Consider the following 72,089-nt stretch of genomic DNA (forward strand, 5'->3'; position numbering starts at 1 on the left):
TCAATGTCGATAATAAAAAGAAATTAATGTAATTAAAGATGATACCGTTGATTGTTTGTTGTCTGAATGCAAATTAACTCAACAAGCTAATAAAATTTGTCTGTAACACATTTTCACACCATCTGAATACAATAAACATACCCACAATTTATATTGTATTTACTTAGTTTTATTGAAAGTAAAATTATATGCATTTGTAAATGCATATATATTTTTTAAGTGACAGATGGCAAATATTTAATTGTATTTCATTCCACTTCACGTGGCTGGGAAATGCTTTTTTTCAGAGAACGTGTATTATGAAAACAGTTAAAAACATTTGTTTGTAATAAGAAATATATCCAGCGCTTAATATCTATCGGTGCAGACATACCGAAAATAATAATAATCGAAATGTTTTAAAATCGTCGCCGAAATACTATTACGATCTTTTGATTTTAAAAGAATTTTACTTTCAAAATTATTTTCCGTACGGAAAATTCCGAGGGAAATATTCATGATTGCCCTGTATATATCTGTCGGAAAACCCGGCAAATGTTTTCTAACTTGTAGACTGCATTTACTGAATTTTACACGTTTACTGTTGTAACAAATGTTTTTATTTGCCTGTCATAATAACTCGCTCGTGCCCAGTGTTTTCTTCCGTATATTTACTCTTAAACAGACAGATGCGCCATGTGTGCATTCTGTCTTCCTATTGCTTGTTGTTGAGAATTACAATGAAACAATTCAATTTCTATGAAAAACAAAAAATATGCACATAATTTATTCAGTTTTATAATTCTTACAAGATTATTTAAATAACACAGAACCTATTCAGTGGCTATAGTAAACAATGTAATTATTCCCAGCAAAAATTCTCATTACTAAATAACGGGTTTATTGTATGTACTTTGGTAGCCGTAACTGCTGTCAAATCAACCTATAAGCCGAAGTAAAAATAGATTTCCATTCCTCTCTGTTTTTTACTCTGTCTTCCCAATTTGGAATATAGTGTTTTTGATCCAGTTTTCCACTTGTTTACTCTATCGAAGTTTTGTCTTTCCAGTTCTGTGTGTACCACCTTGAGGCACGTATTTATACGTCTCTTTTTAGGATTCATCAAAGCTCATGACATGGCTTAGCTAAAGCAATCGTTGTAACCCGAGACGTTTATCTATGTTGATGTTGTTGTATAGCCGATACAGCTTCTGATTCATACCATAGACTAATGAATGTATAGACGAAGGATTACTCAATTTTTCCGCAGTCAAGTAACTCAAACCCGAAAACTCAAAAATGGTCGAAGACGATTTTTGGGGAAAATACAATATATTCTTGGATATTTTTATCTGAGAATATAGTTCCCATGAGAATGAACTAGTAATTCAGTGCGACATGCCCTAGTTAAAATAATGGGTTAGTAGGTGGATTTGTAAGTAGTTACGGATGCCAAAAATCCCTTATAAAACCCATTATTTTGGGAGAATTTTTTTGCTGGGTCAAACCCGAAAACTCAAAAAAGTTTGAAGACGATTTTTGGGAAAATTACAATATTTCCTTGGATATTTTTATACCATAAAAAACTAACCCCATGTAGTCTTTTGCCATAACAAAATATTTATTAACTTGTATATTGTCATTTTATATTGAGTTTCTTGGGGTCGATTATGAATTGCCACTAAACTTGAGTTGCGTTGTCAATTGTCAGCACAACTGAGATGAAATGTTGCATTATTGATGTCAACCCAACTGGGTTGTCGATAAACGTGTTATCGATCAGTGTTTTTTCAAACTTGTGAACTCTATATTAAATCCAAAAGGCACAATTCGCCAACAAAAATTTAAATGATAAGTTAAGTGGAATTATTTTTTGATGTTGAAGAAAATGTACAGGACATGACATCTATTAGAAGAAATTTGAGGGACAAGTCGAATCCATTGGAATTGCCATCTGAACTGTAAGTTGAAGCTCATGTTGGAAAGATCTGTATAATCAGTAAATTATTTTAGGTTTAAGGGGTATTTTCGATTGCCAAAGGATGCAATAGTTTACATTGTGGAAACGTTAAAGGATGACTTCAAAGTAAATTACAGATTAACCGCAATACCCCCACCTTTAAAAGTGTACGCTGCGTTGAGATTTTTTGCGGAGGGAAGTTTCCAAAAGTCCAATGGCAATGATTACAACAATTGCATGGCTCAATCTACATTGTCGAACGTATTGAAGGAAGTTGTCCACATGATAGAGGACAAATTGTGCCAAAATTGGATCGTTTCTAAGTTGTCGGAGGAGGGAAGAGGAAAATAAAACAAGTAAAAAAGTATCAGTAAAAAAGTATCAGTCAGAAATATACCCTCAGCTGTGTATATTGAAACAATTTTTTTCCAAAATACGTATGTATTTAGGGGGTTTTAGAAATGTTGGGCGTTTGAGCCGACAAAAATTTTGATTGGGATTAAAGATCAAAAGTTTTGCGGAAGAGATACTAAAAGGAATGGATCGACATTGACCGTTATGGAAGTGGATCTCCAGTCACAACATATGGTGCCATAGGGGTTTTTACACTCTTCTGGCTGTTTGCTCAAGAAGTATGGACTTGCCCCTAAAAAAACATTTACCATCGTAATTGAGGCAGCGAATGCAAGTTGCTTCAACAAAAATCAAAGTGATTCGATATCAGGTCTTAAAGTGAACTTATCCGAAATTTTGTGTGGGAGGTACCGGATGGAGTGGACAAGTATAATCCATATTTGAACCTGATTTATATCTGGTAGATATATTAGGATGTTTAAAGTATAGACCAATTCGGCCACTCCCTTCAAGAGTTACCGTACGAACAACTTTTCCGAACATTTTTGAACTTTTGTGGGGAAGGTACCTGAAGGAGTGGACCGTTATGGCTTATCTTGAAACTTAAACTATGTTTGAACAAAATATTACTAAGGCCCTATTTTGGGCCGAATCGGCAGATCCGTTCGAGAGTTATCTTGCGCTCCAACCACCTCACACGGTGTCATATGGGTTTTTTGCAACTTTCATGCTATTTTCTCAGGAAGTATAAACTTGCCCCTGATGAAACCTGTACCGTCGTATGGAGGGCAGTGAATACAAGTTGCTAAAACAAAAATCAAAGCGATTCGAGAGATGGCCCTAAACTGAACTTTTCCGAAATTTTGTGTGGGAGATACCCGAAGGAGTGGACCTATTGAGACCATATTGAAACCTCATATAACTCTGGTAGAAAGTTTACGCTATACAAAGTATGGACCAAATCGGTCACTCCCTTCAAGAGTTATCGTGCGCACAAACTTTCCGAACATTTTCGAACTTTTATGGGGGAGGTACCGGAAGGAGTGGACCGATGTAGCTCATCTTCGAACTTAAACTAAGTTTGGGCAAAATATTACGAAAGCCAAAATTTGAACCGAATCGGTTCATCCGTTCGAGAGTTATCATGCGCTCCCGATTTATGGTAATTTGAAGATTTTGGCCTCTGACCGAAATGGCTGCAATTTAGTATTTAGTCTTCGTTGGGGGCTATAAAACTTTCTCACAGTAATTTGTCGTTGTAGGTTCACGTTTTCATGCAGCCCTCATATAACGATATCTCCCGATTTTTTTATTTTAAAGTTGTGGCCTCAATCTCCTACCGATATGGTTAAATTTTGGGATTTAGTCTTCGTTGGGGTATAAAACTTTCCACCACAAATGTGTCGGTATAGGTCCACGTCTTCACATAGACCCCATAGAACGATTCCTTCCTGTTTTTGGTATTTTTAAGGTTGTGGCTTCAAATACCTTATTTTAGCATTTTGTTCTCGTTTGGGGGTGTAAAACTGACCACCTGAATTTTTAATGTTTTGGCCTCAATATCCAACAGAAATTACTTATTTTAGGTATTGTGAATTTTTTAGTGTCATTATCCATCGAAATGACTGAAATTCAGCATTTAATTTTCGTTGGGTCTAAAAAACATTCCACGAGAAATTTGTCCGTACAGACCCACGTTTTGATATAGCCCCCATAGAAGGTTACATCCCGATTTATTAAACCCTCAGCATTTATGCTAACGAGGGTATATACAGTTTCATACGGGCAAAATGTGCCTTATCGATATAATGGTTTTAGACCCCAAGTATGTTCGGACGAAATCCGTTTCAGACAATTTGGAGTTGATTATCCACATAGATGCGGTTTTAATGTGGACTCTATCGGCACACTCCTTCGGGTACGTCGCACACAAAATTTCGGATAAGTTCAGTTTAACACCTCCTCTTGCATCGCTTTGATTTTTGTTATAATAACTTGTATTCACTGTCCCCTTACGATAGTACAAGTTTTTTTTCAGGGGCAAGTCCATACTTCCTGAGAAAATAGCCCGAAAGTTGTAAAAATCCCTATGGCGCCCATTTTAGTGGCTGGAGCGCACAACACCACTCGAACTGATCAACCGATTTGGTCTAAAATTTGTCGTACGTAATTTTTTGTCCAAACTTAGTATAACTTTGAAGATGGATCATATCGGTCCACTCCTTCGGATACCTCTCCCACAAAAGTTAAAAAAGGCGGAGAATTTTTTTGCGCACGATAACTGTTGAAGGGAGTAATCGATTTGGTCCATACTTTGAATATCGTGAAATTTCTATCAGACATATGCTCATATACTCCTTCGTATACCTCTCACACAAAATTTCGGAAAAGTTCAGTTTAAAATCTCCTCTCGAATCGATTTGATTTTTGTTGTAACAACTTGTATTCACTGTCCCCTTACGATGGTACAAGTTTTTTCAGGGCCAAGTCCATACTTCCTGAGAAAATATGCCAAAAGTTTTAAAAATCCCTATGGCGCCATGTGTAAGAGCTGGAGCGCACTATATCACTCGAACTGATCAACCGATTTGGTCCAAAATTTGTTGTACGTAATATTTTGTCCAAACTTAGTATAAGTTTGATGATGGGTTATATCGGTCCACTCCTTCGGCTACCTCCCCCTCAAAAGTTCAAAAATGTTCGGAAAATTGGTCCCTACTTTGAGCATCGTGAAATTTCTACCAGACATATATGAGGTTTCAATATGGACTCTATCGGTCCACTCCTTTGGGTACTTTCCACACAAAATTTTGGATAAGTTCAGTTTAAGACGTCCTCTCGAATCGCTTTGATTTTTGTTGTAAAAACTTGTATTCACTGAGCCCTAACGATGGTTTAAGTTTTTTCAGGGGCACGTCCATACTTCCTGAGAAAATAGCCGGAAAGGTGTAAAAACCCGATTTGGTCTAAAATTTGGCGTTCGTAATATTTTGTCCAAACTTAGTTTAAGTTCGAAGACGGGCAATATCGGTCCACAAATTCCGGTACCTCCCCCACAAAAAAAATGTCACTAAAATGGTACACGCTATATCTATTGAAAGGAGCAATAAATTTGGTCCAAATTTGGATCTCCTAATATTTTGCAAAATGTAACTTCGAAAATTCTTCATATCGGTCTTCTCCTTATGGTACCTCCCCTACAAAAGTTCAACACGTTTGCTAAGTGCAAATCCTTTGGATAATTATACCGATGCTTCTCATTTACGTCCTGTTACGTTTTTCGTGGGCAAGTCCATGCTTCCTCACATAGTGGTCCAAACTGTAAACAGGACCACAAGAAGTACTTTCGCTAAAAAATTCCAGAAACAGCCTCTAAACTGCACTTAAGCTAAAGTGTTGAACTCCTGTGAGGGAATTACCCCAATATGAGCCTTCTTAAGGCTTGAGGTAGGTTTGAAAGAAATTTTACGATGTGCAAAGTTTCGGCCAAATCTGATACACAGTCTGGCAGGGTTATTTATAGCTTTTGAGACATTCAGGTATGTGATGAATTCCGAATCGATTTGGTATGAAAACGATTTGCCCAAAACGAGTGGATCGTATTTAGATGTGATGGAAACCGCATCGAATTTCAATTCACGTTGTTTCAATTTCATTAAATTCCTCCAAACAAAAAACAGACTAGTGACCCCAAATCCTCAGATGAAAGCGGCGTAAAATATTTTTTTTCGTTGTGGCGAAGGCAAAAACCGAAATAAATTTAATGAAAAATAAGATAAATGTGTGTTCTTATTTAAATGGGCTTATATGGAAGCTTATTGAGGGAATTCTTGTGCTATTACATGATGAGAACTACAAACAGTGCATAACAACATATTAAGCTGGGCCTTCACCAATTTGGAGAAAACACAGATGTTAAACGTATTTTTATTGTTCTATGGTTTTTTATCAAAATATCAAAAATTTTCTCAACAAAATATGCCAAAAGTAGGGAAAATAAATCTAAATTTATCTATTCTCTATAGTCTCTCAAAATTCATTACATCGTTTTTAAATCGACCATAAAAATATGACCGTTTTCAAAACGAGAAAAATAAACGATTATCGGATTGCATCACACCCTTTTTTGATCAATTTTCCATAGAACACAATGAAATATGAAACCGATATCGAAAACAATTCGAGATCGAAAAATGTACATGCATGTATCACACCTACAGTCGTTTTCGACTCGTTTTGAAATCGAAGTCGATTTTCATCACATACCTGATTATCTGAGGAAGTATGGACTTTCCCCCGAAAAATTATACCGTCGTGAAAGGGGCTAAGAGCAAAAACGGCTGCAAACAATTTCATAACGATCCGACAAGAGTCCCCAAACTACCATTGTTCGTAAATTGTCATGGTTATCATTCATCTATGTTGGTTCTGGCAGGGTTATTTACAGCTTTTGAGACATTATCTCGACAAGAGTCCCTAAACTGCACTTTTGTCAACAATTTTGAAATTTGGTGTGGGAGATACTCGAAGGATTTAAGTCTGGAGGAAATATTACGACGTGCATAAATGAACTCAATCGGTTCGAGAGTTATCGTAAGCACCATTTTAGCGAAAAATTTTAAACTTCTGTGGGCGAGGTAGCCTAAGAAGTAGAACGAACTTACACACAAAAAATGGCTTCTCTAACATATGTCCCAAACATATTTTGCAGCAAACATACTAAATGTGTAGAAAACCATTTCTTTTTCTTGGGAAGCCTGTGCTCTACCCGGAAATGTCTATATACAAAATGTTTGCGGCAAATTATCATCTGACGGGTTTTCTAAAACGTTTTGCCTTTATAGAATCCCGAATTTCCAATGATATCGGCCTATATAACGTCAATAGATAAAAAGTAGCACTCACTCTGATAAGGGTCCGATCCCTACTCTCATATATTTTTCGAGGCCCAGACTTCTGACTTTTGCTAGAAAACGATATAACTGCACTCTGTACTCTGAATTTTATTAAATCAAAACTTAAATGTCAAGAAATGTCCATTATTTCCTAAATTGTTGACTCTTGCACCCATACTCATGCGCCTACCCAAGACCCGCCAATCCCACGGTGAAGTACGTATGACTGATAACAGTTTTAAAATTTTACGCACTTTAAAAGTCCCAAAAAAAAAAAACAAATATGTATTTGAATCATATTAGAAATGATATTTTACAAAATATTGAAAATTTTTGCCTGTGATTTGGCTCAGTTGCATATGTTTTGACCATTAAATTATACTGCGTTTTATTTATTTTCAATTTTTTTCATAATTCTTGTTGGATATCGTGTCAAAACTTGTTATATTCTTATACTTGAAGCGTTGAACTATAAATAATTGTCAAAAATGCCTAAATTGTCTTTAAAAAAATATTTTACAGAAAATTTTGTAAAACGTGCAATTTTGTTGCAAATGTATTGGCCACCACTGTATATGAAACATGTATTGATGTCCTATAAAATATTTCCATTCACCTTTTCGATTCAATTATAAAATGTATTGCACATTTAATTTACTAAACATGACAATTTCTTTAAGAAAAGACAAAATACTGATTGTGTGGGTTCGAATCGTCGGCTTTCCTTTTTCACTTGCATTATAGATCATAAAGCTCGATTAAAAAATTAATCTTAAAAAATGATCTTCGCCTAAAAAGGCAAAAATTTTCAAATAAATAAAATCAGCTGAGCCAGGCTGGGGTTTGAACCCACGTCCTTGAAAAACACAGGAAAAAAGTGTTGTCACGGCGTGTTAGCGTTCAGAGCCAAACTCATAACTTTCAAAGGCAGCGCTAAGCGTTTGTCATGAAAGCACAACTAAATGGGAAAATCCTCATTGTTGTTGTAAAATACAAAACAAAAATACATTTGAAAGAAGAAAAGTTCGAGGACATCGAAGCCGCTCCACATCCGATATGTCTGAAGAGCCTTTACCGAAGGCGAAACATGCATGTCACATAGTGGTGGGTGTGTGGGTTCGAATCGTCGGCTTTCCTTTTTCACTTGCATTATAGATCATAAAGCTCGATTAAAAAATTAATCTTAAAAAATGATCTTCGCCTAAAAAGGCAAAAATTTTCAAAATACTGATTTATTCACTCACTTTACCGTCTTTACTCAACGATGTTCTCTAGAACACTGATGAAAAAAGACCAACATAATTAATACCATTTTTTTCTTTTCCTCTTCGCTTACTACGTTGGTTAACAACAACAAAGCACGAAACACACGTGTTTTACGCATTACACCATGCACACAGCTCTTTATTATAAACTAGCATTCCGCAGCTGCGAGAGCCCTGTTGTTACTCTCTTTGACAAAAATCCTCTCCACCCATAAAAGATATGTTAGTACCCAAACATATTAAATTGAGATATGTTACAAAATGTTGCAAACATATATTTGTTTGGACACAAACAAATTATGTTTGGGGCACATTTTCATCGTGTCAAAGTGTAAAGGCATACCACATCCTTCTTTTAACCAAGAAGTCTTCATTTAAAGAGATGTATGTATTTGACATCACATCTGATTCAATTTTGGGAGATAATCCATTTGGTATTGAGATAATATTTGTTAACTGCAGGATATAATATGTTAAATGTTTAAATTTAACCTCAGAACTGGCTTGAACCTGGCAGATTATGTATCTCATCATATGGTTTCACGTGACACATTATTTATTTTTATTTAAAATTTCGACATTTTTCGACGTCATAGATAAATATTGGATTTTAAATCATAAATCTCTTTGTGTTCTCATTCTTAACTTAATACGTTAATGCAATTAACTAATTAACCTTTTTTTCAGCGTGTAAATAATATTCACGCACGTGAATGAAATCACAAATTACCGACGAAACAGGCGAAATAAAATTATTTAATTGAATGCAAAATATTATAAATCTTTTGTGATGTTCTTTTCACTTTTGTTGTTTAGACTAAAGATTAAACGCCAAGTTATCTTTTAAGTTTTATCATTCTATCTCTCATCATTGTTGAATACCTTTTTGTATAAAGTACTATCTGTCGGGTACGAAAAAAAACACTTGTTGTTATCTCTGTTACTGTAAGACAATTAACAATTTTCATAAAAGTATTTAATAACAAATAAATAAAACATTTGTATGCCTCCCTCATTCAAACATAAGTTGGAGTTGAATGATGTTACTGTTGTTTGTCCATGTCGACGATAAAAATGCTGTTGTTGTTACTTTCAATTGTGATCGTGGTGATGATGAAGATGGTGATGCTGATGATGTACAACATGTTAACTATGAGAATTGTGGTGCGATAAACGTCTAGAACAATTAACAACGAAATCAAGTTCATTGCTTTTTCCGAATGGGCGTGCAGCCTTTAGTTCTAAGAAAATATTGAGGCAATGTATTTCTTGGCAATGCTACTTGACTCGAGTCAATGACTAGAGTGTCATTGCTTCAAGTCAATGATGCGAGTAGTAAGAATTGCATAATTTTTCTAAATGATAAACTTTTCAGATAACCTCTTGTTTTGAAGAGGTATAGATATTGGAGTCCTTGCGTGACACCATGTGTGAAGGGCAACAATATTGTTTTATTGTTTCTAGGCAACGGTAGATGACAGCCCCATAACCTAGTCTATAGCAGAACACAAGACAAAATGAAAGAAAACAGAATCATATGACAATGACCTTTGGTACATGAAATTGGAAGCACATTGCACCATTGAATGTACGAACTCTTTGCGAACCATCAAAGCTTGCACTACACAATCATCCAATGAGACATCGTATAAGATCGATGAGGGACCAAAAAAAAAAAACAATTTTTTTTGGATTTCCTACCACCTAAATTTTTTCCATTTGATCCAAAAACATTATATATGAAATTTTATGACGATCGGTAGACGTAAACCAGTGCCAACCTAGCGATCTTTATTACCATAGTAATTTGTATGGGACCAAAGGCACATTCTCTAAATTCTCTTAATGTCACAATTATGGTCCGATCGATGCAAAAAACTTTACCAGTTCATTATTGTGGCTAAACAAGTAAAAAAGTATCACGGCTTTGCCGACAGAGATATACCTATGTGAAAGTTATCATGCTCTCCAGCCACTACATATGGAGCCATAAGTGTTTTTACACCTTTCGGGCTGTTTTCGCAAGAAGTATGGTTTTGCCCCAAAAAACTTTTACCGTCGTAATTGAGGCAACGAATTCAAGTTGCTTTAACAAAACTCAATGTGATTAGAGAGCAGGTCTTAAAGTAAACTTATCCAAAATTTTGTGTGAGAGGTACCCGAAGGAGTGGATAAATATAGTCTATATTCGAACCTGATCTATATCTGGATGATATACTAGGATGTGTAAAGTGTGGACCAAATCGGTTACTCCCTTCAAGAATTATCGTGAGCACAATTTTTCCGGACATTTTTAAACTTTGGTGGGGGAGGTAGCTGAAGGAGAGGTCCGATATGGCTTATCTTCCAACGTAAACTAAGCTTGGACAAAATATTACAAAGGCCAAATTTTGGGCCGAATCGGCAGATAGTTATCTTTCGCTACAACCACTGAGACCGTCATGGTTTTTTTGCACCTTTCAGGCTATTTTCTCAGGAAGTGTGAACTTGGCAGTGAATGCAAGATGTTACAACAAAAATTTAAGCGATTCGAGAACAGGTCCTAAAATGGACTTTTCCGAAATTTTTTGTGGGTGGTACCCGATGGAGTTGGACCGATTGAGTCCATATTGGAACCTTATCTAAGCCTGGTAGAAATTTCACGATGTGCAAAGTATGGACCAAATCGGTTACTCCCCTCAAGAGTTATCGTGCGCACTAATTTTCCGAACATTTCCGAACTTTTGTGGGGGAGGTACCGGAAGGAGTGGCCCGATATAACCCGAACTTAAACTAAGTTTGGGCAAAATATTACGAAAGCCAAACTTTGGACCGAATCGGTTGATCCGTTCGAGAGTTATCGTGCGCTCCAGCCAGCCGGACGGACATTGCTAAATCAACTCCAAATTGTCTGAAACACATTGCGTCCAACATACTTGGGGTCTAAAACCATTATTTCGATGAGGCACATTTTGCCAGTATGAAAGTGTTTATACCCTCGTTAGCATAAATGATGAGGGTATAAAAAGTATCACCGACAGAGATATACCCTCAGCCTATGTGAATTTAAACTTTCTTATTTTGGGAAACATATCTTTTCGAAAGATATCGCGCACTAGTCATTTCAGTGGGTCATCGTATAACTTTTGGACCAGTATGCCAGGAAGCAAGGACCTGTCCACGGAAAATATAATATCGCTGTTAACAGGACCACAACGAACAGCATCGGTAGGAACAGAGGATCTTCGAAAAGACCCTAAACAGCACTTAGACACAAATGTTGAACTTTTGTGTGGTAGGTACCCTATGGAGAGGACCGATATGAGCCATTTTATAAGTTAAACTAAATTTGGACAAAATATTAGGGGATCGTGCATACCATTTTATTAAAGTTTTTTTTTTTAATAAGGGGGGGGGGGGGGGAGAACCGGATGTTGTGACCGGTATTGTCCATCTTCGAACTGAACTAAGTTTGGACAAAATATGACGAACGTCAAATTTTGGTCTAAATCGGTTGATCACTTCAATACTTATCGTGCTCTCCAGCCACTACATATGGTGCTATAGGAGTTTTTTTTACACCTTTCGGGAGGCTTTCTCAAGAAGTATGGACTTGCCCCTAAAAAAACTTTTACAGTCGTAACTGGGGCAGCGAATGCAAGTTGCTTCAAAAAATTAAAGTGATTCGAGAGCAGTAGTGCGATTTTCTAACACATTTTTTGACTTACCGACAAAAATCGGTAAAATTAAAACGCGAAATTATGAATGAAAAGTTAAAATAAAAGTTGATAACACTCTTACTACCGGTAGAACTTTACGATTACTTTTTATTCGTCGCTAACTTACCGAAAAACATCGGTAATTACCGAAATTATAAGCATTTTAATTTTACCCACAATTGTCTGTAACTCAAAAAATTAGTTAGAGAATCGGACTACAGGTCTTAAAGTGAACATATCCGAAACTTTGTGTGGGAGATACCCGAAGGAGCGGACAAATATAGTCTTTATTCGAACCTGATCTATATCTGGTAGATATATTAGTACGTGTAAAGTGTGGACCAAATCGGTCACAATTTTTCCGAACATTTTTGAACTTTTGTGTGGTAGGTACCGTGCGGGCCGATATGGCTTATCTTCGAACATAAACTAAGTTTAAACAAAATATTACGAAGGTCAAATTTTGGACCGAATCGGCAGATCCGTTCAAGACTTATCTTGCGCTCCAACCACTACATACGGTGTCATGGGGTTTTTTTACACCTTTCAGGCTATTTTCTCTGGAAGTATGGACTTGCCCTTGATGAGACTTGTACCATCGTATGGGGAGCAGTGGATAGTAGATATTGCAAAAAAAAAAAATCGATGCGATTCGAGAGCAGGCCCTAAATTGAAGTTTTCCGAAATTTTGTGTGGGAGGTACCCGAAGGAGGGGACCGATTGAGTCCATATTGGAACCTCATCTACGTCTGGTAGAAATTTTACGATGTGCAAAGTATGGACCAAATAGATTACTCCCATCAAGAGTTATGGTGCACACAAATTTTCCGAACATTTTCGAACTTTTGTGTGGGAGGTACCAGAAGGAGTGGACCGATATAATCCAGCTTCGAACTGAAACTAAGTTTTTATAAAATATTACGAAAACCAAATTTTGGACCGAATCCGTTCGAGAGTTATCGTGCGCACCAGCCAGACAGACGGACGGACATTGCTAAATCGACTCCAAATTGTCTGAAACGGATTTCGTCCAAACATACTTGGGGCCTAAAACAGTTATTTCAATGAGGCACATTTTGCCCGTATGAAAGTGTATATACCACCGTTAGGTATAATGAAGGTATAATGACCACGAGCTCATACATGGACCTATGTTGACAATTTTTGATGGAGAAGTTTCTTAAACACCTAAAATCCGGAAGTACCGTTATATGGTGGCTATACTAACATATGAACCCATGTTGACGATTTTGATAACCAGTTACTTATTCACTGGATTACGATTATTTAATAATAGTTTTATCTTAATATTACAGCACAGTTGATAAAAGTTAAAGAATTTCACCAAAAGTTTGGTGTAACTATGTACATTCAACGCACAGTGCGAAATATGGGAAGTTTAGTGGAACTTTAAAGAATTTTGAAAGTGCATAAAATTAATTAAAATAAATAACCCATAATCGTTTTGGTGATTTACACCGCGAAACGACTTAAAAATGCACTTAAAGTTGCACTTTAGTTTCATACATTTTTTATACCCTCAGCCTTTAGGCTATGAAGGGTATATGAAGAAAGGACAAAATTTTTTAGTTTTCCATAAAAAAAAATTAAAAATTTTTTTTTAAGCTACATGAAAGATTTTTAGTACATAGATTGGGAAAAAAATGCCAAAAATCTGTTCGTGATACTAATTTTGGTTGTTGCGCGCAAAAGTTATGGCGGTTTCAATTCTGATAAAAAGAAAAATATCTTTAAAAGACTCTAATCATTATATTGAGAAACTCTCTTAATTAGGGGCTCCCTACATACTATATGTTTACCGAGGTCCCATAACTTTAGTGAAAAAGTTGTGCATTTTCGCGAAAATTAGGAAAGAATTCCAAACAATTGGTAGATTGCAACTTATTTTAATAAAATTCAACCTGCTTATGCCTCTGAAAAATATATAAATATATGTACGTAATCTATACATCGCGAGGATTCAAATGAAACCAAAACTATACAAATCCGTTTAGTGGTTTTCATATTATAGCGAAAACAAAAAAATATATTGAGGAAATTTATAAAATTTTTGTAAGAGAAAATATTTATTAAAATTTATTTTGTGAGTTAGTTGAACAAAATGTAAGAAAAATACGTCGGAGTTTTTCTTCTATTTTAGTTAAATTTCACGCAATAAATCACATTTTTTATTCTAATCACTTCTCGAAAACACGCTAACATCTAGCAGAAGATATGGATATCTTTCAAATAAATGTTGGGTTCCTTTAAATGGGGTATAATCTTGAAATAAAATTGTATCGGGTAATGTTCATTTTGCAATGCGTGTAAATCGCGAAATCCTCAAAATCACTTGATGCGCATGCGGTTTACCAATACAGCGAATTCTTCTCTTTTAATTTGTACACATTTGCCAAGTTTTACTTTGGCCCCTAAGATGTAGCATCGTCTGCAGTTTAGTGTGCAACAAACTGTATAACGCTTATATTTTGCACAAAGTGCATACACTTTTTATGCGCATCCGATTTCACTATCAACCGTGAAAAAATACATCGATCTAAACATATTTCAATAAAATCCATCAAGAACCGTGGATGTAGCATCACACAGTATTTTTTGGATAAATCGTATACAGCTCCCACGCCACTAAATTTTTCAAACCGCTGTTTTCGCACAAACGCGAGTGATGATTCACTTTCTTCATTGAAATGGAAACGATCCACATAAAACGCGAATTAGTCAGCGATATTTTGAAAAACATTTTTCGCAAATTTTTCAATTTTTGCAGTAGCCATTTCCGCCGTTCTAGTAGATGGATTTTTATGATCTGTGATTCATATGATCCGGATCGTCGAAAAACTAAAATATCGCGGGGTACCAGCACACTCAAAACGATATTGTAAATACTGTACCCAAAAAATAGGTTTTTTAGAAAAAAATATCACACTAAATTTTGGCCTTTGGCAGTAGATTACTCTGCTGTTGTGTGGGCTACATACTCAATATTAGATTATGCGAAATCGCGAGTTCTTTAATCCTATAATTGGTTTTTCGAAATAACCGAATGCGCGTCCCAGTTACATAAAAAATACAAAAAACACCTGAAATCCGGCTTCAAAATGTCAGCATCCATAAAAGGTGGATGCAGTGGAAATTTTGGAAAGTGATACATTAGAAGTGTAATCTTCATTTTGTATTCTCCTACTTTTACTTTGGACAGATGTCCGTCATTTGAATGGTTTAATCAGAAATCGAATAGCAATGTAAAAAACCTGTTTAGCTTCAACGTGTTTTTACCTATGTTTTTTCCTTTACGCGGTCGTAACTACCACGTAAATTAATTTTTTTTGCTAAATTTTTGAGCTTTGTACAAAAACATCTAAAATAATCCAGCAATAGTCATAGTTACTGGTAAACTACAATAGTTCGCGTATTATAATAGTGCAAACCTTGGCTTCATGGAAACTAAAAAATTTTGACTTTTCCTCATATACACTTTCATACGGGAAAAATGTGCCTCATCGAAATAATGGTTTTAGACCCCAAGTATGTTTGGACGAAATGTGTTTCAGACAATTTGGAGTCGATTGAGCAATGTCCGTCCGTCTGTCTGTCTGGCTGGCTGGAGCGCACGATAACTCTCGAAGGGATGAACCGATTCGGTTCAAATTTTGGCTTTCGTAATATTTTGTCCAAACTTAGTTTAAGTTCGAAGACGAGCTATATCGGTCCACTCCTTCCGATACCTCCCCCACAAAAGTTCGAAAATGTTCGGAAAATTTGTACGCACGATAACTCTTGAAGGGTGTAACCGATTTGGTCCATACTTTGCTCATCGTGGAGCGTGTACCAGACTTAGATCAGGTTTTAATATGGACTCAATCGGTCCACTCCGTCGGGTACCTCCCACACAAAATTTTGGAAAAGTTCAGTTTAGGAACATCTCTCGAATCGCTTTGATTTTTGCTTTAGCAACTTGTATTCACTGCCCTCCATACGACGGTATAAGTTTCATCAGGGGCAAGTCCATACTTCCTGAGAAAATAGCCTGAAAGTTGCAAAAAACCCCTATGACACCGTGTGAGGAGGTTGGAGGACAAAAAACTCTCGAACAGGTCTGCCGATTCGGTCCAAAGTTTGGCCTTAGTAATATTTTGTCCAAACATAGTTTAAGTTCGAAGATAAGCCATATTGGTCCACTCCTTCAGGTACCTCCCTCACAAAAGTTCAAAAATGTTCGGAAAAATTGTGCGTACGATAACTCTTGAAGAGAGTGGCCGAATTGGACCATACTTTACACATCCTAATATATCTACCAGATATAGATCAGGTTCCAATATGGACTATATTTGTCCACTCCATCCGGTACCTCCCACTCAAAATTTCGGATACATGTTCACTTTAAGACCTGCTTTCGAATCACTTTGATTTTTGTTGAAGCAACTTGCATTGCTACCTCAATTGCGATGGTAAAAGTTGTTTCAGGGGCAAGTTCATACTTCTTGAGCAAACATCCCTGAAGTTCTAAAAAAACCCCTATGGTACCATATGTAGTGGCTGGAGATCCATTCTTTTTAGTATCTCCTCCTCAAAACTTTTGATATTAAATCCTAATCAACATTTTTGTCAGTTCAAACGCCCAAAATTCTTAAAACTCCCTAAATACATGCGTTTTTTGGAAAAAAATTGTTTCAATATACACAGGCTGAGGGTATATCTCTGTCGGCAAAGCCGACTGATACTTTTTTACTTGTTTAATTGATATTCCATTCATTAAAGATAATGGAGTGGCGCAGACAAACGGTAAGATAGTATGATATGATTTCTTAAATATTTTACAAAACAATTATGATATTTTAGTCTTAAAAATGCAAAAAAAACTCTTATTGTTATGGTTCAATTTTAATCGGAAAGAAGTGACATTTTTGAAGTTTCCAAAATAATTTTTTTATTTTCCGTGAACATTTCGAAAGTGATTCCCGTATAATCCCATGTTAAGATATATATACAGGTATGTTTTCGAATCGATTTGCAATGAAAAAGATTTGCCCAAAACGAGTGAATTGTTTTTAGATGTGAAGGGAACCGCATCGAATTTCAATTCCACGTTGTTTCAATTTCATTAAATTGTCACAAACAAAAAACAGACTAGTGATCCCTAATCTGCAGTTGAAAGAAGAAATAAAAAACTTTTTTAGTCTTGGCGAAAAAATTTAATAAGAAATAAAAAAAATTTTGTTCTTATTTAAATTGGCCTATATGGAAGTTTAGTGTTGAAATTCATTATAAACAGTGAAAACAACATATATACAAAACAACAAACATGTTAAGAGTAGATTTTGTTGATATGTGCTTTTTTTAGAAATATCAAATATTTTAGTTACAAAATATACCAAAAATAAGGAAAATAAATGTAAATTTATCTATTCTATATCCGTGTTTAAATTTCAAGCTTTTTTCCCTAAAAAATTCTTAAAATTCATTACATCGTTTATAAATCGACCACAAAAATATGACCGTTTTCAAAACGATAAAAATAAACGATTATATTAATCTTCCAATTTGTCATAGCTTTGACCTGAAAATTTTGGTGACTTATGTATATATAGGGCTACAGTTTTATGTGCTGTGCAGGAAGTACAATTATATGGTGAAAATTGTAATGCAATGCCAACCTGAACTTAATCTGACACATCATAAATAAAATGGATGGTATGTAACTGCTAACATTCACAAAGAAACTTTAGAGATACAAATAAAAAACAATTTTTGGTATTTTACTCCTTAATAATTTGTGTAAAGATGTTGTTTTATTCGCTAAATTCTCAATATTTACATTTGCACCAAAATCGGAAGCAATTTTTGTCTTTAACCTTGATAATACTCTGAATGGGGGACCCGCCATATGGGGGCTATAGCAAAACGTGAACCTACGTTGGTAATGTTTCAAGCAGAGGTTTCCTATCTTCGAAGAACATAATATGTCAAAATACAATCAAATACGTAGGAAAATGTGTCTGGAACCTTTAAAATATGTCCAATCGGCCAGAACCGTTCAATGGGGGATATACCAGAACGTGAACCTATTTTGGAAATATTTTGTACATAAGTTTTCTATCCGCTGAAAACGCAATATACCAATTTGCAGCAAAATCAATTGAAAAATTAAAGTAAAACGTAAAAGGCAGCCGTTACATGAGCGCTATAGGAAAGCGCGTGTCTATGTGGCCCATAGTAAGCCCCACAGTAATAAAATAAAAAAAATAAAAATAAAATACATTTTTTTTCAAAATTTTGTTAACCTACGTCCCTTCCACTAAAAGTTAAAGTAAAGTTCATATTTCGCACTGTGCATCGGTATAAATTCAGAAACATTGAATATATTCTTCATTCGCCACCATGTTCTTAATACATGTTATGCAATACTTCATTCGCCCTGATGCACCATAAGCATAATAGATAACTTTAACAGGCTAAAAAGTTTAACGTCTAGCTCAGAAAACACCAATTCAATCAACAGAATAAATTACTTCTTCTTTTTTACATTTATTGAAATTTACATAGTAGGATTGAGATGCATTCTTATTTTTCGGCTCAAAATAATCTTAAATCTTCCCTCGAATATGTAATGCAACACCTTGGCATTTATGCAATTTGCAACATAAAGTATGTCAATGCTTATACTAAAACTTTGAGCTACGAGTATGTAAATAATTTTTGTTACGAAGGGTGGCAAAAACCAGGGTTTCGGAGTCGAGCCATTTTTCCTTCGACTTCGACTCCGACTCCGACTCCAGGCCAGTTTTTTGTCACGACTCCGACTCCGGAGTCGACTCCGAGGGTAATTTCCTATACAACTAAAAATTAATAAAATTTGCTAAATTTTTCAACTTTTCCTATACTAGGACCCTATATGCTTATCTGTTCTTTTCTCTAAGACAATTTGTAATGCAATGTGATGTAAAGGGTGTTTTTTTAAGCCTGCTAGAACTTGAAATTGTAAAAAATAACACAAAAAATTAAATTATTAAGATCAAATTAAAAAGATCAATACGTGACATTAACATTTGAAAATGATTTTGGGCATATGGGCACCGCGGCTGTTCTTGACGAAGTGCATTCTGGACGTCCAATTTTTGGCCACTTTTTCGAGCACTGCTGGCCGTATGTCACGAATAACACGAACAATGCTGGCCTCCAAGGCATCAATTGTTGCTGGTTTATCAGCATAAACCAGTGACTTCACGTAGCCCCACAGGAAATAATCGAGAGGTGTCAAATCGCTAGACCTTGGAGGCCAATTGACAGGTCCACTTCTCGAAATCAACTTATCGATAAATTTTGATTTCAATAAGTCGATGGTTGCGTTCGCCGTATGGCACGTAGCGCCATCCTGTTGAAACCACATCTCCTCCGGATCAATGTCATCCATATTTTCAAACAAAAAATCATTGATCATGGTGCGGTAACGATCTCCATTGACCGTAACGCGAGCTCCGGCCTCATTTTTGAAGAAATAAGGTCCGATGATGCCACCAGCGTGAAAACCGCACCATACGGTGCATTTTTCTGGATGTAATGGAGTCTGTAGGGTCTCTTGTGGATTGGTCTCACTCCATATGCGGCAATTTTGCTTATTAACAAACCCGTTAAGCCAAAAATGCGCCTCATCGCTGAACGCCATACAAATGACGAAGTCGTCTATAAGTTCCGCGAATCGACGACTGATTTTCAAAGTAAATTTGGATAATTTCGTAGCGTTGTTCAAGCGTGAGTCTATTTATGATGATTTGTCAGAGTATACTAAAACAAATAAAAAAAAAGTTTCATCAAATTTAATTTTTTGTGTTACTTTTTACAATTTATAGTTCTATCTGGCTTAAAAAAACACCCTTTAAAATTGATGTTCCGTATTGAATCTGCTGTATCTTATATCAAAAAGAACAACAACAACAGAAAGAATTTAGAAAGTTTCAGTAGATTTTGTCCAAATTTTTTGTCCAAAATTTTTGTTATCAATTTAAAACAAAAACAAGTAGAACTGACGAGTTTGATTAAATTTTTGTGATGAAAATCGTTTTTTTTATGAAAAAATGTTGATAAACGGCAACCAGACTCTTTTCTACATTTGCTATAACCATCCTCGACTTTGTAAGATTAACCAATCCAATGCAGCAGTCGATTGAACTCAGCCTTACTGAAAACAAAAAGTAAATTTTCGAAAACTAAGAAATTAGGTGAACATTAAAATGACATTATTTTCGCGAAAACTTATATTTTAGAAGATTTATTGTTTTTGTACAGTCTCCGAACAAGATTAGCATTTAAAGTTTTCAGATTGATTTTACATCTTTACTCTTTAATAATGGTAATACATATCCTCTTTATGAAAATTGTTTACGATCATTTTTAAGATTACTACAATTTCAATACTGAAAAAGTCTATTTCCCCGTCGTTTCCCGACCATAGTTTCTTCTAATGTTTTATGCGATTGAGCCTCAAATATCAGATTCAATCATAAAAAATTGCGCATATTTGCGCCATTCCGAAAAAATCTAATTTTTCTCAACTAAAGTATGAAATATTTTTATATGGAATTGAAAGGTTTACTCACACTAAATTTTGCTCCGCGTTATAACCGGGGCTCTAATTTATCAGACTAAACCAACACCTATCAAATATGTTTGCATTATTCAGAAACATTCACGGCTTTTCTCATGTGAATTGAGAAAAATTTAATTTAAGTAAATTTCAAAAAATAAAATTTGGAATGAAATATATGTATATGGGACTATATATACATCTGTACTGATTTGTTTGAAAATTGGCTCAATGTTTTTTAAGGCTAGTTCAGGTTGCATGTGTCAAATTTCAGTGATTTTGGTGCATTTTTATCTCATATCAGATGCGAATATATATGGAAGCTGCATCCAAATCTGGACCGATTTTCATTATCGTCTATAGGAGTAATCCTTGTGCAGATGATATGCTTTGTGCAAAATATAATATCAATCGAAGTATAAATGAGCTTTCTAGGACTTTTGATCAACTTTTAACACAAATTTCCCCTCTGTGGGACGGTTCACATATCTTTTTCGTTTTATTTTGTCGAAATATGAAGATGGGTATGCCAACAGTAATTTGTTACTTACAGATTTTACGAAAGCGAAATTTTGACTTCTACAGTTCCCTTTTTTTAATGCATATTTTTTAATTCGTTTCGCTTAAATACACGATTATTATGTTCTTAATGATCCCACAAAAACATATGCTGATCGGTTTATTCGTTTTCGAGCTTCAGTGGTCACCGCAAACTGCTTTAGTAAATACAGTGTTTCGTAGGTGGCCATTTGTCAGAAAAGTGTGCAATATTTTCAAAAAAAAAAAAAAAAAAATCTGAAAGTAGCTCAAGGTATTATAAATCAGATGAAAACAATATATTTTGGAAAAAAATTGGTAGATTACTTGTAAAAATTCATGAAAAATTTCATTTTTCGTGCACAATAAGTGACCATAACCACTTAATTGTGGACAAAATAAACTTATAATACTTTTCCACATTATATTGTGAAGTATAAATATGTGAGATCTAAAACTGGTATTCCAGAGTGTATATAAGTTTTGTCATAAATGTGATGGTATATTAAGAAATCGATTCATATTGAAAGATGCAATTAGAATTCTATTGTCATGGAACATTACTAAATATAATAAATCCTTTGCTTACAAGTTTACTCATAGATTTCCTATAAAATGAATAAACAATTTATCAAAATGTTAATAAAGTTAATCTCTCTATCATAAAAAAAATAAAAACTCTTTTGATAAATGTAGAAAAAAACATTTTGCCCGGAGTCGGAGTCGAGCTTTTTTTCACGACTCCAGACTCCGACTCCGACTCCAGCAAAATTTGCTAGACTCCGACTCCAGACTCCGACTCCGACTCCGAAGCCCTGGCAAAAACCTTCAAAATATCTTTAATTTGGGGTTCCCTTGTATGGGGGCTATATCCAAACGTGGACCTATGTCGCCTGTGTTTGGTAGAGAAGTTTTCTGGTCACTCAAGTTACAAATTGCAAAGTATCAGGAAAATCGTTTCAAAAATTTTACAATCGAAATATCAAATAGTTCTGAATTTTATATACTTATGTACCTTGAGAAAAAAATTATGCTTTATTTATCGCAACCAATCACAACATGAAACCAGTTTTTTATTAAAATACGCACATCAAACTAATTTTGATTTTTTAACACCGCTCACTCCCACTCAAATTATTTCGGTCCAAAGCAATTTTTGAAATTAAAGGAAAAAAAATAATAATTAAAGAGTCTTCCAGAATTATGCTGATAACTTAGTTCTTATATCGATTTTTTTTCGGAACTTTTTGGAAAATGAAACTACTTACTTTTATCTATCTTTTCCATATTTAAGTTTAATTCTTTTTAATTTTCTTATTGTGATGTTACCCAGCAAAATGTTCGATACCAAAGATGTCATTCAATCATGGGTGAAAGTGATCTGGCATGTCATCTTTTTAGCATCTTCATCGATGAATTTTATATGAGCGTGGACCCCAAAATATGCTATTAATTTTTGGATCCAAAGCATGTCATGTACACCAATGCTTTGACATGTCATTTTCACCAATGCTTTGGCATGTCATTTCCACCAACCCTTTGCAATGACATTATCATTACGAGGAGAGTCTTAATAACGTTGGTTGTGATTTCGAGTCTCCGACAACATCAAGCCATTTGTAAATAATTAATCTTATATATTTAGAAAAATGTGTATACATAAAAACACAAAATTCACCTCTATTGGATTGATGAAATGGGTTCAAATGCTGATGATAAGATCGGATCTTTGACGACTTCCTTTGCATTGGTTCAAATGCTAATGAAAAGATCGGATCTTTCACGACATTGTTTGAACCAATGCAAAAGATGCCATGAAATCACGTCATCGCATGGAACCCCTTCCTTCAAATTTTGCTGGGTTATTACTACAGAAATAATCACAAAATAATGCACGTACAGCTCTATTGAAAACACAGTAAATTAATCAAATGTTGACAACTTCTCGTTTAACGGTAAATGTAAATTTAGTACAAACACACTTCGTTTTTGTTGTATTCGAGAGCTTACTATCTTATTATAAAGAAAAACGCAAAACAGGAGGATCTAATTTACTTTTGGCCAAAGAATTCGCAGTTGGAACCAAAGTGCAATGGTATTTAATAAAATAGTTTCAATTAACAAAACCAAACTTGCATTTTCAACACTTTTTTCTTCATCTTCACTTCAAATACGGATGATTAATTCCATTTGAGTCGCGAATAGAAAAATTCATTCATTTTGTTATTTCGAAAACACGTTAGTCATTAATTCTTCCGTATATTCTGCGAATTAGACGATGAAATAATTATTTAATTTCATCAGATGCTATGAATAGCTTACAACTCAAGAGTTGAGAACATTTCTCTTATCATAATTACAATATTTTTCTATATACTATTGGTGATGGTGGTTGTCGGATGCATTCCCCGAATTCTTGAAATTCCTTTCTTTTAAGTAAGTGTAACAAAGTCATATTTGTGATGATAGTCAAACAGCCAGGCAGCAAGCCACCCACCCATCTATGTTGGCATAGTAAGCGGTGTTTTTTACGCCAAGTAAACATTTTTCTTCTTTATCGTGTTTAACATTTTGATGCGCATATTTGCTCGTCAACAGGAATTTAACGCGAAATATTAAACAAATATTTAATAGTTTAACAATGTGTGTACTTCTTCAAGAGTTTAATTTCTTTTATACTATGTTTGAATAAATGTGATGACCTCGATGTGAATTGTATTCCATTCGTATGGTAGGTATTAAGTATTTGTGAGGAATTAAATAATAAATCTTCCTTTTATACCCTCAGCATTTAGGCTAGCGTGGGTGGAAACACTTTGATACGGTGAAAATGTACATCATTGAAATAATGGTTTTAGACCACAAGTAGGTTTGGACGAAATCCGTTTCAGAGAACTTGAAGACTATATAGGTTCAAAACTTTGAATACCTCATAAATTTCATAAATATGTCTTTTTAATTATTTTTTATATTTTATTTTAGTATTATATTCCTTCAGAACTTTGTACATACTTTTGATTTTTAAGGGGTTTGTGTGTCAATTTAAATAAAAACCTTGAAAGTACAAAGTATTTTAATTACGCTAATTTGAACAACAAGATAAAACACCTTGTCTATACCTATTATATGGTCACGCGTACTCAAACATCTGCCAGCAGTGTTGGACAATAAACTAATTAAGGATTATATACTTGAAGTTGTCAAATATAATTAAAATATGTGTGTGTGTGTGTGCTTTTCAGATCATATGAAACGATTGCACTTTTTCGCTAGCTATAAAATCAAGGAGCTTGAGTGTTTTTTTATCAAGAATTTCATTTCAGGGTCCTCAATATAATTGCAACAATAAAATCATGGCGGCATAACTATAAAAAAGCTAACCTAAAGATGAAGCTAATATAAGATTATCATTGAGACACTTGAAGATAATGTCCAGCACAAAATAAATTTAAAATTGCCTCTGATTATCACCAGTGCCATAGTTTTCTATTGCCTTTTTAAAATTCCGAAATTAATGTTTACAAAATCTAGAATCTTGCGTATTTGTCATGTTAAAAATATTATAATAAGGAAAAAATTGCACGTGACGTAAATATAGTTGTATGTACATATAACGCAAATTTAGTTGCTACAAAAAACTTTATTTTTGATTGTTGCTTATCATCCGAGGAGATAGCAGATGTGTGCAAAACAAATAAACATAATATCCGTTAAAGGTTACCGGGAAAATATTAGTCATTTTATTTTGGATTCAAAGAAAAAAATTTATTTTATATATTGACTTTGGGCTTAGTACCATTCTGATACATATATCTCAAGTTTTACACAATATGTACACTAGATTGTCCCAAAAACGCAAACATATTTTATGGAAATTCATATAAAATATTGGTAGCGATCAGTAAAATTTTGCTACACAGTCAGTTCGTTTTGAAAAACATTACTCTCTGTAACAGAAAGTAATGATGAAGTTTAAGCCATTTGGAGAATACTCCAGACTTAAAAATAATCAAATGAGATTGAAACTTCAACCAAAGCAAAACAAACATAAAATATAAAATAAACAAGTAAAAAGTATAAGTCGACATTGCCGACAGAGATATACCCTCAGATTGTGTGGATTGAAATACTTTTTTTTCCAAAAAATCTAGCATATTTAGGGGGATTTTCAAAACAATATGGATAGGATTAAAGCGCAAACATTTGCGGGGATATCGATAGATAGAGCTTTTTATACCCTACACCATTATGTGGAAAGGGTATTATAAGTTTGTTTTGGGAAAAATTCATGTAACACCACGAAATATTCGTCGGAGACCCCCAATGTGTGTCCGTCCGTGTGTCCGTCTGTCCATTATAAATTGTAATCAAACTCCAGGCCGCAATTATGGACCGATCGGTATGGAGGTCGGTTTCACATCAGAATAGATCGCTATTTTAATTGGTGATGATCGTGAAATATTTAGCGGGTGAAATGGACCAAAAACATAATTTTTATCCGATTTTGTAGCTGCTCTGTTGGTCGCAATAATAGTCCGATCGCCTCGAAATTTTAAATAAGGCATGAGTATATGACAAACATGAAGCTTGCAATTTGAGATGGCGATCAGATAATATTTAGAGAGTTAAATGGACCACAACTTTTGTGTGAAAATTGTGAAAATTTTTAATAAACAGCTTATATCTTTGTTCCTGAAAGACACATTCCCCACTCGTGAGTTATATTTAGAAGGCGATCTCTTGACCTTTTAATTGATGTCAATTATGTTGATGTACGTGATCAGATAACAGAGTTACAGCCTAATATATCCAGTTTCTTGTTTGTAGTGTAATCATAAAGCCGCTAGAGGTCGCAATTATAGCTCAATAGTCACGAAATTTTGCACGAGGTAAGAGTATAGGTTGACGAAAATGCCTATAATTTTGCATGATGATCTGATATTATTTAGCGGTTGACATAGACCATTACTTTTGTATGAAAAATATACAAATTTTATTTTTGGTCCATATTTTCATTCCTGGAGGGCATATACCTACGGTGACCAACCGTACTCTATTATAGAGTACAGTACTCTATTTTAGGCGTCCGTACTCTATTTTTTTAACGTACTCTATTTGTCCTCTATTTTCATTGAGTGCACTCTATGTCCTCTATTTTTGATTTATTTCACAAATACTTATGAATAGTAATTCCCGTCCACTATCTAATTTTCTGGCCTAGTAATGAAAAAAATGAAGTATTCTCCAGCTCATTTATTTACTTTTGCATGTGCTCAAACCAATTGTTGAAGCCCCTTTTCGACCTCTCTTGAAACGATTCGACAGCATGTTCTGCCGATTGCTGATATGCTTCGGGCTCATACGCATAGATCCTGCGGGTATCTTATAAACGTCTTTTGAAGAACTGTGATCGCATTCTTTCGAAATCGCTTGAACCGATCGACACGGAATCGAACGAGTCAAACCATTTTTGAGGCGAGGTGTACATGCAATATCGAATGCAAGCTGGTTGATACCTCTTTCTCAGCATATATAGCATGGCACAACGGCATTATCTGGCACAACGGCCGTTTTTGGACGACCTTTGTATTTAAGCGAGCGTCAGCCACGATTGAATTCATTAACTTAGTTTTTTCACAGTGCTATAGGATGGTGCTTCATCGCCATACTAAGATTTAATTTCATCGATGCATTCTTGCCATGTCCAAAGTTGTGAAATGACCCCACTAAATTGATTTTTTTAGGTCAATGTAAACAACGCAACACATGGTAGTACGACAAATCGTACTGAGTAAAATGTCAAACTTTCCAATAGAAATGTCAAATGAAGCCTGGTGATACGAATTGTTGTCTAGGCCAGAAACTTATATAGTAGCCCTCGTACATGTACTCTATTTTCGTCCTAAAATATTGGTCACCGTACATATACCGCCAAAGTAGCCTACATATGGAAAAATAACTACTGATCTTTCCCCTGATGCAAATTGCAATAATGTGTCTGCTAAATAACGCACCTACTGCCTGATATATAATGTGTTTGTGTAGAGAACCACAATTTCCTCCCATACTATAAATTGTCTCTATCATGACAGAGAAATTTTCAGTTCAGTTGTCAAATTTGAATTTTATGCAAATATTGCAACATCGGGTCGCCTCGCGACCTATTTTATACCTCAGGATTTAGGGTAAAGGGGATACAAACAAAATACGACCAAAGATGTGTCTCATCGAAATATTGGTTTTAGAGCCCAAGTATATATGGACGAAATTCGTTTCAGACAATTTAGAGTCTTTTTAGCGCTGTCCGTTCATCTGTCCCTCTTAATGTCTAACTGGCTGGGCGCACGATAACTCTCGAACGGATCTACCGGTTAGAACCAAATTTTATACAACGTAATATTTTGCTTAAAATTTGTTTAAGTTCGAATGTAGGCTATGTCGGTCCACACCTCCCCCAAAAAAGTTCAAAATTGTTTTCGAAAAATTGTGTGAACAATAACTGGCGAAGTGAGCAATCGATTTGCTCCAAACTTTCCATATATTATTATTCCTTCCAGATATAGATCGGTCCTTAGGGTACCTCCCACACAAAATTCGGAAAAGGGAAATTTAAGAGTCCTCTCGAATCGTTTTGAATTTTTTTCAGCAGATTGTACTTGCGCCGTCAATCCGTAAGTTAACTCTCAAGGGGATTTTCTTATTGGTCGAAACTTTACACATCGTATTATTTCATCCAGTCATGTGTTAGGTCGGAATATGGACTATATCGGTCCGTCCTTCGAGTACCTCCCACACAAAATTTGGGAAAAGTGCAGTTTGAGAACCCGTATCGGATCTATTTGATTATTTTCTTTTTTTGTAGAAGGTTCTTTTTACGGTCCCTATTCTGGTCCCTTTCCCGGGGTAAGTCATACTTCCTGAGATAATAGACCAGAAGTTCCAAAAACCCCTGCCCCGGCTCCAACTAAAATTACAAATCTGAAAATATAATTCTCAAATATTTCCAAAATTCAGATTTTAGCTTACTAAAATTGATTTGGTATAGCCTCATATTACGATACCTACAGTTTCCACGCATTTTGAAGCAAACTCGTGTTAAAAAATAAATATATTTTTGGAGGCTGAAGGTATATCACCGTTAGCGCATCTGACTTATACTATCTTCTTTGCTGTATAATTGAATATGAATAATTTTGATTTATAAATTTGTTTGCATACAAAATTTTTGAATTTCTATTCATTGTTATTTATTTCTACCGGTACAAAATATATTTTTGATATCACAATATGAACTACAATGAACTATTTTCGAAGCATATGTGAGGTAAAAGTGCACAATTTTTGGACGATAGATCTTCAATAAACTCGCAATTTTCCCAATTATCAAATATACCAAATTGCGTGGTATATGGTAACATGGGGAGGGTTCGCCCCTGGGGGGCCTTCGCCAGCGCCGTTTTTCTTGATAATTATAACTGCTACAGAAATGCCGTTAAAGGGAAAATTGTGAGTTTAACGAAGATCTTTCATCTCCCAAAAATTGGCATTTCTATCAAATATATGATTGCTGATGTTCTTGGAGTATTGCGAAAAATATTCATGGTAGGTATATTTGTGATATCTTGGATAACCTTTGTGATATCAAAATTATATTTTATACCGTTAAAAGACAACTACTGAAGAATATAAATCCAAATAATTTGCATGTCAAGATATTCATATTATGAACTATGTAGGGGTTGGGGCGGCTACGCCATGATAGGGGTGTTGTGGGTTAATGTGATATTGATATACCACGCTATAATGTGAAGTTGAAATCAACTATTGTGCTAAACCTATCTAATTTCGGAAAAATTTCATTTTTATGCCTAAATTCAAGGTACCTACATCAATTAACGGCTAGAATATATTTCTTTTTGTAAATTTTAGAATCATTTTTGATTATTAAATAGAAAACATGTTCCTTTCATGCATAATGTTGATATTTGGGGAGGAAGTATGGTAAATACCAGTTTTAGAGTCCGTTGATATATGTCCTATGTCGATGGCGAAGCTACCCAATGGGTGGGGAGGCTTCGCCACTTTTAAGACATTTTGTAAATTCTCAAAAATAATATTTTAAAAACAAAATTATAGTCATTTATATATCAAAACTTATAGTCAAGACATGCTAATATTCGTACCAAAAATAATATTTGGAAAAACTTTAATGATGTCGATATGAGAACATTTTGAACAAAAACGTGGCGAAGGCGCCCCATGTTACCATATACACTTTCATACGGGCAAAATGTGCCTCATCGAAATAACGGTTTTATATCCCAAGTATGTTTGGACAAAATGTGTTTCAGACAATTTGGAGTCGATTGAGCAATGTCCGTCCTCTGGCTGTCTGTCTGGCTGGCTGGAGCGCACGATAACTCTCGAACGGATGAACCGATTCGGTTCAAATTTTGACTTTCGTAATATTTTGCTCAAACTTAGTTTAAGTTCGAAGATGGACTATATCGTTCCACTCCTTCCGGTACCTCCCCCACAAAAGTTCGAAAATGTTCGGAAACTTCGTGCGCACGATAACTCTTGCAGGGAGGAACCAATTTGGTCCATACTTTCCCCATCGTAAAATGTGTACCAAACAAAGATAATGTATCAATATAGACTCAATCGGCCCACTCCTTCGGGTACCTCCCACACAAAATTTCGGAAAAGTTCAGTTTAGGGCCATCTCTCGAATCGGTCTGGTTTTTGTTTTAGCAACTTGTATTCACTGCTCTCCATACGACGGTACAAGTTTCCTTAGGGGCAAGTCCATACTTCCTGAGAAAATAACCTGAAAGTTGCAAAAAACCCCTACGACACCCTGTGAGGTGGCGCAAGATAACTCTAGAACGGATCAACCGATTCCGTCCAAAATTTGGCCTTAGTAATATTTTGTACAAACATAGTTTAAGTTTGAAGATAAGCCATATCGGTCTACTCCTTCAGGTACCTCCCCCACAAAAGTTCAAAAATGTTCGGAAAAATTGTTCGTACGGTAACTCTTGAAGGGAGTGGCCGAATTGGTCCATACTTTACACATCCCAAAATATCTACTAGATATAGATCAAGTTCTAATATGGCCAACATTTGTCCACTCCATCTCGTACCTCCCACACAAAATTTCGGATAAGTTCACTTTAAGGCCTGCTATCGAATCACTTTGATTTTTGTTGAAGCAACTTGCATTCGCTGCCTCAATTATGATGGTAGATCCACTTTCATAATGGCCAATGTAGATCCATTCCTTTTAGTATCTCCTCCGCAAAACTTTTGATCTCTAATCCTAATGAACATTTTTGTTGGTTCAAATTCCCAAAATTTTTAAAAACCCCTAAATACATACGTTTTTTGGGACAAAATTGTTTCAATATATGTATACAGGCTGAGGGTATATCTCTGCCGGCAAAGCCGACTGATTCTTTTTTACTTGTTTATTTTTTATTTTCAGAAACACAAGACCTCAAGCTCAAAAATCTTTTATTTTAAAACCAATAAAAAGGTCGAAGAAATCACAAAAAATTTTATATATATTTAATATTATATACACTACATTTTATATTATCTATGTATATAAAAGAGCAGTGAGGTGAGGTATTCACTGACTGACTGACTGATTCATCAGCGACCAGATGAAACCGTTGAAGCTAGAAAGTTGAAATTTTGGGTGTAGGTTGCTGTTGGTGGGTTTTTGGAAATTCGACCTAAAAGTGTACGAAAAGTACTTTGTATTTGGCTAGAAATCTGAATTTTGGAAATTCAACCTCTAAGTGTACGAAAAGTATTAAAATCTACAACATTTAGTACCAATTGTATATTTTGAACGGATTTAGCTAGAATCATGGAATTTGGTATGGAAATCAAGGTTGGGAAGTGGTGTCGATATAAGGAAATGGTTTTGGTAATTCTTACATATGTGTATGAAAAGTACTAAATGGTACTAAATTTGATACAATTAGTATTTGGAATCAATCCTGAAATTTGAAATTCAGATCACTGTTGAAATGTAGGATTGAGATATGGGGCTTTAGGAACTCGTACTAATGTGTACTAAATGGCACTAAATTTAGTAATATGTGGATTTGTGAGAATGGATAGAAATGGAATTCTGAAATTTGTAATGAGGGCCACTGATGAGGAGTAACAAAGATCTAACATAGCGTTTTTGGAAATTCGAACTATAAGTGTACGAAAAGTACTAAATGGTACTAAATTTAGTATGATTTGGATTTGGGGAACGTATAAAGCTTGAATCCTGAAATTTGGAAGAGGGTCACCGATGAAGACAAACAAAGATGTAACAAAGGGTTTTTGTAAATTCGAACTATTACTGTACGAAAAGTACTTAATGACACTAAATTTCGTACAATTTGGATTTGGGTGAACGGATAGAGCTGGAATCCTGAAATTTGAAATGAGGGTCACTGATGAAGAGTAACGAAGATAAACCAAAGGTCGAAAATTTCTAAATTTAGTACAATTGGGGTCTGGGTGAACGGAAATTTGGAATGAAATCACTATAAAATTTGAGATAAAGTCCGGAGTTTGAAAAATATATATTGATTCATTCAGTTTACCGAAGGCGGTTTCTAAATAATTTACTGAAATCAAGTAGTCAAATGTGAAGTATCTTTTCTGCAAAAAGTTTTGTTAATGTTTTTGTAAGGAAACTGAAAGATGTGGGCCTATTCGACTATTTGTTGTTCCTAGTGGGGAACAAAAAGGCCTAATTTAAAATGTCTAAAAAAATTTACCTTTATTTAACTATCTAAGAATTCAAGGTCCAGATAAAAAAATGGACAATATAGGTTTATTATATTTTTAAAATGCCCAAAGTCGATATGGAGATATAGGAAACGTGGATTTCTATGCCCATTTTGAATGTCGACAATTTTACGGACCTATTAGGGTTCTCGGCGAAACCGCTGAAACTATTGTTGTGAAAGGGTAAGATGGACATTCTATCTTTCTTTCCATATTAAATATTGTTCATTCATATTTAATTCCCTTTCCGCATACGAAGTAGCGGGCATTTGCTAGTAATGTATAAAATATAAAAGTAAAATAAAAAATATATAACATAAAATATAAATTATAATGTATAAAACATTATATATGAAATATAAATCATATAAAATAAAATATATAAAATACATTATAATGTATAAAATTTAAAATATAAAATCTAAAATATGAAATAAAAATATAAAAAATAAAAGGTAAAATATAAAATATAAATATAGAATATAAAATGTAAAAAATATATAACATGAAATATAAAACACAAAATATAAAATATAATATAAAAAGTATAAATAAATATATAATATAAAATATAAAATATGAAATATTAAAAATAAAATACAAAATATAATATAAAAAGTATAAAATATAAAATTTAAGATATAATGTATAAAATAAAATGTAAAATATACAACATTAAAATATAAAATATACAATGTAAGATATAACAAGTAAAAAAGTTTCAGTCGGCTTTGCCGACAGAGATATACCCTCAGCCTGTGTATATTTAAAAATGTTGGGCGTTTAAACTGACAAAAATGTTGATTAGGATTAAAAATCAAAAGTTTGGCGGAGGAGATACTAAATGGAATGGATCGACATTGACCGTTATGGAAGTGGATCTCCAGCCACAACATATGGTTCCATAGGGGGTTTTTACACTATACGGGCTGTTTGCTCAAGTAGTATGGACTTGCCCCTAAAAAACTTTTACCATCGTAATTGAGGCAGCGAATGCAAGTTGCTTCAACAAAAATCAAAGTGATTCGATATTAGATCATAAAGTGAACTTATCCGAAATTTTGTGTGGGAGGTACCGGATGGAGTGGACAAATATAGTCCATATTTCAACCTCATCTATATCTGGTACATATATTAGAAAGTGTAAAGTATGGACTAATTCGGTCACTCACCTCAAGAGTTACCGTACGAAAAAAATTTCCGAACATTTTTGAACTTTTGTGGGTAGGGACCTGAAGGAGTAGACCGATATGGCTTATCTTCGAACTTAAACTATGTTTGGACAAAAGATTACTAAGGCCAAATTTTGGACCGAATCGGCTGATCCGTTCGAGATTTATCTTGCGCTCCAACTACCTCACACGTTGTCATAGGGGTTTTTTTTGCAACTTTCAGGCTATTTTCTCAGGAAGTGTGGACTTGCCCCTTATGAAACTTGTACCGTCGTATGGGGGGCAGTGAATACAAGTTGCGTAAACAAAAATCAAAGCGATTCGAGACCAGGTCCTAAACTGAACTTTTCCGAAATTTTGTGTGGGAGGTACCCGAAGGAGTGGATCGATTGAGTCCAACCTCATCTAAGTCTGGTAGACATTTCACGATTTCCAAAGTATTGACCAAATCGGTTACTCCCTTCAAGAGTTATCGTACGTACAAATTTTCCGAACATTTTCGAACTTTTGTGGGGGAGGTACCGGAAGGAGTGGACGATATAACCCATCTTCGAACTTAAACTAAGTTTGGACAAAATATTACGAAAGCCAAATTTTGGATCGAATCGGTCGATCCGTTCGAGAGTTATCGTGCGCTCCAGCCAGCCAGACAGACAGACGGACGGACATTGCTCAATCGACTCTAAATTGTCTGAAACACATTTCGTCCAAACATACTTGGGGTCTAAAACCATTATTTCGATGAGGCACATTTTGCCCGTATGAAAGTGTATATCACCAATATTTTTGAAAATTTAACATAGCTGAAGCCAAGGTTTACCCTTTTAGAACAAATGTTTTTGGACGTGGCAAAAAATATTGGCCTTAAAAGATAATTTGCGAGGAAGCTGTGGCTATATTTATGTTAAAAAATTGGTGAAAATGGGTTGAAGCCACCATGTCTTTTTTTGTTATCTCTCTATTTGTGTGTAAACCACACTTCTCTCGAGTTTCCTGTCAAAGTAAAAGCAGAAGCAAACTAAATAAGGATCATCTCACTAATGTATGACTTTTCAAAATTTCGTCTGCTTCTACCATTAAATGATGCTGACATTTTGAAGCCAGATTTACAGTGTTTTTTGACATTTTCTTCTAATTTCATTCCGCAAACAGGTTTTTATAAAAACCATATATAGGATTGTAGTACTTGCGATTCTGAGTTATTTGATAGTAATATTGTGAATGTGGTCTGCACAGCTTCATAAAAAACTGCATCCAATTGCGAAAATTTTGTGTGAACAAAATTCTAAAAATCATATTTTTCGGGCCTAATTTTAACAATTGTTATTCGATTTCTTCGTACTTGATTGCACATTTTAGTTTTTTACGTTCCTGATCCAATAAATCATTCCCCGTGAAAATCCATCTGCTAAAACGCGAGTTACAAGAAATTCCAAAGTAGAAAAATCGTCTAAAATTGTTTTTGGAAATATAGCGTATTTTATCGCGTTTTCTGCGGTTCGTTTCCACTGCAATGAAACAACTAGTACAGCATCTTCGTTTTAGCGGAAACAGAGATTTGAAAACTTCACTTATAGGGGAGCTACATTCATTTTATCTCAAAAAATAGTGTGTGATGCTACATCCACGGTTCTTGATTGATCGCCCTGAAATAGATATATATCGATATAGATTTTCATGGTGAACACCAAAATCGGATGCGGACAAAAATTGTATGCACTTTGCGCAAATTAGAGATATTTTATAGGTTTTTTAATGCTAGGATGCAGCCGATGCTACATCTTAGCTTCCAATGTAAATTTCGAAAAAAATATATAAATTAAAAGATATGGTCTTGCTGTACATGAAAATCACATGCGGACAAAATGATTTTGATAATTACGCGATTTACACGTATATTAAGATGCATATAAATTAAAATGGGTTATTTGACCTCTGTTTCCATTTCATAAGCTTTGAGATATATCCTCATCAACCCAATTACCTTCCCTAATAGGAAAGCTTTAATATGAATGTCAATATAGCAAAATTCGTCTATTTTATTGGGAGATTTAAGCAAAATGAATGAAGTATTCCTATAGATTTTTCCAATATTTTCTACTACATAATGCATGTGAAAAAAATATTTTTTCAAACAAAAAATTCTTTTTTGACCAAAATATGCGCTTATTTTGGCTGTAACATCAAAACTATAACACCAATCTGTACGATTGTAGTCTCATTTGATTCGCCGTGAAATTTTGATCCACAACAATTTTTATGTAATTTTATGACCACTAAATGGGCCTTAATTTTGAAAAAAGTTGACTTATATTCAATAATTTATCAATTTCATGTACACTCCGCGAATTCCGTGTAACATTTTGCAGGTATTATGCAGTCTACTCGCTGAAGTCACTTCGAGATAACTTTTTTGTAACAATGGTGCTCATTAAAATAATTAGCGTTTTTATAATATTTTCTTTCTTAAAAAGCGAAATAAAAGCGTCATAAATTTTGTCAGCAACAACCAAAAATTGGCTCGCGACCAGATTCGTTCTGGGAATTTTTTTCTTAACCTACATATCAAAAATCGTTGATGTAGCGCGAAAAAAATGTATCCTTTTTTTCTGAAATGGAATATTAAATAATTGACAATATTCGTGATATACCCTCGTTAGCATAAATGCTGAGGGTATAAAAAATAAAATATAAAATATTTAAAATTATAAAATAAAATATACAATTTTCATGTTAAAAACTCCCACTTCCTGCCTGGTTCTGCTTCCATGATTGCTCCTTTCACAATCACTGTCCAGCACAATCAAATTGCTGTCTTGTAACAGCATCTCGTTAAGACCAATTTAGGTTCTTAAAGCTCCCCACAACTTCTTCAGTGTAAAATATTGTGAGATTATGATTATGGGCCGCAATAACAATACATTTGAAATTTGTGTATTGTATTAAGATAATAAAATTAATTCATCACGTCTTCGGCAAAAATAAAAAAGAACCAAATATTTGTTGCGAATTTTTGGGTTCCTTATCAATTTTTACCAAAAAATTTATCTCGTGCTTTTCATGCGACTATCTGCCAGGCATTATCTATGTATTTATTTGTTCGTCACAAGTAAATCGTTCTCGTTTTTTTGTTTTACCCACTGACATATAGTCCAACTCACCAACTGACTGATCGTCTCCTGTTTTATCTATTCCAGCCAAATTAAAGATGTTTTTGTCTGATGTTTCCACTGAGTGATTTATAAAGGCCATGATTTCGTCGAGATAAAATTCAGTTGAATTTTTAGCATAAACACGTGAAGTTGTTGACCGTGGCAGTAGTGGTGGTGGTCGTTGTGTGATAAATATTTTGGTTAGAAAAACAACAAATTTATTATAATAAATTTATCTGACGCTGGGTTATCTCTCTGTCCGCAGTCAGAGAAAAAACAGTTCACTAACCAATTCAAGGATTTTCAAGTGAATGCAAAGTGTGGTGGGTGTTGAAAATTTATACATATGTATTTTGTACCTACAATTTGAAAGTAAATCCTGTTGACTTTTTGTGTGATCTTATTTTTTAGAAAAAGGATATAAATATAAAGGATATATGCATGTGAAATGATTGTGATTAAAATTATTGTTTATTGAAAACATCAAGGATTTAAAACTTGCATTTGGAGAAGAACGAACAATTATTAAAATATTTTAATAAAATGCAATTATTTTAATTATTTTTCCCTAATTATTGAAGGTGTCTATGAGTTTCATATTATTAATAAAATATTTACACTTGTGGAATTATGTAATATTATGCAATTTGGTGATACGTGACAAAAACTATTATTTCTGTGATGCAAGACATTTTAATGTCACAGACGATCGTTTGATCGTTGTATTTGCTTTTATATGCAGACCACATAATTGTATTTTTGTTTTCTGTTGAAAAAAGTCGCACATAAATGATCAAAAGAGTAATGATTCCAAATCCACCCTGTATTGATCCCAAAATTAATGTCTGGAAATCTGCACTCGAGCTTCATAGGTACGTTCGTTCGTGAGGCTCTCGCCATGCACAAAGCACAATGGTCCAAAACCCAACAAATAGCCTTACATTATCAAAAGTCCACTTAATAAATTGTGTATTCGGAAATAACAGACTTATTCATACCTGTTTGTAATTACAATGGTCCACACTTCTGGGATGTTGGAAGCAATTATATATTTTATCTCCCTAATAATTTGAATATACTATGTATATATTTATTTTAATTACGAAATGTCTGCCATTACCTTGTATAAAAAATATATTTTGTGTAAGTTTTGTTTTTATTACGTTTTACTATTTTTTTATGTTAATCTCTCTCATCTCTTTGAGTATTAAGTCAGTCAGTCAGTTAGTAAGTCATTTATTTACAATGAATTGAGTCAACTGCGACTGTTCCCCTACAGATAAACAAAATGAAGGGGAAATAAAAAGATAATATAAATTTCCTGGCAGTTATGTAAATATTTTGAATTTTTACTTTTTTCTCGCTTTTACGCGATGTAATGTTTGGAATTCTGTAATGACGTTGAGATGATGATGGAAAAACCCCATCATTGGAAAGAAATTGCAGAGAAATTTGAAGACGACATGTGAGAAGTTTTCAGCTAATTATTCTCTCAATTACAAACTTTGATACGACGCAAATTGTTTTACACACTCTGCATGTCTTGACGAAATCCGTTTCAGACAATTTGGAGTCTATTTAGCCATGTCCGTCGGTATGTCTGATTGGAGTACAATTTAAGCACATGTCTCGGATCGTTTTTTTTCAACATGTACTCGGGGCTTTTTATACGACGGTACAATTTTTTGCCGGGGGCATGTCCATACTTCCTGAGATAATAGCCATAATAGTTCTAAAAACGCTGTCGGTCGGATAACTAACGAATTGAGAATCCAATTGGGCCAAAACTTTGCATATCATAGAATTTCTTCCAAACGTACATCAAGTTCCAAGAAGGTCTATATTGGATAGCAACTTCGGGTAATTGTTCAAAATTTTAGCTTAAGTTCGAGGATCGTTTTGAATTTTTCACCGAAGGTAGCCCTTGTTGTATTGATTACAAACATACAATGTTTTTATACCCTAAGCATTTATGTTAATGTGCCTCATCGAAATAGTGGTTTTAGACCCCATGTAAGTTTAGACGAAATCAGTTTCAGACAATTTGGAGTCAATGTAGCCATGTCCATCCGTCCGTCTGTCTGGCTGGCTAGAGCGCACGATAACTCGAACGGATTAACCGACTTAAACTTTCATCTACGGACAGATCGAATGTATGTATTTAGGACCTTTTCAGAATTTTGTGGCCCTTTTTGGACATTTCAGCTTGCCGACAAAAATGTGGATTAGGAATAAAGTTCAAAAGTGTTGCGGAGAAGGTACTTAAAGGAATGGATTGACTTGGTCCATTGTGGAAGTGGATCTTATTTTGGGAGTCATATCTTTTCCATAGATATGGCGCCCACTAGTCATTTCAGTTGTCATAAAACTATTGGACCAGTATGCCAGGAAGCATGGACTTGTCCATGCAAAACATAATATCGTTGTAATTTTTTTTTTTTAAATATTTGGGGGAAGTACCGGGTGTTGTGGACCGGCATTGCCCATGTTCGAACGGAAACGAAGTTTGGACAAAATATTACGAAGGCCAAATTTTGTACCAAATCGATTGATCAGTTCGATACTTATCGAACCACTACTATGGTGCCATAGGGGTTTTTTACACCTTTCGGGCTGTTTTCTCAAGAAGTATGAACTTGCCCCTGAAAACACTTTTACCGTCGTAATTGAGGCATCTAATGCCAGTTGCTTCAACAAAAATGTGATTCGAGAGCAGGTCTTAAAGTGAACTTATCCGAAATGTTGTGTGGTAGGTAGCTAAAGGAGTGGACAAATATAGTCCATATTCGTCCTGATCTATATCTGGCAGATATATTAGGATGTGTAAAGTATGTACCAAATCGGCCACTCTCATCAAGAGTTATCGTGCGCACTATATTTCCGAACATTTTTGAACTTTTGTGGGGGAGGTACTTGAAGGAGTGGACCGATATGGCTTATCTTCGAACTTAAAGTAAGTATGGACAAAATATTACAAATGCCAAATTTTGGACTGAATCGGCAGATCCGCTCGAGAGTTATCTTGCGCTCCAATCATTTCACACGGTGCCATAGGTGTTTTTTTGCACCTTTCAGGGTATTTTCTTAGGAAGTATGGACTTGCCCTTGATAAAAACTCTTACCGTCGTATGTCGGCAGTGAATACAAGTTGTTACAAAAAAAATCAAAGCGATTCGAGAAAAGGTCCTAAACTGAACTTTTCCAAAATTTTGTGTGAGAGGTGCCCGAAGGAGTAGACAGATTGAGCCTATGTATATTGGAACCTCATCTAAGTCTGGTAGAAATTTCATGATAAGTAAAGTAAGGACCAAATCGGTTACTCACTTCAAGAGTTATCGTTCGCACAAATTGTCCGAACATTTTCGAACTTTTGTGGGGGAGGTACCGGAAAGAGTGGACCGATATAAACCATTTTCGAATTTAAACTAAGTTTGGACAAAATATTACGAAAGCCAAATTTTGGACCAAATCGGTTGATCCATTCGAGAGTTATCTTGCGCTCCAGCCAGACAGACAGATGGACGGACATGGCTAAATCAACTTCAAATTGTCTGAAACGGATTTCATCCAAACATGGGGCCACTTGGGGTCTAAAACCATTACTTCGATGAGGCACATTTTTCCCGTATGAAAGTGTTTATACCCTCGTTAGCATAAATGCCCGATTTTGATCGGCTCGCAATTTTGCAGTTCAACATGATGATCAGACAAGTGAAAAAGTATATACCCTCAGCCTGTGTGAGTTGAAACTTTAATCTATGGACGATATATAATCGGATTCCAGCTACGCAACCAAAATCATTTTCCCAAACAATTATTTATTGGGGGTTCAGATATTGTGGCCCTTTTGGGCGTATGAACTGAAGCTCTCAAGTAATGCGGAGGAGGTACGTACATACATACTTCATTTTGGAAGTGGATCCTTTTTTAGTAATCATTTTGTAGTTGGTCACCATATAACTTAGAGGTTTTGGGGCAGTATGTCAGAAAGCATGGACATTTCCGCGCAAAACATAATATCGTTGTAAAGGGTACCACAAGGAGTTGCATCGGTATAATTTTCCAAAGGATCTTCGAACAGACCCTGAACTACACTTAAATAAAAATGTTGAACTTTTGTGTGGGAGGTATCCTAAGGATAAGACCAATATGGACCATTTTCGAAATTAAACTACAGTTGGACAAAATATTACAAAGGTAACATTTTGGAACGAATCGGTTGATCCGTTCGAAAGATATCGTGAGCTCCAACCACCAAAAATTGCACCATAGAGTTTTTTTACAATTTTCTGGCCATTTTCCAGGAAGTATGGACTAGCCCCTGAAAAAACTTGTGGCGTCGTGATGGGGCCAGCGAATTCAATTTGCTACAACAAAAATCAAACTGATTTGTGAGCAGCTTTTAAACTGCACTTATCCGAAGTTTTGTGTCGGAGGTACCCGAAGTAGTGGACTAATTTATATAGTTCATATTTGATCCTAATCTATGTCTCTCAGAAATATTAAGATGTGCTAAGCATGGACCAAACCGGCAACTGCCTTCGGGAGTTATCGTGCATACCATTTTAGCGAAAAGTTCTGAACTTTTGTGGAGAAGGAGTTGGCCGATATGACTCATCTTCGAACTTCAACTAAGTTTATTCAAAATATTACGAAGGCCAAATTTTGTACCTAATCGGTTGATCCATTCAAAAGTATCGTGCGCTACATTTCCATGGACCATTTCCATCGTCCATTTTCTTAGGAAGTATGGACTTCCCCCTGAAAAAACTTGTGCCGTCGAAATGGTGGCAGCGAATACAAGTTGTTGCAAAAAGAACCAAATTGATTCGAGAGCAGGCCTTAAACTGCACTTTTGCGAAATTTTGGGTTAGAGGTACCCGAAGGAAGCTTACGACCGAAGATATTAACATTGCAGCAATTTCTTGGGTAATATTTTTCTATGACATTTTTGACGTTTACAACATTTTGTCCCTGATAATGTGCTGATAGTTCTAAAACCCCCGACAAAGTGGTATTTTTGCAATATATGAAGGATTCTTGATTTTTTTCCCGTGGACGGCATGGACTAATTGAAAATTCTGAGTCGATATAGGCATGTCCGTCTGTCCTTCTGTTGTAATCACTCTAACGTCCACAATAATTGAGCTTAAATTCTATATTTTTGCACCCAAGTGTATTTTTTCTATAGTCAGGTCAAGGTGGGCTATATCGACCCACTTTTGGCATAGCCTCCCATATAATATTTTTTAGTATTTTCAGGGTTTTAGCTAAATTTTTTGACTGAACTAACCTTTAATTGACATTTGAGTTTAACGGTGGTCACAAAACTTCTACAACAAAAATTGTTAACATAGGTCCATGTTTTGGCATAGCTCACATATAAGGGTACCTCCCGATTTTCGGTATTTTGAGGGTTTTAGATACATTTTTTTTGACTGAAATACCCTTTAATTGACATTTGATGTTCCCTGCAGTCATGAAACTCCTCCACCAAAAATGGTCAACATAGGTCTATGTTTGGGTATAGCTCTCGTATAACGATACCTCCCGATTTTCTGTATTTTGAGGGTTTTATCTAAATTTTTTGACTGAACTACCCGTATTTTGGCATTTGATGTTCCATGTAGTCACGAATCTTCTCCACCAAAAATTTTTCCGTATTTTGAGGGTTTTATAATAATTGTTCCACAAACATCCCATAAGGGACAAGGGAGACTTCTCTCATATAAATGAGTGCATCCCGATGCATATTAACTCAATGATATGGGACCTACAGTTTATCGCCGAGTCCGAACGGCGTGTCTAAGACACCACTTTTGCAGAAAAGTTTTACATGGCAGAAATACTCAGGAAATGTCGCCAACATTACTGAGGGTATTTTGCCACCGTTGAAAATTGTTTTGATGTTGCCTGGCCGGGGAATCGAACCCACGAACTTATGTGTGCAAGGCGGGTTGCATACCATTGCACCACTGTGGCACCCAATTTTGAGTATTTTATCTAAATTTTTTGACTGAACTAAACGTAATTTAACATTTGAGTTTCTTAGTGGTCAAAAAACTTCTTCAACAGAACAAAAATCGTTAAAAAGGGTCCATGTTTTGGTATAGCTCCCATATAAGGTTCCTCCCGATTTTCGGTATTTTGAGGGTTTTAGATACATTTTTTGACTGAGGTTCTCAGTGGTCACGAAACTTTTCCTCCAAAAATCGTTAACATAGGTCCATGTTTTGGTATAGCCTCCATATTACGCAACCGCCCGATTAAAAGCATTTTACCATGTCCGTCTGTCTGTTCGTTCGTCCGTCCGTCTGTTGAAATCAAGATACAGCTCTGTTGAAATCAAGATACAGATAGAGCTTTGTAATTTGGTATAGAAGTTTCTATTACTCTTAGGATGTCTGGTATTGCAAATGGGCTATATCGGTCCACGTTTTGGTATTAAACGTTCCATATATCCCCATAGAACGTACCTCCCGATATTCGGTGTTTTGAAGTTTGTGGCCTCAATATTCCTCATAAATGGCTGAAATGTGGTGAAACTTGTTGGTGCACGCCTTAGTATAGCCGCCATAGAACGGTACATCCCTATTTCCGGTATTTTGAAGGTTGTGGCCTCAATATTTTACTGAAATGGCTGAAATTAGGTATTTGGTCTTCATTTGGGGAATTAAACGTTCCGTATGCCTTAGTATAGGCCCATAGAACGGTACCTCCCTATTTCAGGTATTTTAAAGGTTGTGGCCTGAATATTCCACCGAGACGGTTGAAATTTGGTATTTGGTCTTCGCTGGGGGTATAAAACTTTCCCCCAGAAACTTGTTGGTACAGGTCCTCGCCTTAGTATAGCCCCCATAGAACGGTACATCCCTATTTCCGGTGTTTTGAAGGTTGTGGCCTCAATATTTCACCGAAATGGCTTTGGTATTTGGTCTTCTTTGCGGAATTAAACGTTCCGTATGAAATATGTCGGTATAGGGTCCATGCCTTGTATAGACCCCATAGAACTGTACCTCCCTATTTCCGCTATTTTTAAGGTGTGGCCTGAATATTCCACCGAAATGGCTGAAATTTGGTATTTGGTCTTCATTTGGTGTATTAAACGTTCCATATGAAATATGTCGGTATAGGTCCCTGCCTAAGTATAGCCCCCATAGAACGGTATATCCCTATTTCCGTTATTTTGAAGGTTGTGGCCTTAATATTTCACCGAAATGGCTGAAATTTGGTATTTGGTCTTCATTTGGGGTATTAAACGTTCCACATGAAATATGTCGGTATAGGTCTATGCCCCCATAGAACGCTACCACCCGATGTTCGGTATTTTGAAGGTTTTAACCTCATTATCACACCGAAATGGCTGAAATTTGGTACTTAGTCTTCGTTGGGGAGTATACAACTTTCTCCCAGAAATTTGTCGGTATAGTTCCACGCCTTCATATAACCCCCACAACGGTACCTCCAGATTTTCGGTATTTTGTAGGTTTTAACCTCATTATCACACCGAAATGGCTGAAATTTGTATTTAGTCTTTGTTGGAGGTAAAAGCCTTTCTGACTGAAATTCGTCGGTGTAGGTCCACGTTTCGATATAGCCCCCATAGAACAGTACCTCCTCATTTTCGTAATTCTGAAGTCAATATCCCACCGAAAGACTGAAATTTATTATTTAGTCTTCAATATATGTCCGCGGTTTCCTCTATCCCCCATAGAAACGTACCTCTTGATTTTCGGTATTTTTAAGGTTTCACCGAAATATCTTCTTTGAGTCTAAAAACTTTCCGCCAAAAATTTGTAGGTGTAGATCGACGTTTTGATATAGCCCCCATGGAACGGTACTTCCCGAATTCTGGTATTTTGTTTTACCGAACTCGCTGAAATTTGGTATTTAGTCTTCTTCATAAACGAAAGGAAACTAATTGTTCCATTTTACTTCAATACAACTCGTGGTGGAGGGTATAATAAGCTCGGCCTGCCCGAACTTAACGCCGTTCTTACTTGTCTGACCTAATTTATGCACCAATTTAAATTGGGGACAGGAAAGACAACTAACATTTCCATTTTATTTCAGTAAATTTTATGGTGGAAAGTATAAATAGTTCGGTCAGGATGGACATTATGATTTCTTACTTCATTCCATTAGGAACGTTTTATTGTCGGTTACTGATTTGTGCAGGGCTTCAGCTAAAATTAAATGACCTTATACATTGTCCAAATATTTTGAATATATTTTTTGTTATCTAATCTATAAAAAACAGTATTATTAATTAAAAAACACCTTCACCTAATGATGCAAATATGTCCAATGGCTAAAGAAAACACATAAATATTTAAATAAACTTTGGACATGTCGCGTTCATGTCATTATATTTATTATTATTATTGGGAATTAATGTTGTTACGTCAAAGTTGCTTAACGTCATCGCATTCAATCATTATTTAATATTCATTTGTATCGGTTATTTTTGTGTTGGCCGATGTGTGAGATGATGTATTTTTTCCTTTTTACCGGCACGCGTACTTTACTGACCCAATATTGCGAAATGATACATTTGGACTAAAATTAAAATTCTCACACAGCAGAATTTGAGTCACTCCTTTTAATTTAATCATATTGATGTAAACAACCTTTAAACGTCAAATGATCCCAGAAACAAAAGGCTTTGAAGTACGTGAATTCTTTTTTAAGAATTTTTACAAGAGTTCAGTCTCCGTCTGGCTTAAACAAGTTTATGTGAGATTTTCTGGAACCACTTTTTCGTTGAACCACTTTTTCATTGCTTCTGCCAAGAGGATCCTCAGCATTTACCATCAGCGTGACTAACATTGGACTTTGGACTTTGTTAATAAAACTCGAAAATCACCATACTATGAATATGAATTATATAAGGCCACCACGTGCCGTGACAATTAAAACGGAAGATCATAACCATGTAAATTAGGGCTCTACATTCGAAAAAGACGATGCCACGGTTGTACCATAGCACAGTGGTTCCGCCCCTGGACAAAAATCGAAAAATTGATGGCGACAAATTTTATTGCGATTGAAATAAATATTCTCTAAACATATCAAATATTTAACATCCAGCCTTAATTTTGTAAATTTACAGCGGTTATACGCCAAGTTAAGTCGAAGAAGTTGTGATTTGTTTCTGAGGCCTTAAAAATGAAAAATACATCCGCAAAGCATTCGTAGGTTATGTGTAAAATTATAAAAAATTGGAGAGGTAAATGTGCAATTTTAGAAATGAAACTTATAGGTGATGGGATTGGCAATGTTTTTACGAAAAAACAAATTCATATTTCGTTTTTTAACTTCATTAAAAGTAAATTCTTAATAAATGACTTTTTCTGCTATTTTTAATATAATTACTATTAATTTATGTTGAGTTTTACTAATGTTGTGAGCATTTGTAAGTCTCGAAATTTTTTTAAGAATGCAGGGGAAAGTCTCTGGTTTACGAATAAAAAAGTCCAGCTGCCCCCATCTGCCACCCGCTATGTTATTCCTCTTACACCACGCCCTTAAAATCGTCAAAATTCCGAAAATCGGGAGGTACGTTTATATGGGAGCTATACCTAAACTTGGACCTATACTGAACATTTTTGGCAAGGAGTTATTTTGCTCACTCAGAACCCAAAATACAAAATTACAGCCAATTCGGTTGGAAAATGTGGGTAAAATTGTCAAAATTTCGAAAATCGGGAGGTACGTTTATATGGGGTCTATACCTAAACGTAGACCGATATTGACCATGATTGACATGATTAATTAAGTTAATTAAAGTCTCACAAATAATGGCCTTCGCCCTAAAAAGGCAACACTTAATAAAATAAATATATCCGTCTTCAGCAGAAAGGCGATACTATATTTCTATACCCATTATGCAGATATGCTCTGGTATTATTGATATTTCAAATCACTTTAAAAAGTTATAACCCTTATATACATATGATTTTTAACGCCTTTGTCAATCAAACAATGACGTCTACAGTGTCTGGCCTTAGGGTGATAATCTTTATGGCCTCTTGATATTAAGATAGCTGTTGCAATAAAAAGGTGTATGTATGCAACTGCAATTTCTGCGGAGAGGCGCCAAAGTTTGTGTTTAATTCAGAAAACATTGTAATTAAAACTTGACTTGAAATTATCACAAAACACTAAAATATTGAATTAATTTATTTGCTCCACGTTTAAAACATTACGTGGTTGCTCTTATAAAACAACAGTTACGATCTCAATTTTATAGGAAATGCAACTTACTCAGTAAAAAGGATAATTACCAAATGATAGGTTTATATAGTGATTTTTGGGTAGACGTAACCCAGTAAACCCCCATTTCAAATCGACATACTAACCCATTATTTTAACAATAGCTTGTCACCAGAAATCAGTTGTTATTTTTAAGTCCACAAATAAGTAGTTACTGTTTGGCTACTACAAGTCGTAACTACTATTCGTCGACTTTTAGTGAGCAAAAATAATAACTGAATTCAGGTGACATTTCCTTGTTAAAATAATGAGTTAGTAGGTATATATGTAATGAGTTTTTTTATTGGGTATGTACTTACATTATTTTAACATGACCTGATCGTTCCGAAAGTAGTACCGACTCATCCGACAGCATTACAGATAGTCGTAGGGAGGATGACAATGCAGCATCAACGAGAAAAAGGAAGCATAACCCAATAGGCTTTTCAAGATGCTTTGTCGTAAGCTCAAAGCAGTGGTCCCACAAAATAGCAAAGGTATGCTATTTAAAATGCCAACACATCCCCGAAGGGACAAGGGAGACTTCTCTCATATCAATGAGTGCACACCGATTTATATTATCTCATTGTTATAGAACCTACTTTTTATCGCCCAGTCCGAACGGCGTGTCTTACGTTACTATTTGTATAGAAAAGATTTTTTATAGCTAAAATATTCAGGAAATGTAAGCCAGAATTACATTGACGAGATTTGCCACAGCCGAAATTTTTGAAAATCTCAAGGCAAATCTACTCACTGTACTCGTTTGTAACTAATGAGTACCGAGAGTTGTAAATTCCCGCTCACCATCGGCACGCGAATTTTTTTGTTTGCAAAATTACGAAGGAATGAGGGATGTTTATGATTATTGTGTGAACATGTGGCGCAGTGTGTATTGTATTTGGTTACAAATCAGTAGATCCCATGTTTAAATCCAGCAGAGAGTAAAATAAAAAATTTAATGTGTTGAAATTGAACATAAATCCACCTCAACTATTCAAAAAAATTAATATACGTGTTTATATACTCCACCGTTATATGGAGGGTATAATTATATAATATTCGTCGAAAAGTTATCCTGAAAGTAATCCTGATCTTGATAATCTAATCTTGATCAGCATAAAATTCTATGTCGATACAACCATGCCCGCCCTTCTGTATGTTGAAATAATGATACAGCTCGCAATAATTAAGATAGAGCTCTATAATTTGGTACCGTGCTTTATATAACTCCTAGGATGTTTGGTATTGGGCTATATCGGTTCATGTTTTGATATAGCCCCCATAGAACATTTTAGGTATTTTGAAGGTTTTAGTATGAAATTTGGCATTTAGTCTTCTATGGTGCTTCAAAACTTTCCTCCTGAAATTAGTCGGTATATGTCCACGTCTTCATATAGCCCCCATAGAACAGTACCGCTCGGTTTTCTGTATTTCCAAGGTTTTAGCCACGTTATCTTGAACTGGCAGAAATTTGGGTATCAAGTCTTCTTGGGGCTACAAAACTTTACCCAGAATTTGTTCAGTATAGGTCCATGTTTTTATATAGCCCCCCATAGAACGGTACCGATTTTCGGTATTTTGAAGGTTTCAGAGTCATTATAAAACCGAAACGGTATGGGGGCATAACATATTCCAGGAGAGAATTATCAGTATTGTTCCATTTGGCAGTTAGTCTTCTACGGAGCTTCAAAACTTTTCCCCAGAAATTTGTCATATAGTCACCGTACAACGATACCGATTTTCGGTATTTTCAAGGTTTTAGTTGCATTATCCTACAGGAATGGGTAAAATTTGGTATATAGTCTTCGTTGGTAATATTCAACATTCATGTAGAGAATTACCTGCATAAGTCCACGTTTTGATATATCTCCCATAAAAGGTACCTCCCGATTTCCGGTATTAGCAGCATTATTTAACCGAAGTGGCTAAAATTTGGTATTTAGTCTTCACTGGTTGTACGAAACATTTCCCCTGAGAATGTTCGGCACGCGTCCACCTTGTGATATAGCCTCCATAGAACGTAATTCCTGATTTTCGGCATTTTGAAGGTTTTAGTAAAATTCCTCTACCGAAATGACTTAAGTATTTAGTATTCGATATGGGTATACAACATTCCTACAGAAATTTGTGGGACGTTTTTTATACCTCCATATAAAAGGTAGAAAAGCTTCGGTATTTTGAGGATTTTAGGATTTTTCTACTGCAGTGACAAAGCTTGGTATTTCGGATTCTTAATAAGTAGACAACTCCCACGCTGCAAACGATCTATATAGGTTGACTTTTGTTATAAATTATTCCATTCCGTTTTTCTTTCATCTGTTATTTCTTGCTCGATTTATAATTTTGTATGTACCTATGTGTCTGTTGTTGCTTTTGTGTTTGAAATTTCAGCGAAAGAAACAACCACCACCATTTATAAATGAGTATGTATGTATCTATTATACCCTCCACCATAATATGGAGGGTACAATTAAATTTATCATTCCGTTTGTAACACATCGAAATATTCATATGAAGTATATATATTCTTGATCAAGATCAAATTCTAAGTCGATATAACCATGTCCGTCTGTTGAAATCAAGATTCAGCTCGAAATTTTTAAGATAGAGCTTTGTAATTTGGTGTAGATGTTTCTGTTACCCCTAGGATGTTTGGTATTGCAAATGGGCAATATCGGTCCACGTTCTGATGTAGCCCCCATTGAACGGTACCACCCGATTTTCGGTATTTTGAAGGTTGTGGGCTCAATATTCCTCCGAAATGGCTAAAAGTTTTTTTTAGTCTCCGTTGGTGGTATAAAACTGTCCCTCAGAAATATTTCGGTACAGGTCCACGCCTTAATATAGCCCGTATAGAACGGTACCTCCCGATTTTCGGTATTTTCAATGTTATGGCGACAATAATCCATCGAAATGGCTGAAATTTGTTATTTAGTCTTCGTTGGAGTTATTCCATTTTTTCCTCTAAATATGTCGGTATAAGTCCTCGCCTTCATATAGCCCACATAGAACGGCACATCCCAGTTTTCGGTATTTAGTCTTCGTTGGTAGTATGAAACTTTCCCCCCGAAATTTGTACAGATCCTCGCCTTCATATAGCGCCCAAAGTACCCCCGAAATTCGGCATTTATAAGTTTGCCACATTGTTTTACCGAAATTGCTGGAATTTGGTATTTAGTCTTCTTCATAAACGAAAGGAAACTAACATCAATACAACTCGTGGTGAGGGTATAACAAGTTCGGCCGGGCCTAACTTAACGTTGTTCTAACTTGTTTTGTGTGGCTTTTGTGTTGTATTTGACAATAAAAGCAACAAAATAATTGTAAATATGAACATTTTTATCGAAATTTGTTTTGATATTTAACAAACCTTATTGTATATGTGATAAATTTTTTATCAAATTAAAAATTAAAAAATCGATAAACACAGTTGTATGTGTGATATTTTTTTTATCAAATAAAAGTTTACAAAATCGATAAACTATTTTGTTAATATGAAAAATTTAATAGATTAAAAAAAAAAACAAAATAAAATTCAGCAAAATTCTTACTTTATAAAAATAATTTCGAACGAGAAAAAATCAATCAAAAATTAATTGGATTTTTGCATTTTTTTATCAAATGGTTACAATGGTTTTTTTCTGTGCAGTTTGAAAGTTTCATTTTTCCACTTATCCTACACAGAAAAAAAAATTTAGCCATTTGATAAAAAAATTCAAAGATTCAATAAAAAATTTATCGATTATCCTGCCATAAAAAAATTGTCATATTGACAAAATTCGATAAAATTATTTGATCACAAAGTAAAAATACAACTGATAAAGTATTTCACATATTGACAAAAATATTTATCAAAATATTCCACATTGTGCTTGATAAAACAAAATAGTTTCTTAAAGAAACATTTTTTGAATACATTTTTTTCAATCGATAAAAAATGTTCATATATACAATTATTTTGTTGTTTTTTTTTTATTAAATACAACCCCAAAAGCCAAATTGGTCGAGAATGGTTCGATATTGATTTTAAATTAGATTAAAACTATTAATAAGTTATTACGGAAAGCGTATGTCATTTTAACAAATAAAATTAAATAATGCATTACTGAACTTCAATGCATTTGGTGCGGAAACTTTTTTGCGATAGAGAAAAAATTACACCGTATTTCATAGTAGTTTTTCGTACTCTACGCGGCTATGCGGTGGTATTTTTGATATTTGCAAATAAGTTATAACCCTAATGTTTATTGGTAGCTATTCTAACAACCACTGAATGCTGATACAAAATTTGGAATATTGGAATATTTTGATACACATTTTTGTCAATATGTGAAATATTTTATCAGTTCAATATAAAAAAATCGATAAATATTTTAGTCAGTATGTGAAATATTTTATCAGTTGTATTTTTACTTGGTTATCAAATAATTTGATCGAATTTCGTCAATATGACAATTTTTTTGATCGCCCGATTTTTTTTTCTGTGTAGGAATAAGCCTCACAGACGAAAGAAACTAATTCCATTTTACTTCAATACAATTCGTGATGCAGGACATAAAAAGTTTCTTTAATTAATTTATTTATTTTTTCAATTTAATGACATGTTTGTTAAATAACAAAACATGTGTCGAGAAAATTCTTTTTGCAAACATACAGACATTATTTTCATACATTTTATTGCAAGAACGTTTGACAGATGTTGAAAACCACTAAAACATAATAATAAATATAAATAAATTTCAATAAATTAATTGTTTGAAATCGTTTATCAATCGCATTAATAGAGACATTTTCATGTTTGACAAATATTTCCCACTATGTTTGTAAAATTTTATCGGCATCCTTGTTGTCGAATTGTGATGAATATTTTTAATTAAAATTTTCGCTGTGGCTTTTTTTCTGAGCATGAAAAGCGGAATAGAATAATTTATAAAAAAAGTAAATAATAATGTAGTTTCACACAATTAGAAAGAAACTCAAATAAAAACAGAAATCGATGATTTCTTAGTTGAATCGTGCTGTCAGCTTGCAAATATTTTGTTCTGGTGTTTTTTGGGAAAGCCGAAAAGTGAGCAACATTCTCATTAACATGAGAATACTCGATGCTTAAAGAGTTCAGGTTTTCAATAAAAAATCATCATTCCAAAAACTGAAAAGCCAATTGATAATTCCCTTCGCCGGGATGAAATCATGATATTGGTAGCGATCAGTAAATTTTGCAAGCTGTCAGTGCGTTTTGTAAACATTTTTCTCTGCAAAGAGGAAAGTGATGAAGTTAAGCCAATGGGGGAATACTCCAGACTTAGACAATCATATGATTGAATCTTCAACTAAAACAGAACAAACAAAAACTATTAATTATAAAATATAAAACACCGTTGAACACTTCTCGTTAGTTGAGAAGAAAAACACATTCTCCTCAAAATTGAAATCATCAACGTGAAATCGGTATCTGGAATCAAATCATTATATCTATATTAATAAAAGAGTAAAGTGATTGACTGACTGACTGACTTAATGGTTCATCAACGCCCAGACCAAACGGCTGAAGCTACAATCTTGAAATTTTGGGTGAGGGTCAGTCTTGGTCCGAAGGTGTCAGATAAGGCTGGGTTTTTTGGAAATTCGAACTAGAACGGTACGAAAAGTACTAAAAGGTACTAAATATGGTACCCTTTGTATTAGGCAAACGGGAGGAGCTAGAATTCTGAAATTTGGAACGAGAGAGTCACTAATAGAGTGTAGGATAGGTGTACCACAGGGTTTTTAGAAATTCGAAATCGAAGTGTACGAAAAGTACTAAAATGTACTAAACTTGGTACTATTTTCTAATATGTGAACGGATAGAGCTGGAATCTTCAAATTTGAAGTGAGAATCAAGAAAGGGAAGTACGGCTGATATAAATAAGAGGTGGTTTTGGAAATGTGTACGAAAAGTACTAAATGGTACTAAATTTGGTACATATTTGATTTGGATGAACGGATAGAGCAGGAATCCTAAAATAAGGAATTAAGATTACTGTTGGGGTGTAGGTTTGAGATATGGAGGTAGTTTTGGAAATTAGTACTTATATGTACGAAAAGTACTAAATAGTACTAAATTTGGTAAAATTTGGATTTGGGCGAATGGGTAGAATTGAAATCCTGAAATTTGGAATTAAGATTATTGTTGAAGTGTAGGATTGAGGGAGTTTTGGAAATGCGTACAATGGGTACGAAAAGTACTAAATGGTACTAAATTTGGTACGATTTGGAATTAGGTGAACGGATAGAGCTAGAGTCCTCGATTGGAATTTACATTACAGTAGGAGTGTAGGATCGAAGGAGTTTTGGAAATTCGACCTTATGTGTACGAAAAATACTAAATGGTACTAAATTTGGTACGATTTGGATTTGGGCGATCGGATAGAGCTGGAATCTTGAAATTTAGAATTAGGATGACTATTGAAGTGAAGGATTGAAGTAGTTTTGGAAATTCGTACTTATGGGTACGAAAAGTACTAAATGGTACTAAATTTGGTAAAATTTGATTTTGGGTGAACGGGTAGAGCTGGAATCCTGAAATTTGGAATTAAGATAACTGTTGGAGTGTAGGATTAAGGAAGTTTTATAAGTTCGTACTTGTGGAAACGAAAAGTACTGAATGGTACTAAATTTAGTACAATTTGAGTGTGGGTGAAGAAAAAGAGCTGGAATCCTGAAATTTGGAATTGAGATTACTGTTAGAGTGTAGGATAGATGAAGTTTTGGAAATTCCAACTTATGTGTACCTAATGGCACTAAATTTGGATTTGGTTGAACGAGTAGAGCAGGAATCCTGAAATTTGGATATAAGATTACTGTTGGAGTGTATGCTTGAGGTAGTTTTGTAAATTAGTACTTATGGGTACGAAGGGTTTTAAATGGTACTTAATTTGGATTTGGCTGGAATCCTGAAATTTGGATTTAAGATAACTGTTGGAGTGTAGGACTGAGGAATTTTGGAAATTTGATTTGGGTGAACAGATAGAGAAGCAATCCTGAGATATGGAATTAAGATTATTGTTGAAGTGAAGGATTGAGGTAGTAGTTTTGGAAAATCGTTCTTATGGGTACAAAGAGTACGAAATGGCACTAAGTTTGGTGCAATTTGGCATTGGACGAACGAATAGAACTAGAATTCTGAGATTTTAAATTAAGATTACCGGTTATTTGGTGCTAATGACAGTGTAGGGTTGAGATATGCTGTCCAATACGTACCATAAGTATACGACAGTTACTATGTGGTACTCAATTTGGTATTGGGCGTAGGGACAGGTCTGAATACTGATTTTTTTATTTTTTTTTGTGTGTTGCAGTCAGGTTAGTGTTGGTGTGTAATGTTGGTATATGGAAGTGGTTTAAGAAATACGTACCATATATTTACGAAAAGTACTAAATCGGTCCACTTTTGGTATTGGGAACAGAGGTGGAATTCTAAAATGTGTTCTTGGAGTCATTGTTGGTAAAGGGGTAGGAATTTACAAACTTTAAGAGGAGGTTTCGTAAATTCATACTTGTGTATTTATATGTAATGTAGTAAATAGTTTTACATTTGGTTTTGGGGGATTGATAGAGCTGGAAATGATAATCGAGATTGGTATATAGGGTTGATATTTTTTGAAGGCCATATACAGTTGTACGAAAAGTACTAAATGTGGTACCATTTTGGTATAGCATGAACAATAATATAAGGAGTTTTTTTTTGAAATGCGTACAAATTCTGAAATTTGGTACGGAGGTCGCCGAGGGCTGAAAAGGTATTTGAAATAACTACTATAAGGCAACGAGAAGTACTAAATGGTTCTAAAATTGGTCTTGAGTGTAGGAATAAAACTAGGCTTTTATATAATTAGAAATAACGCTGTGTACGCTAGATGTGCTAAATAATACTAAATATTGAATGAACAGGTAAATCCAGCGCTCTGAAGTGGAATTCTCATCATTCCAAAAAATAAAAATTTCGTTAATTACCGAAATTATAAGCATTTTAATTTTGCAGATTTTTGTCGGTAACTCGAAAAATTATTTACAGAATTCCACTACTGAAATTTGTTATGAGGATCACTGTTGGGACTAGATCTGAATGGTTATGAAAATTCCCACTTAAAATGTATGCTATGCTTATAAATATAATATCCATAGGTAGTGGGCGAATAAGTAGGGCTGAAGCTGTAAAGTTTGATATAAGGTCCTGGGTTTTGGTCCGGTATTCTACCATTGGCTTTATGTGAACCGTCTTCGGTTTCTATCTTTTCAACAAAATTGTTTCTTTATTCTGAACGGTTTAGTAATTTTATTCGGAAACGTAGACCTATGCTACAAAAACTTTTACAAGAATGTTTTACCTTCTCTGGACACCTTTATTAAAGTGCCTCAAAAATGTCGCACGCTGTTGATGTTTTGGGGTGAGATGCGGCTGGTTTTTTAGAAAATCCGACTAAAGTGATACGAACAGTGCTTTGTATTTAGTACATCAAAATGGTCAATGTTCACCATTTCCGTATTATATATTTTTTATTTGTTTTTATATCCTTTCCGCATACGAAGTAGCGGGCACTTTGCTAGTTATGTAATAAATATATAAATCTATATTTCAAATATGTACATGTATATGAAAAGTGTATTAATGTTATTACCAATATTAAATGAGATTTCTTCTTTGTCCATTAAAATATTTACATTCTTATTTAGATTCAATTATAAAATGTATTGGGTATTTAATTTACTAAAAAGCACCATTACTTTAAGAAAACACAAAAAAACTGCTTTATTTACTCACTTTGCCGTCTTCACTCAACAATTGCCTTGAAGAAACTGAAGAAAAAATGCTCTCTGACTTTCTCGCATAAAGAACAAAAATAATTCATACCATTTTTTTCTTTTCATCTTCGCATTTTTTCTGTAACTCACAGTTAACAAACCTAAACTGTGAGTTACAGAAAAATGCCTGATTGTTGAAGAATAAATCGCAACAACAAACACCACCAAAGCAAAAACAAACTTTTTCACCCTCCCGTCGTCGCTTCTGTGTCTTCTATTGCACCATACACACAGCCCTTTATTATAAAATAAGCGAGAGCCATGTTGTTACCATAAAAATATTTGTTTGGATCCAAACATATTTTTTATGGTTTGAGAGATGGTTTTTCTGCGTGTACTTACAACTTCTAACCCAGTCAGAATATTTCATCATCTTAAGCATTGAGAAAAATGCAGGTAGGCACAATTAAAATTCATAATTATTCAAAGCGAAAAATATGAATTTACTTCCCCGTTTATGTCTAAATGATTTCTTGTGGTTAGACGACAAATCATTAAATATGTCATTGCCTACAGCTGAGAAATGCTTACAATTACCACACCATACCATACCTTTGTTGCAATACAAAGCCGACCAATTAGATTCTGATTACTAGTAATTAACACTTTGTGTAAAACATCATTTGGCATTAAAAAAACCACATCACTGTTGTAACAGGTTGCCAAGAAGCAGAAAAAATTCCCAACACTAATTTATGTTAAGATTGATTAATGTCTAATTTCCATAAATTAATTAATGTCAACAAAGAAAATCAGCGGGTATTTTTTTTGTTCTTGTAAATTCTCCTTAACAATTAATAAATTATTTTGGCATTTTATCGAGAAATAAAATGTGTTATGTAAATCGGCATGACCACAGGTTGTAGGAAATATTAATGGTGTAATATTGATATTTTTCAGTATGTTTAATATTTTACTAATTCTTTAATAGTGTATATTCGTATGTATTTTCGTAATTTGCTCCTTATTTGAGAAAAATTATTAAACACCACTTTTTGATAAGAATAAGAACGAATGTTCCATCGTAGCAAAAAATTTCCATTATCAAATAACGGGTTTATATGAATGAACGCAGACAAATGAAACGATTCCCGTACTATTCACACAAAGTATCAACATTTTGAATTAATTCTCTTTCGAGTTGAGCTATTTAGACCTAATAGGTACATTGAAAAATTAGGAATCCACCGAAGTCCCACACATTCAACCACTATGCTACGTTTCACGGGTGGTTAGACCGATCATCAAGCATATTGAATGGTGTTTTTTAGTGGGTGGACGAAGGCTAAGCTTGGAAACTAGCATTTATATCACAAATCATTCGAAATTTGTATATTCGAATTATTTATTTATTTTAATGTTAGTCATTTAATTCCAAACCTTTCCTATAGTCCGACTTGGCTGGTAACCCTATTTTTCAATGCTTTATTACAAATACTAAGGCAGCTTTTTTCCACCTTTATTTTATTTGTTCTTCTGTATCAGAAGATTTTGATCATCAATATTTGTCATCGGAATCTTTGACAAGTTGATGGTGGCTTAGAACGCTAAGACGCCTGCAACCGTGTCACTTGGTTGTTGGGGTCCCAGGTTCGAATCCCAGCCTGGCTCATGCTGAAATCATTTTTTTGTTTTGCCTTATTAACATTTTCATTTTTCCTGAATCGTTTCGTTCTCAAAACAAAACCACAAACTTTTCAACTGAAAAACAACCAAACTGTACAATTGCTAAAATTTACTTCCGTTATGGAGTTGGAAACGGAGTTGTTTCACTCAAGAACGAAACAAAATGAATCGTTTGCAAACGTTTACTGTGCGAAATGATCATTGACTCATTCAGAAACACACATGTATATTTGATTGCTTAACAACCCTATAAGCTAGCTTCAACATACTTGGAATATACTGCAGTGGATGTTTCAATCAACCACCAAACGTTTGCAGTGTGTATTGTTCGGTTTCGTTTTCTATGAGTTATTGTGAAGTTGAGTACTTTTCAGTTTTCGTTTTGTTCGCACTCACGAATGTAAACAAAACGAAAATAAACAGCGAGTTCGGTCAACTTGGGTTATGTTTCGTTTTGTTCTTATGGAAAATATGAAACGAAACGTTTGCAAACGCTTCATAAAGTTTTTTTTTTCGCGTACGCTGATCTTAAAAATCAATCCACTAAACCATTATTTTAACAAGGGTATGTCGCCTTAAATAAGTACTTATTCTATGGTCAATAAATGTTGACAAGTAAGCTGAAAGAATATATGTTGTGGTGAATTTATGTTCAATTTCACCACACTCCACACTAGTTTCATTTTGTTCGTTGCTTGGATTGAGCATTAGGCCGGGGCGATTTGTGTGGAAGGAAAAAGCTAAATAGGCCTTTCGAGTTTCTGATTCCTTGGATTGTACTGATCAAAAAAGTCCATTAGACCCTATGTCTACGGTGAAAATCGAGCCTCCCGATTTTGTCTTGAGGTTTTTTATTGACGTTTTTTGGATATTTGGCATTTTTACGATCCAACACAAAGATCAAAATTGTAGCCAACACAATAAGTAAGAACTCTCCAGTACATTGCAAAAGTATTGGAATGCTCCTTCAGGCAGTTTTGCCCTTGACAAAGTGCAATTTTTTCGACTTTTGTGGCACAAAAGTTAACCAAAAAAATATTCAAGCGTTCTGTTGCAAAATTCTATCGTGTTGGGGTCCATGGACAACGAAAATACCTTTGGTTCGTTTGTGTCACTTCGTTTTATTATTTTATACCGGTAAAAGTATTGAAAACCTGGGTTTCTTACATTTTCAAATTTGAACGGGCATATCTTCTTTTTTAACAACGGATTTCTATTGATCCCTTTTCCTTTTAATGGGGTGAAAAATATCTTTCGAATAAGCTATTAAAGGAGTGAATTGTATCATTCGAATAAGCTATTTGTTCAAATCGGTTTATAAATGGCTAAGTTATAGTGGTTGGCTAAGTTCCTGCATGCTGCGCGAACACAGCCAACAGTGAGTCGTCGTCAGATTACGAAACTCCTTCGTCGTCAGATTACGAAACTCCCCCTCAGTCTCCTCAACAGCAACCGCACGCGCAGCATTTAACACCAGCCGTTGTTGTTCCAATCCCAGAAAATGCATCGTTTTTACAACTTAATTGCATTGAACTCCGAGGTAAGATAGAAGAAATAGTGGAATTTATCAATCAGAAGAAGATCAAGGTTGCGGAGGTGCAGGAAACAAAGCTAACAACTACAGTTACAGCGTTTTGATGGTTACAGCGTATTAAGGAAGGATCGCACCAGAAGTGGAGATGGCGGACTAGCTTTCCTTTTGCACTAGTCTGTTCAATACAGACCTATCTCGCTTGAGCCTGGATCTAATGACCCGTACATGGAATGTATGAGGGTAGCAGTCAGGTCAGACAGGACGAGATAGAGTTGCTGAACGTATACATTCCTGTATAAAATAGCTGTATCTCAGATAACAAGCCTAACATTAGCAAGCTTTTGGAAAGTCATAATCGTCTGGTCTTGGGGGACTTTAATGCGCATCATGAGATGTGGCATTCGGCTCTCGGAAATGGCCAGAGGGGTACAGCGCTGGCTGAGCAGATTGATAGCTCTACGTTTTGCTCGGTCAACGAGGACGCCCCTACCAGAATTAGAGGAGAGTGTCACAGTTCGCCAGACATAACCATCGTGTCACCGGGTCTGACAAATGACGGTACCTGGCAGCCCGTTATTTCCCTTGGATTAGACCATCTTTGTTTCCATAAGCAAACCACTCTATTTCATTATCTGCGAACGCCGCACATTCGTCAATCATAAGAAAGCTGATTGGCCAATCCTTCTGATGTTCGGGTAGCGGAAAGGACGTTTCGACACATCATCACTGCTGGTCGACAACCCGAAGTAAGACCAAATTTCCAGGCAGAGGCGACTGGATTAACAAATGAGCGTGTTGAGCTTCGTCGAGCCAACCCCAGTGACCCCAGAGTCAGGGAGCTGACACTGGAAATTAACAGGCTGGTCGGCGAGCATAAGCAGAAGAAGTTGATAAATCATCTGAAGAGTTGCAACATTGGTGCCGGTTTAAGTGAAGGAGGGAAGATAAGACCTCAGTCACGTTTGGCGACGTTACGTTGACTAACCCGAAGAGTTGCGCAAGTTAGGGTGTCGAGCACCCTGGGAGTGACATGGCGAAGAGAAGAGTACTACGTCGCATCAGATCTCTTCCTGCCGAACCGAATGCCATCAGGAACGCTAAATCATCCAAAGCTTTGGGCCTTTTTGGAATCTTCGTGGTAATGCTGAAGCAGCTGGATGAGCCGGGAGTGGAGTATCTTACTAAAGTTCTCAACCTGTCGCTAGACACCCTCATTGTTCCCGAAGTCTGGAAAATGGGTAGGGTGGTCCCGCTATTGAAGTCAGGCAAGGATGCCAGCAAATGTGAATCGTACAGGCCGATTTCGCTTTTGTCGCCTGAAGCAAAGACTCTTGAGGCGTTGGTCCTCCCCAGCGTCAGGAATAACTATCTAGTTGCCGATCATCATCATGGATTCCGTAAGCAGCACAGCACGTCAAAAGCGGTGCACGCCATTTCCACATATATTTGTGGAGGACTCAACCAGGAAAGGCCGTGTGATAGAACGGTGATGGTGTCGCTTGACTTATCAAAAACCTTTGATACTGTCAGGCACTCCACGCTGTTTGATCGCATTGAGCCGGCCAAGTCTGAAACGTTGGATAATCAATTATAATTGTGGACGCCAGGAACAATGAGACCCAACCCCGTAGAATGAAACAGGGAGTTCCCCCAAGGTGGGGCGATATTTCCGGAACTGTTTAACATCTGGAACTGTATTCCGCCACCTCCAGTCGGCATTGAGATCGTCACGTATGCGGATGATTGTACGATCCTGGCGTCAGATACCTTCCCTGATGACATCTGTGAGAGACTGAACTACTATTTAGCCGATGTTACCACCTTTTACCACGCGGGGAATATGCATATATCCGCCACTAAATCTATGGTCATTCTGTTCAACGCACGGACGGCGTGGTATAGAGAGTTGAACGTCGTTGTCGATGGTAGCAGAATTCCGAACACAAACTGCCCCAAAATTCTAGGTGTCTCATTCGATACTACGTTCACGTCGTCCGCGCATGCCGCAGCTATCTGCGAAAAACTGAAATGCAGAAACATAGTCCTCAAGTCCCTAGCCGGCAGCACTTGGGTTGCAGATAACGAAACCTTGTTGACCACATATAACGCGATAGGTCGGACTGTGGCGGCGCCAATTTGGTCCCCGAATTTAGTTCATACGCATTGGAAAGAGATTCCAACTTGTCAGAATGCCGCCCTGAGAACAGCAACAGGGTGCATCCTCAAGTCTTCAGTGGACCATATACATTGGGAGGCAAAGATTCTTCCAGTACAGCAACGCAATGAGATGCTTTGGTTGCAGTACTTGATCGGGTGTTACCGTGAGAGCAATCCCAATCATCATCTGTTGGTTAGGCCCGACACACCCAGGTATATCAGAAAGGATATTCATGCTCTAGAGAGGGAGGTCCAACAACATAGGAGAGAAGGCCAATAGGTCAGGAAAATCGATTCCTGAACCACTATGAGGCGGATATTTTCATATTCCTCAGATGGAAGCAGGGTTTCGGAGTCGAGGTATTTTTGGCTCGACTCCGACTCCGACTCCAGACGAATTTTTTCCACGACTCCGACTCCGACTCCGGGTCGACTCCAAGAGTGAATTCCTATACCACTAAAAATTAATAAAATGTTAAAAAATTTTTACCTTTTTCCTCTATTTTGGCCTATATAGGCTAATGTGTTAGTTTTTACATATTCATTAGAAATGACATTCGTTCGAATACATTCGATCATATCAATATCGTTTCGGCCGAATCTTACGAAAGTTTATGTCGGTTTTCCTTTTTTGGACGAGTATATTCTGGACGGAATTCTTCCGCTTGAGAAAATCTTAAAGCTTTCAAAATATGTGAAAATGAAGGGGCAATACAAATCATAAGGACTGTGTACATGCAACAAAAATTATAAGCAATTCATGACCAAGTTTCAAACTGGATGTAAACCAACATTTTAGTGTGCTTAGTCTTAAAAGGAGAACCCCAGTTGTAAAGCTCAATAAAAGAAAGTTTTTATGTTTTTTCCGAGAACACTACGTAACTTTTTGGCAGATTTTTTTCTCCATCTGAAAGAGAAAAATATTACGAAGTTTTGAGACAGTCTACGAAACCCAGCTTTTATTAAAGCATTTTGCGGTGCCAACTCTAGCTCGAAAACGAATAAACCAATTTTCAGATATTTTTGTGGCCGATTTCGAGAAAAACACAGTTTATATGCTGCATACAAAATCAAATAAATTGTTCCCATCCAACTCTCATACTAAGGCAATATTGTTCCGATCGACTTAAACATTTGACCACATATGTATCCTATTCTACTTATACTTTCTACTATTTCTGAAATTTATAAGTAGGGATCACCCCTTAAATTAAAGTTCAGCGCTCTCATTTTGAACTTTGGTGTGGAGTGGATAATTTTATTGAAATATTTGAGATATATTGTGGACACCACCCAGCACGTAGGCAGATGGATGCCTTCTGGAACTGAAAAATTAGCACACTGAGATTTCGTGCATGAAAATATTCTACAAAAATGTTGCTAGGAAAATCTTATGTATGGTCGGTCCACTAGGACAAGTAATCGATATTGTCATATTTTCATTGTCCTTTATCACTTTTACCCTATCCTTTTTTCATGAAAAACTATATTGCGCTATTGATTGTGTAGAAAACTCGGATACACATGAACTATATCTGTTCCTGGCGGACGGATCGGGTTATTTGAATGTCTACATCTAAAGCCCTCATTGAGTATATAATGAATCCTAGAAGAAAGATTCGCCGTTTGTCAGACATCTGAGTTATAGCGGGATGTATCTATCGTTGACCAACAACGAATTTATGATGCCCTGATTCAGAAGCGTAACCCTCCGAATTTCATATATAGTTAATAGATTATGCGAACTTTACCGAAATACATAAACATACGATTTTTTTTGAGAAAGTAATGGGTAAAACTGGTAAAGGACAATGAAAACGTGACAATATGGATTTCTTGGATATGGGAAATTTACATATAATTTTCGATGGAACATTTTTGTCAAAAATTTCATTTTGTTTTACTTTTTGAGTTCAAGAACAAAAAGGACATCGAAGGAACTAAGGTAGAAGGACAGCATATTCGACAGAAAGGTTCCTCATTCTATTTAACTGAAAACATGACATCTAACAATGATGAAACAATATCTCGAAACAGAGATAAAAAGCTATTTTCTCAATGATTGATGGGGGCAATCAAAAAATTCATTATGTCATTACGTCATAATGTCAGCTATGGGATCCTTTGGGGTTTTTATCCCGAAAAGGAATTTTTCCACCCCCAGATCTTGACATCCATTTTGTGTCACAACCCAGCAAAATTTGAAGGAAGGTATGACGTGATTTCATGGCATATTTTGCATTGGTTCAAAGCAAGTAGTGAAGGATCCGATCTTTTCATTAGCATTTAAACCCATGCAAAGGAAGTCGTGAAAGATCCGATCTTTTCATCAGCATTTGAATCATTTGTACAGATCACTATAAATAAACAAGTCGATTTGTACATCCCTAAAGTAGCGACATCAAAACAAAAGAGTATACATTTCCAAAATTTTTGTTATAAAATTAGAAAATTGCAAATTAAATGTAGGTTCACGAACTAGAAATTCTTAAAGGAGTGCTGTTGGAGTCCAAATCTGAACTGTTGATGAGAAGATAATAGAAAAGCTTTTGTAAGATGAAACAAAATCAGTGGCTGAGAGTGGACGAAGTAAACTCTGTTGCGGTGCAGCGGCGGTGATTAAATTGCCATTTTGGGTGTAAACTTTATGCTGATAAATTAGTTCTAGTTATTTCATGAATTAGTTTGAATTAATAAAGAGTTTGGTTTGCCATGAAAATCATATTTCAATACAGAATTTTCCATTTTCCAAACAAGTCGTGAAAATGTCATGCCAAAGGGTTGGTGAAAATGACATGTCAAAGCATTGGTCAAAATGACATGCTTAGGATCCGACAATGAATGTCATCTTAAGATCCGAAAATGAATGTCATCTTATGGTGGTCACGCTCATATAAAATTCATAAGTGAAAATGCTAAAAAGATGGCATGCCAGACCACTTGCACCCATGATTCAATAGCATCCTTGGCATCGAACATTTTGCTGGGAAGGTATTCAGTAAGATTTCCCATAGAGACCACACTGTCTTTAATAGAAGACAAGGATAACTTCTCATAAAAACAAGATGAGAATACCAATAGAACTTTGTAAGAATACCAGTAAGACTTCTGACGAAAGAAGTTAAAGGTCCAATCTTAATTCGATTGTCATAGAACTTTACTTTTGTTTGCAAAAATGTAAAAAACCAATTGGATCAACAAACTAGGGATGAATAGACTACACTTCAGAGGATAGTAAATATCCTGTGAATTTTCCTTAAACTTAGAATAATATACCGTTTGCATATATGTTTTCTTATACCATCTTTTTAAAAAAATAATAATTTAGAAAAAATGTTCTTGTTCCAAACTTAATGTTCTATTCCCATAACGTTGAAAAAATTTTGCCCGGAGTCGGAGTCGAGTTATTTTTTTCGACTCAGACTCCGACTCCAGCAAAATTGCTCGACTCCGACTCCGAAACCCTGGATGGAAGGACTGCACTATGTCGGCTATGTAGATATTTTGCTGTCGTCAAAGTCGATTAATTCTTGTTTGCTTTGTTTGTCTTATTTATCATTAAAATCCCTTTCGCTTGAAATCGAAGACGCAAATTATCACAAAAATGACCATCAGATAAATCCCTTTCAAAATGTTTGGACAAAAGGCTAAATTTAAAACATGAATATGATTAATGAATTGCAACTTTTTCCACACCAATTGATTTGCGTAAATAACCCTCTGACGAGAATGGTACCCAACTCTGTCCAAAGACGTAAAACGAAGTGAAGTCGTCTGCAAAATAACGACATTGAAATTGATATTTTGGTATTAATGACCCGTGTTTTATTTTTAAGTCACCCCGCTTTAACAAGTGATTTTAAATTTTAATTTATGATCGTATAAAAAAGAGGACAAAGAGTTAAAGACGTGGAAAACTTCAGACCACATACTCGTATATTGGTTAACTATTAAAAACTGAATAAAAACCAAATGAAAACTTTCCTTTAGTTAAAGCTTTCACGTGATCTTTGTGGCTGGTGGTATGTGTTGCAGAGGAATTTCACGTTTTATTTGAATTAATTTTTTATCCTTTTTTTGTAATTTTATTGCACAATTTTTTTAATTGTTTGCTGAATTTTTTTGTATCCTGTCCATAACCAATTGAAATCATTTACATGTTTTTTGTTTGTGTATGCAAATTTAGTTATACATATATATTAGGGATATAACTTTTTGCACTTTTTTGCAAATATCAAAAATACCACCACATAGCCGTGTAGAGCATGAAAAACTATTATGAAATACGGTGTCAATTTTTCTCTACCGCGAAAATAGTTTCCGCACCAAATGCATTGAAGTTCTGTAATGCATTTTTTAATTTTATCTGTCATAACAACATATTTGCTTTTCATTAAAATTTTTATATTTTTGTAATCTAATTTAAAATCATTATCAAAGCGTTCTGGACCAATTTGTTTTCAAATCGCGCCATTTCGGACCATATTAGGATTTTTTGACACTATTGCAATTTTTGGTTTTTCTTTATAAACTCGTGAATTTTATGTTTATATTTTTTTAACGTATCGGACAAGAGAATATGGAGTCATTTGCAACTAATTCGCGAAAGTTACAGGCTGTTTTTGTTGACTTTGCCTGTGAGAATTGTATTTTTTTCTATAAATATTTATTCAAACAAAGCAAATTTAAAATTTTAAGTAGAAAAAATATCAAAAGGGTTTTAGTAATCACGGCCGGTGCGGGAACTTTTTTCACAAATTCGGTCTTAGAAACGCGTTTTCATTATTAGGACAAAATTCCCCATATGGTACTGGTGTTGTACTTTTGTAGAAAACAAATACGATTCTCACAAGCAAAGTCAACAAAAACAGCCTGTAACTTTCGCGAATTCGTTTCAAATGACACCATATTCCCTGGTCCGATAGGTTAAAAAAATATAAACATAAAATTCACGAGTTTATAAAGAAAAACCAAAAATTGCAATAGTGTCAAAAAATCCTAATGTGGTCCGAAATGGCGCGATTTGAGAAGAAATTGGTCCAGAACGCTTTGATAATGATTTTAAATTAGATTACAAAAAATAAAAATTTTAATGAAAAGCAAATATGTTGTTATGACAGATAAAATTAAAAAATGCATTACAGAACTTCAATGCATTTGGTGCGGAAACTTTTTTCGCGGTAGAGAACAATTGACACCGTATTTCATAATAGTTTTTCATGCTCTACACGGCTATGTGGTGGTATTTTTTTGGTTATAGCCCTAATATATATAGGCTTTATATTTTTTTGTTATTCAAATTGATGACTACCCACCAGTGTGTGGCTGTGTTGTGCTTCGGAACGTGATTGTTTTTTAAGCATTCAATTAAAAAAATGATTCACGTGCAACTTAAAACGCTACTCTTCTCTGGCAGTTACATGTACAAACAATAGCACAAACTGCCACTCATACTAATACTAATAAAGGATCGCCACTGTTTGTCAGTCACTGTTGGGCTACTGACATCAGGATATCCATATTTAATTAATTCTGTTTGATAGCCCGGGAATTCCCAGTTAACCGCAAAGGAAATATTTCAATAGATGATGATGTGTTATGGTTTTTATTTTAATTTAGTCTAAATGCGTACGTCAGAATTAAGAATTCTGTGAATTAATTTAATTTATTTTTCGGTTCGTGTAAATGATTACAGGCGGATTTTTTATTTTAAATTAATTTATTTCAGAGCTTTGTGGTTTTTTTTCAGTAATGCCTGGATGTAGTAAACCGCGATTTCGGGGGAGCCCAATTGACAAAATTTGAACGTTTGTGAGTAAAATATACAAAAAAAAAATTAAAACAAGTAAAGAGCGTTAAGTCAGGCCCTCCACCACACTAACGTAGCCGGGGGAAGGCAAGGGGGTCACTAGGAGCGCTAAATGCCAAATTATAGCTTATTTGGTATAAAAATGTGGCTAAAAATGTAAAAATGCGTGAAATCGAGTAGTACCGTTCTATGGAGGCTATACCAAAACATGGGCCTAATTCCATAACTTTTGGTAGATAAGTTTCGTAAACACTAGGAACCCTAAATACGAAACTATAACAAATTCAGTCTTAAAATGTGGCAAAAAACGTCAAAATACCTCAAATTGAAAGGTACCGTAACGTATTATAAACAATTAAAGGTCACACCCTTCAAAACGTCTTATTTCCCCAGTATTAATGACATCTTTTGACCGATTTTAGGGTTTTAAACATGAAATGGATTTTATTCGTTCCATTTTTAAAGAATCGTAACAGTAGCATTCAAAATTTGCAGTCGTACCCAAATTATTAAAGAATGTGATATTTCTGTAAAACACTTCAAACCGTACAAATGTTGGGCTTTTTGAAGGAAATTTTTAAAAAAATATAACGGAACTTTTTCGAAGCAACACTTTTTGTTGAAGGATATTTCATAAGTGTACAAAACAGGATATACAAACATATCGCAGGATATTCGACTAATGTCAACTAAAATGATATTTGTTATTTTATTTTAGTTGACATTAGTCGAATATCCTGCAAGTAAAAAAGTATCAGTAGGCTTTGCCGACAGAGATATATCCCAAAATACGTATGTATTTATGGGGTTTTAGAAATTTTGTGTGGGAGGTACCGGATGGAGTGGACAAATATAGTCCATATTTGAACCTGATCTATATCTGGTAGATATATTAGGATGTGTAAAGTATAGACCAATTCGGCCACTCCCTTCAAAAGTTACCGTACGAACAATTCTTCCGAAAATTTTTGAACTTTTGTGGGGGAGGTACCTGAAGGAGTGGACCGATATGGCTTATCTTCAAACTTAAACTATGTTCGGACAAAATATTGCTACGGCCAAATTTTGGACTGAATAGTCAGATCCGTTCGAGAGTTATCTTGCGCTCCAACCACCTCACACGCTGTCATAGGGGTTTTTTGCAATTTTCAGGCTATTTTCTCAGGAAGTAAGAACTTGTCCATGATGAAACTTGTGCCGTCGTATGGAGGACAGTGAATACAAGTTGCTAAAACAAAAATCAAAGCGATTCGAGAGATGAAATTTTCCGAAATTTTGTGTGGGAGGTACCCGAAGGAGTGGACCGATTGAGTTCATATTGAAACCCTATTTAAGTCTGATACACATTTCTCGATGGGCAAAGTATGGACCAAATCGGTTACCCCCTTCAAGAGTTATCGTGCGCACAAATTTTCCGAACATTTTCGAACTTTTGTGGGGGAGGTACCGGAAGGAGTGGACCGATGTAGCCCATCTTCGAACTTAAACTAAGTTTGGGCAAAATATTACGAAAACCAAAATTTGAACCGTGCAACTTAAAACGCTACACTTCTCTGGCAGTTACATGTACAAACAATAGCACAAACTGCCACTCGAAGGAGTGGACCGATTGAGTTCATATTGAAACCTTATTTAAGTCTGATACACATTTCTCGATGGGCAAAGTATGGACCAAATCGGTTAATTCCTTCAAGAGTTATCGTGCGCACAAATTTTCCGAACATTTCCGAACTTTTGTGGGGGAGGTACCGGAAGGAGTGGACCGCTATAACCCATCTTCGAACTTAAACTAAGTTTGGACAAAATATTGGGAAAGCCAAATTTTAGCACACCAGCGCACCAGCCAGCCAGACAGACGGACGGACATTGCTAAATCAACTCCAAATTGTCTGAAACACATTTCGTCCACACACACTCGATGAGGCACATTTTGCCCGTATGAAATTGTATTTATCGTTAGCATAAATGCTGTTTACAAAGAAGCTAGTTAAGTTTAAATCAGTTTCAGTTCCTACAGGGAAGCTACAAAACAAAAACAAATCATAACATTAGCTCTCTTTTGTACGCTCTTTCTTTGCATTCGCTCTTTCTTTGCCGAAAAATGTCGGCACCGCCGTGCCGAGTGTGGTCACTCATGACGTAAAATGGAAGAAATTTATGAAAAACCATTTTAGTATGTGCCGGCATTTTGGGCCATTATTTCAGGAAGTATTGACTTACTCCGGAAAAATTATACCGTTACAAATGTGGCTGCTAGAGCAATCTACTGAAAAAAAGAATCAAAACTTCAAACTTCACTTTTTCCTAATTTTTACTCGAAGGAGAGGGCCAATATAGTCCATGATACATGACTGGATGAAATAATACGATGTGCAAAGTCTGCACCAATCAGAAACTCCCTGCGAGAATAATCCTGCGGATTTACCATTTTGGTTGGTGCCGTCAGGATTTTTCGGAGCTTTTAGGCCATTATCTCAGGAAGTATGGACTTGCGCAATAGTACCGACGTAAAGGGAGCCGCAAGGACAACCTACTGAAAAAAATTCAAAAAGATCCGAGAGGAGCTCTTAAACTTCACATTATCCGACTTTTGTGTGGGAGGTAACACCGACGAGAATACCATACAGGTCAATCTCATAGCTATAACATTTTCTCCAGTTTCATTTTGATAGGACCTGCGGTTTCTAAGCAAAATTGTGAAAACCTAAACAATCCCTAAAAATGTCAACTTGAATCGCGATTTATTTAAAAAGCGCTCCGGCGATTTTTTTTGTTTTTTTTTTGTTTTTTGATTTTTCACATCTATGAACATAGTAGTTTCGTAATCGGCAAAAACTTCCTAGGTGTAAGCACCGCTCAATTTAATGTTAGTTAAGGCGCACCGTGTGAATTTTTACGAAATAGTTATACAGGTCGCATTTATTGTCCAAAAGATTTCAAAATTGTAACAATTAATAGTTATGGCCTAAGAACAATTCCTACAAATGTTTTTGAAAATCATCTCCTATTATTATATAGCCTATAAAAAAACATTGTTCCACAACATCCCATACGGGACAAGGGAGACTTCTCCCATATCAATGAGGGCACCCCGATTCATATTTGCTCAATGATATGGGACCTACAGTTTATCGCCGAGACCGAACGGCGTGTCCTAAGACACCACTTGTAGAAAAGTTTTACATGGCTGAAATACTCAGAAAATATCGCCAACATTACTAAAGGGTATTTTGCCAACGTTGAAAATTTTGATGTTTGCCTGGCCGGGGAATCGAACCCACGACCTTCAGCGTGCAAGGCGGGAGTGCCTACCATTGCACCACGTTGGCACCCATCTATTAAATAAAAAACCTTCAAATTACTAAAACAAAATTAGAAAGTCCACTTTTTCATTATGACTTATTGAGATTCTACTGTAATTATATCATTATAGCATCATGCATCAAGTCGCGTGACAAATTAACACATTTATGATGTTTTGTTTGACAATATTAACAACCTCACGTTTCAATATTCTTTAATATTAAATTAATAGTATTGGCATTTTCCAAAACAATCGTACAATATCGATAATTTGCACAACGTGAGTATTAATTATTTTGATCGGATTACTTTATTTGTTTCATTATATCCGTTTCGTTGTACTTTTCAAGTACGTCTGCCAATGCAAAGACTGCACCTTCTCTATAAAGAGTGCGAACATTCCAGGTGCAGATTCGCAGATCATGGTCCTTTAAACGTTTGCGGGGTTCGTCAAATTTAGAGGGGTTCGTTTTTCTTTTCTTTCTTTTTTTCATAGTAGGCTGTTTTTTCTAGGGGAGGGTTTCTAACCCGACGCCCAAACCCAAGTTTTTAACGTTCTTATGGGTGAACGCGCGGCACATGTTAGCTCACTACCTTTAACGGGTGTTGAAGGCAGTTCCCCAGGTGACACCACGGGGAGGTCATTGTCCACTTGAGATGAAAGAGGGACCAAGATAAATCCTGGGCTTTGCCATGTTAAAACCGGTCAGGACCGTTCAATCTTCCACCCCCCACGTCAACCTATGTATGTGTCTAATATCTATCATTTTGTTTGTTTTATTGTTTTAACGAATCCCATTGTATGTAAAATTTTATATAATATTAAGTATAAGCTCATCATGATTGTGTATAAAAAGAACAAGATGCTAAAATCCCGCCAATATTTTCTGTTTTTTTTTTCTTTTTTTTTTTTGAGATGTGACACTTTTTGAGTATATGAACTATATCACAAGGTAGGGCTGCTTTAGGAACTATTTTCAGTTCGTAGTGTGACTTAAAATTCTTTCGAAGGTATTTTACTGTGTGGAAAGTTCAGCTAATTTATTTGGTTGTCAAAAAATCTTAATTAATCTCTTAATTATGGTGTTGAATGTTATTGAGTGTTGAATCAGTTTGAAAACTGATAATTCGATTAAGTACAACATTGTTCTTTTCAATCTTATAACAGTTTGACACGTTTTCATCAAAACATTTTATTTATTTACAATTAAAATAATTATTTCAGTTTTAAACAAATTGAAACTTATTTAATTTGTTATGTATATCTTCTTTCTTTTCGTAAAGTAAATTAAAGACAATTTATTTGTAAATAACAGAGTAATCAATTAGTAAATTATTTACTATGTCGTTTAGAATGTCATGATGAATGTTTTTATATTTCCCAAGAGAAATTCTTTTTATTACCTACAGCTCTATTAGGAGATGGCATTATTGTAAGATTTAGAGATATTGTAACTAACCTACCTTTTATTGAAGCGTTAATTAAGGGTATCTTGTTTAAAATGTAATCTTTTTTTTGCTTTATCAATGAATGAACTCAACAACAAATTTTTGTCAACCATTGTTTTTAACAGTTATGTTATCTGAATTCTTGAAATGTAACAAGTATTTCAATTAATTCAGTTTAAATTATATTTTTTGCTTTGAGCCCATGAAGTTTTTTTTGATCAGTTTTTGTCCATGGCTTATTTAATTTTTAGATTTTTTAAAGATATTGGTAATATCATTGAGCTTTACAAGATTTTCCATATCTCATCAATTTGATATAACAAAATGACAAATTTATTGTAGAACCGTTGTTGATAATGACGATTGTTATTGTCGTTGTTGTTTTAATACCAGTTCCCATAATTTCTCTCATCTGGAAAACCATTAAAATTCCACAAGTGCTTGAAATGTACGAAGTGTTTTTTGTTATACCCTATACCACAATGTGGAAAAGGGTATAATAAGTTTGTTTTCCCAAAAATTCATGTAACGCCGCGAAATATTCGTCGTAGACCCCTCATGTGGTATACCAAACTTCATATCTCGACGAGATAAAGCGATTTAGCGATGTGTGTCCGTCCGTCCGTCCGTCCGTCCGTCTGTCCGTCCATTAAAAATTGTAATCAAGCTAGAGGCCGCAATTATGGACCGATTGTCACG

Source organism: Musca autumnalis, unplaced genomic scaffold (genome assembly GCF_047663935.1).
Source record: "Musca autumnalis isolate F117 unplaced genomic scaffold, ASM4766393v1 scaffold_1, whole genome shotgun sequence".
In the NCBI taxonomy this organism is placed as follows: Eukaryota; Metazoa; Arthropoda; class Insecta; order Diptera; family Muscidae; genus Musca; species Musca autumnalis.